Source organism: Sorex araneus, chromosome 3 (genome assembly GCF_027595985.1).
Source record: "Sorex araneus isolate mSorAra2 chromosome 3, mSorAra2.pri, whole genome shotgun sequence".
Classification (NCBI taxonomy): Eukaryota; Metazoa; Chordata; class Mammalia; order Eulipotyphla; family Soricidae; genus Sorex; species Sorex araneus.
The window spans coordinates 75,631,241-75,699,201 of record NC_073304.1 but is presented as its reverse complement, the minus strand read 5'-3'; the positions used below and the strand labels follow the sequence as shown (position 1 = coordinate 75,699,201).

The window sequence follows — 67,961 nt, the reverse complement described above, 5'->3', positions numbered from 1 at the left end:
GGTCACAACTGGTAGCACTCAGGGCTTACTCCTGGTGGTGCTCAGGGAAACATAAGTGGTGCTGGGAATAAAGGAACAAGATAAGTACTATAACATCTGAGCTATTTTCTGTCCCAACATTCCAAAACTGTTTTATGAAAACAAATTGTGTACCAAATCAGATAAAAGTTAAATTATTTGGAGGATTTGCATAATGCATCTATATGTTTAGTGAAAAAAATTCCCTTATTTCATCTACAGTGGCAGTCTGATTTCTCCCACTGGTTGGCATAAATCTGGTTCAGGCCCCTGCCAGGAACCTGCTAGGGGAAGACTCCTTTAGCCTTGTAGGTTCCGGGTACCCTGACTGATAGGACGGAGTGGAGGTGGGATGGAGGATAGGTTACTTTTCCAGTAACAGTGAGTATGCAGAGAGGATGATTTGACTCAGGGTGTACACACAAGAGGTGTAAAGAAGGGCAATGTGTAGGGAAGAGCAGGGCAGAGTGGATTTCCAGAGAATAAATGTTTGGACAGTGTTTGCAGAATGATTAGATCTCTTGATGTGGGAGAGTAGTCTGGGGTCAGCACCAAAAAAATAATGGTCATCCCCTACTCCCACCATATAATATCCTCACATTTCTCTCTTCCTGCCTGTAGCTTTATGTGTCCTTTTGTTTTAGATTGTTTCTGATTTTCAACTACTAGAACTTAGGATATTTAAAATACCCTAGGGGAGAGAAAATAGTTTTAAAAATTATTCAATGAAAAAAACTTAATTAACGACTATGGTTAATTAGATAGGCAAGATATTTAAAATTTACCCCATTTTCATATGTATTTAATGTTGTGAAAACCATCTTGTAAAATGGTCGAAATTTAAATAATGAAAACACATAAAACTAGCAAAAGGTCAAAATTCAATATTTAAAAAAGGTGTCATACAGTCCTTACTTAATAAGGACCCTGTGACTCTAGAATAAAGAGGATTCAGTTTTATCCACTAAGAAAATGATGGCTGGATGTATCTGTCGGGATGGGAGATGTGTGCCGAAAGTAGATAATGGACCAAACATGATGGCCTCTCAGTGTCTGTGTTGCAAGCCATGATGTCCCAAAGTAGAGAGAGAGTATGGGGAATATTGTCTGTCATAGAGGCAGGGGGAAGGTGGGAAAGGGGGGGGTATACCGGGGATATTGATGGTGGGGAATGTGCACTGGTGGAGGGATGGGTGTTTGATCATTGTGTGATTGTAACCCAAACATGAAAGCTTGTAACTATTTCACGGTGTTTCAATAAATAAAAAAAGAAAAAGAAAAAGAAAAAAAAGGGATTGAGTTGTAAGATTCTTATTCTGGAAAGTCTCTGATAAGGCTTTGGGGATGGCCGGGGCTTGTAGGGGGGAAAAGTGGCTTTGAATCAGGTGGTGAAGGGAACCTTCTAAAGAATTTTTTGAGCTGTAGGTAAGCTCATGGGACAGATTACTTGCTGTGCCCTTTGCCTCCTCCCCACCTCAGTTCAGTATTTCTCTTGAAGTATCTTTCCATTTGGAGAGGCTTGGAGGAGGGGATCTTCTGTCCAGCTGTTTGATTAAAATTTTTTTTTTAATTTTATTGAATCACCGTGAGATAGGTAAAAACTTTCATGTTTGGTCCATTATCTACTTTCAGCACACATCTCTCATCTCAACTGGTTCCTCCAGACATCATTTTCTTAGTGATCCCTTCTCTATTTCATCTGCCTTCTCCCCTCAGCTCATGAAGCAGTCTTCCAGCTATGGTGCAATCCCCCTGGCCCTTGTATCTACTGTCCTTGGGTGTCAGCCTCATGTGATGCTACCCTACACTCCACAAGTGAGTGCAGTCCCTCTATGTCTGTCCCTGTCTTTCTGGTCATTTCACTTAGCATGATACTCTCCATGTTTATCCATTTATAAGCAAATTTCATGACTTCATCTCTCCTAACAGCTGCATAGTATTCCATTGTGTAGATGTACCAAAGTTTCTTTAACCAGCCATCTGGTTTAGGGCACTTGGGTTGTTTCCATATTTTGGCTATTGTGAACAGTGCTGCAATGAATATATAGGTACAGATGTCATTTCTACTGTGCTCTTTTGCATTCTCGGGATATATTTCCAGAAGTGGTATTGCGGGGTCATATAGAAGCTCAATTTCTAGTTTTTGAAGGACTGTCCATATTGTTTTCCAGAAAGGTTGGACCAGTCGGCATTCCCACCAACAGTGAAGGAGCATCCCATTTTCCTGTTTGATTTTTATAGAGGTTACTGGGATATGCACCATTCGGAAACACTCCATAATCCCGAGAGTGAGGAATGAAGACTGATCCAGTGTTGTCAGACACCCTAAGATCAGAGGAGTTCTATTTTGCCTAGGGACAAGACCCAGCCCAAATCTTTCTGGGGAAAAAAAATTCTCTCCTTTACATTGGCTTATAGAGTTTGGTAGAACTTGAATCGAGTTTGGCGTAGCTTTGACACTTTTGTCTGATTCCATAAGAGTATATTTTCTTCCTTCTCTCAAAGTTAAAAAAAAACACTTGCCAAGGGGGATGGCAGGTGATTGTGCTGTGAGGACACTGAGAGAATGGACTGAGCATGTGGTGTTTGGAGCCTTGTGTGTATGAAACCTTATCATGAACAGTATGGTAAACCACAGTGACTAACATTTTTTTCTTTTGGGGTCATACCCGGCGATGCATAGGGGTTATTCCTGGCTCATGTATTCTGAATCACTCCTGGCAGTGCTCAGGGGACCATATGGGATGCTGGGAATCGAACCTGGGTCGGCCACGCAAAAGGCAAATACCCTACCCACTTGCTATTGCTCCAGCCCATGACTAACTTTTTTTTTTTGAGGTTTTCATTTTTTTCCTTTATCTAATTAGGTTATAATTCAAATTTTATAGTATAATACAAAATTTCCTTACAAAGAACAGCTAAAGGCCATGACTAACTTTTTTTTTTTTTTTTAAAAAGAACATTCCTCAAGGATAGGTGCTTAGTAGCCTCTTCACTGGAGAAAAGAATGGATTTAATATCTTGCTGATTGCACAATTAGCAAAGAATTGTTGGGATTTCTGTGATTTATCACTGCCCAACTTTGCTTTCTATCTCTGCCTAAAGAAAAAGAGAGCAAGAAAAATGAAAATAGTTACTGGGATTCTTGGTGGTGGAATATGAACACTGGTGAAGGGATGGGTATTCGAGCATTGTATAACTGAGATTTAAACCTGAAAACTTTGTAACTTTCCACATGGTGATTCAATAAAAAATTAAAAAAAAATGAAAATAGTGCTGAATTTTGGGAGCCATTTATCTCAACAAAATAAAGAATTCCCTAAGTTTGAAAAGAAAGATATTAACTCTTATAGCTTGGGAAAGAGTGAAAGAAGATGGAGAAAAAAGACTGATGAAATTAACCTTTGGACAACACAATAGACAGCCTTAGAGTTCAAGTGAGTTTGTGGCCCCATTCTGCCTAGCGCTGGTTTCAATACTTCCTTTTCCACACTATTAAACTCACATGCAAGCTGTCGATGTGGATGAGACTGGCTGCCCGTGAGAGGAACGAAGAAAGCTGCTGTCTTCCCAGATGTAGTCCAGCGTAGTGTGAAAGCACTGGGATCTATTTTGGGAAGACTTTAGGATTTGTTCAGGTTTGTCTGGTAAATAAACCCTCAGAATTTCTGAAGAGCTCTTGCGTTTGGAGCTCTGTGTCCAGTGTGTAATTACTCTCTTGAGTAATATTTTATCTTGCTTTTCATCAGCCGAATTCTCTATAGCCGCAAGACTTAATAAAACAAAACAAAACAAACACCACTGTCAAGAGAGTTGAAGAAAAATTCTAACCTCAGGGACTTAATCTGACTCCATAGTATTTCCCTAATGAGATTGTCACCCCACCTCCCCAAGTCCCTATTATTTTGCTTTGAGAGCAAACGAGTGAGCAAGCCACTGAGTAGGAACTGTTTCTTGATCTCTGGTAAAAGGGCTCTGGGGAAAAATGTCATCAGAGTAGTCACAGTTGACCTCCTGCCACTTAGAGGCTTTGTGATGTCTCAACCCCCTTCTCTCCTCTAATACCCAACTGTGTTCTACCTTCACTCCTTCTGGTTTTTATTCGCAGCTCACCTAATCAGTGAGGTCTCTTTTGACTCTCTTCTCATTTTATTTGTTTATTTTAATATTCCCTTTTTTCTATTTTTTCCCCAGCAACACTTCAAACCACCATGCATGCTAGATTAATTGATTTGTTGTTTGTCTCCCTACAGGAGAATGTAGCCTTTGTGAGACACTTGAATTTTGCTCACTGTAAAATTCCTACCAGCACTCTGCGTGGTTCTACAAAAATGCTTTAGAAGGAACGAATAGGAGAAACTGCCATATATGTTAAGCATTGTGGGCAGAAAGAAAAGCTCTACTGGGGTCCAGAGAGATAGTACAGGTGATAGGCCATTTGCCTTGCATGTGACTGACCCACGTTTGATCCCCAACATCCTGTATGGTTCCCTGAACTCCTCCAGGCACTGCCACTGGCAGGCATTGCCTAAAACTCAAAAAAATAATAAGTAAAAATGTGCTTTTAAATATTATTTCCTACTTAAACTTATCAGGAGTTTACTTCATATATGTGTGTGTGTGCGCACACACATATGTTTTTGTATGTATATCCATGTATCTTTATACAGCCACACCTGGTGGTACCCAGGGACTACTCCTGGCTCTGCACTCAGGAATCACTCCTGGTAGTGCTTGAGGAACTTATGATGGGTGTCAAACTGAGATCAGCCAAACTCAAGTCAAGACAAGGCAAGTGCCTTAACTCCTGTATTATATCTCAGGCTCCTATCAGGAATTAATTTGATATCAAGCTGATTCACATCAATGCATTGGAATAGGAAGCATATGCCAGGGCAAGGGACTTTGGGTATTGGTATTCAAAGATTGACATTAATCTGAGTAATTAATTCTAATTAATCCTAGCAGGCTAGAATTAAGATGAAACTCCAAATGCTTCAGGAGTGTCCATCAGAACTAGACAAATACTATATGATTTTAAAGATTTCTTTTCTTTTCTTTTTTTTTTTTTTTTTTTTTTTGCTTTTTTGGGTCACACCTGGCAATGCACAGGGGTTACTCCTGGCTTTGCACTCAGGAATTACCTCTGGCGGTGCTCAGAGGACCATATGGGATGCTGGAAATCGAACCCGGGTCGGCCGCGTGCAAGGCAAATGCCCTACCCTCTGTGCTTATTGCTCCAGCCCCTTAAAGATTTCTTACCAGAGGAAAGTGTGTATGCATGCATGTGCGTGTTTGTGTAAAGTTGTAATGTTGTATTTAGCCACTAGATGACAGTGTTATCTCTGTTAAAATCAAATATGTTGTTTGCATCAGGATTAATTAGAAACAATAAATCCAAAGTGTTCACAAGAAATGTAAATTTTATAGGCCAATGTTCTGTTTATGGAGATTCCATTAGCTTGGAAGACAATGTGTCAAAAGAGGTTATTTTCTTTTTTGGCTATAAGCAGCAGTTTCAGGCTATTTTTTTCTTTCTTTTTTGTTTTTGGTCCACACCCAGTTGATGGGCTGGAGCGATAGCACAGCGGTAGGGCGTTTGCCTTGCATGCGACTGACCCGGGTTCTATTCCTCTGCCCCTCTCAGAGAGCTCGGCAAGCTATGAGAGTATCTCCCCAGCACGGCAGAGCCTGGCAAGCTACCCGTGACATATTCAATATGACAAAATCAGTAATAACAAATCTCACAATTTGTTGTGGGATGTTACTGGTGCCTGCGTGAACAAATTGATGAACAATGGAAGGACATTGCATTGCTACCCAGCCGATATTCAGGGCTTACTTCTGATTCTACATTCAGAAATTACTCCTGGAAGTGCGTGGGGGACCTTAGAGATGCCGGGGAATCAAACCCAGGTTGGCTGTGTGTGCAAGGCAAGTGCTGTACCGGTTGTCTTCTCTCTGGCCCGGGCTATTTATTTCTAAGGAAATGCACATCACTGGCAGTTTTTTGTGACTATATTGAAACAATCTTTTTGTTTTCTTCAGGTCTGGTTTTTGAACCCAGAGCTCTACATATATAAGGCAAATGCTCTGGTGCTGAGCCCTGAAACTATTCTTTTTAGTAATGCTGTGATTTTTAGAAGTGCTGCCGGGGAACAATCATCTGTCCTTTTTTAGGGGGTTGGGACGAGTATAGTATACATTATTGATGGTACACAGTAAGGTAGAGCTCCCTAAATCCCTCCTCTTTTTCAGGGGGTCTGAAATGGAAACTTTTGAGGTCAGGAGATTTTCAGGGTATTAGTTGAATGGGGGAAAGGACCCCCAGCAGCTGAGGGTCTCTCTCTTCCTCTTAGTGCTCTCACTGAAGCTGGTGGTCTAGGGGACACTTGTTCCTTGGAGACCCTATGGACGCTGTTGCTAGCCAAATTCATTGTTGTATCATGAAATGAGCTTGACAAAGTGGTCATTCAGGGAAATGCCAGCTCTAGCGTAGAGGCTGGAGGAGTTGGTATCACTGTTAAAGTCACAGGAGAACACCTGATCCTTGGTGTAACCCAGGATGCTCTTGAGGAGCCCCTGTGAGGTGTCTGTTTCACCACTTTTTGGATGTCACATGGACCAGAGGTGCTCAGCCCTTCCAGTGAAGCCTAGCCCTATCCAGGGTAGTAAAGACCCCAGTAGTATCCATGACATACTCAGTACTAGCATCACCCTATTTGATGTTGGTGGGATCTCGGTCCTGGAAAACGGACATGGGCTTTCCATTGATGACAAGCTTCCCATTCTCTTGACTGTGCCATTGACCTTGCCATGGGTGAAATCATGTGGCCCATATGGTTGAAGACAGTGAAGGGGTCATCTATGACTACAATTTTCACTTTGCCAGAGTTAAAGGCAGTTCTGGTAACCAGGCCCCCCATATGGCCAAATCCATTCACTCCGACCTTCAGCATGGTGTCTCGGGGATGCGGCTGGCACTGCTCAAGATGAGGCAGCTTTGGTGAACAGGGAGAAATGATTGTCTGTCTTTTCCCAGGAATGGGGCAAGACATTCTGGAGCCCTGAGCTTATGGTTATGGAAGGAGACTTAGTCCCACGCAGCTGCAAGTCCTCTGTGTTCAGTGGGCTGTCCTGGCACAAAAGCAAATCCCTCCTCTTCTCTCTCATGTCCCTTGCAGGCTATTTTCTTTCTTCCTTAGTCACTGTCATGCCTTCAGCTATCTCCTCATGATGGAGCTTCAGATGAGACTCTGCCTCTTTTCTCTGTACTTCGAGAGACTCAAGGCCTTTTAGCAGTACCAGTTTCCAAAAGGCTCTCTGGCAGCCATGTTTCCTCAGTGAAAGCTGATTGTGTTGGGAACTTGGCCTGCACTGAACTTGTTCTTTTCTATCTGAGTGGTCCTGAACAGATTGAGTTGGATTTACTTTAATTATTTGTATTTATTTAATGTTTTTTTTGGCGGGAGGGGTCTGGGGGGCTATACCTGGTCATGCTAAGTGGTCACACCTGGGCTTTGGAGTGCAAAGCATGTGTAGTACTGACCCATTGAGCTATTACCCGGATTTAGGGTTTACTTTAGGTTTACTTTAACTCAAACTCAGTATCCTTAGCTATAAAATGAGAATAGTAATAGTACTGCCTCAGGACTTCATAGTGTTGTGATACACTCGCATACATTTTATACTATACACAATTAGATATGAATTTATAATAGCTAAATTATATACCACACAATTCATACTTGTGTTGTATATATCCTGGTACATACATGATAAATAATATGTCATTGAAAACAGTAAACTCTAATAAGTGTCAGTTATTTTACACTTTTTTGGGGGGTGGGTCATACCCGGTGATGCCCAGGGCTTACTCTTGTCTCTGAACTCAGGGACTACTGCTGGTGGGAATGAGTGAGGGGGACCATATGTGGGGCCGGGGATCAAACCTGGGTCAGCCACATGCAAGACAAACACCTTACCCACAGTACCATCACTTTCCCCTCCAGTTTTTTAACTTTTAACCTTGCTCTGTCATTGTAAAGTGGCCTAGGTTCTGGGATTAGATCTCAGTATTTCTCTACCCTTGGGTATTTGGTATAGTCCTGGGAGTTATTTGGACTTCATGGATCTAAGAACTGGAGAAGAGTGTATCTACGGAGCAGTTTTCTGCTCCAGATAGGTGACTGTGCTGATGCTTGTTTTCTTTGGAAAGACCATGAGCATTGGAAACCTAAATGCAAGTGTTTTAGAATAAGACATTAAGTACTCTAATTCTGTGGTGTTCTTTTCATTATGGCATCCCCTAGAAATTAATTTGATCATAACCTTATTTTGGTTACCAGTAGGCTGACTACAAATGAAATTTGGGGGATTTCAATAATAAAGATAGTCTCTAGAAGATGAGAAGAAGAGAAAACATAAGCAAATAATGTGATTCAGATTGAGGGAGGAGAGCCGGTAGGGATTCTTGTGACAAAGCATTATTGTCACTGGATCCTAAGGACAATACAAAACTATAGTCAATTTAAAGATTTTCCTTTCCCACTGTTATCTTTAAATTTTTAATGAAGGCCATTAAGTGTTAAAGCCTACTGCCAGCTAGTTTAGAGAAATAAGACATAGTCTCTACCAAAGGCAAAGCAAGGCTGAGTCTAGAAGCTCAAATTATAAACCATATGGATTTCAAAAGTGAGGGCAGGCCCAAGTTTACAACACAGTATAGTCAGTCATATGTTAAACACACACACACACACACAAATGCACACACATTGTGTTTTTGATTCAAAGCTCAGGGTTATTTTTGGGTGGAAATAGAAGTGTATTTTCATTTAAATTTGTATGATGAACTCTTAAGATGGAATTGGATAGATATGATTATGTTGAAGAGCAATCTAACACTGCAAATCAAGTTCAAAAAAGGTAAATTTTTTTTACTTAATAATTCTTTAAAAATTTATTTATTTTTCATTTATTTTTACTTTTTTAGTTTTTTCTTACAGAGATTCAGGCCAGAAATGAAATTTTGGCACTTTGGATGTTGGAAATCACTGTATCACTTTATCACTGTCATCCTGTTGTTCACCGATTTGCTTGAGCAGGCACCAGTAACGTTTCCATGTGAGACTTGCTATTACTGTTTTTGACATATCGAATACACCATGGTTAGCTTGCTAGGCTCTACTGTGTGGGCAAGATACTCTCGGTAGCTTGCTGGGCTCTCTGAGAGGGATAGAGGAATTTTTTTTTTTTTATATAAATCTTTTTTTTTATTTTTTTTAAAATTTATTTATTTTTAATTAGAGAATCACCGTGAGGGTACAGTTACAGATTTATATACTTTTGTGCTTATACTTCCCTCATACAAAGTTTGGGAACCCATCCCTTCACCAGTGCCCATTCTCCACCACCCGTAAACCCAGTGTCCCTCCCACCCTCCCCAATCCCATCTCCCCCCCACCCCACCCTGCCACTGTGGCAAGGCATTCCCTTCTGTTTTCTCTCTCTAATTAGCTGTTGTGGTTTGCAATAAAGGTGTTGAGTGGCCGCTGTGCTCAGTCTCTAGCCCTCATTCAGCCCGCAACTCCCTTCCCCCACATGGCCTTCGACTACAATGTAGTTGGTGATCGCTTCTCTGAGTTGACCTTTCCCCGGAACGTGAGGCCAGCCTCGAAGCCATGGAGTCAACCTCCTGGTACTTATTTCTACAGTTCTTGGGTGTTAGTCTCCCACTCTGTTATTCTATATACCATAGATGAGTGCAATCTTTGGGATAGAGGAATTTAATTCAGGTCTGTGGCATGCAAGGCAAACGCCTTACCCGCTTTGCTATATTGCTCAGTAGCACCATTTATTATAGCAAAATATGTGCAACGATCTCAATTAAGTTATCACCAGTGCAGTCTTTTGTTTGCTTGTTTTGGGGTCACACCTAGCAGTACTATGGGGCTTTTCCTGGTTTGGTGTTTGGAGATGGGATTGTGTCCATCAGTGCTTATGCAGGCCTGCAGTGTTGGGGATTGAACCCGGGTCTCCCTCAGGCTGTTGAGCTGTCTCTCTGGTCTGATCAGTGGAATATTTTAAAGATGTATTAGTTTATATTGCTGCCAGTAAAAAACTGCAACACCTATATATTTGCTTATGTCAGAAGTTCTGGTAGGTTCAGCTGGTTTCATGTTTAGGATGTCACAGGACTCAAGTCAAGTCTGAGCTTAAGGTCTTCTAAGCTCAATTCTGTTATTTTCAAAATTTTGTCCCTTGTAGTTGTAAGACTATGGTCCTCTTTCTTTTATGTCTGTGGGCCAAGAGAACTTCAGTTTGGGTGTCCTGCGTTTCTTCTCATGTCATGCCCTCCATAATCAGAGTCACACAAGGACTTCTTACATTTGAAATCTTCAGGCTTCATTTTATGGCTTATTTTAGGTTTGTTTTGTTTTGGAGTCATACCAACTGTGCTCAGGGCATCTTCCTAGCTCTGTTCTCGGGGCTTACTCTTGCCTCTGTGCGCAGGGATTCCTCCTAGTGGGATTCAAGGTAACTATATAAGGTACTATAGATTGAAACCAGGCCAATTGCATGGAAGGTAAGTGCTTTACCCACTGTACTGTTTCTCTGGCTCCATCTTCTGCTTTCTTTCCCAAATAGTGCTCAGGAGGTCATCACATTTTTATTTGATGGTCTAGTCTCAGAAGTGAATATCACTGTCAGACCAACCTAATGCAGTGTAGAAGGGTATTACATAGGGGTGTGAATAACATCACAGACACTGAATACCAGAGACAGTGAACATCACTGGAGCCATTTCGTTGACTCACTATCACATCTACCAATTCTTTAATCATTGAGGGTTTCTTGCTCATTAGTATTTTATCATTAGGTTGGGTAAAACAAGCTTCAGATCTAGAAAGACCCCCTCAGGCAAGAAAGTATTGACAGGTAGAAGCTGGGCTAGAATGATAAATACCAATGAGTTATGTGGAAAGAAACTTGGTAGCCTCAACATTTATTTATTTACTTACTTAGTTGGGTTTTGGGTTACATCTGGCAGTGCTCAGGCCTCCCTCATGGCTCTGTGTTCAGGTATCATTCCTGGCAGGTTCTAGGGATCATGTGTGGTATCAGGGCACAAATTCAGGTGTGCAAGGCAAGCACCCTACCTACTGTACTATTGTTCTAGTCATCTGAAAACACAGCTTTTCTTTCTGCCCACAACACTTAGCATGGCTGCATGACTCCTCCAAATTCCACAATACAGAAATCCCAGAAGGAGAACAGCAAATTAGATGGGAAAGTAGCTTCTGTGCTATTTTCTATGCCAATGAGGCTCAATAAGCAAAAAAAAAATCTCAAAAAGAATAATCACAGAAATAATCACAGAAATCTCAACTAATAACAAATAGCTCAGTAAATCTTGTGACTTTAATAAGCACTATTGTGAGCATAACAATTTTCACAAATTTTCTTTTACTTTACTATTTTTTTATAATTCCACTTACCATTTTGTTGTAACAAGTTATATAAAACAAATTATTTTGTGCCTGCCAAGGTCACAAGCTTGGGGGGTGGGTGGGAAACTGTGGACAATGGTGGAAGGGAGGTCACACTGGTGGTGGAATTGGTGTTGAAACATTGAATGCCTGAAACAACTGTATTATGAACAGTTTTATAAACTCTGATGTTTAAATAAAATTTAAAAAACTTATTATTTGCTCATAAAAGTAAACAAATAAATCAAAAACAGCAAGAAAAATTAACCAAAAAAAGTTGGCAGAGTCTCAAAGACCTAAGATCTAAGTTTCTTTTTCAAAAATTATTTATTTATTTATTTATTTATTTATTTTTATTAGTGAATCACCATGAGACAAAGTTAGAGACTTACAGGTTTTCATGCTTACATTTCAGTCATACAATGATCGAGTACCCATCCCTCTACCAGTGCCCATTTTCCACCACCAATGGTCCCAGCATCCCTCCCACCACCCCCACTCTGCCCCCTTCACCCCACCCTGCCTCTGTGGCAGGGCATTCCCATTTGCTCGATCTCTCTTTTTGGGTGTTGTGGTTTGCTACAGAAATATTAAGTATGCATCATGCTCAGTCTATAGTCAATTTTCAGCCCGTATCTCCCATCTCTAGTGGGCTCGCCTTGCACCCTTAGCTTGGTGATCCTTTCTATATCAGAGCTCCTTTCACCGAGCATGTGAGGCCAGCTTCCAAGCTGTGGAGTACTCCTCTTGGTACTTATATCTACTATTCTTGGGTGTTAGTCTCCCATTCTGTTACTTTATATTCCACAAATGACTGCAATCTTTCTATGTCTGTCCCTCTCTTTCTGACTCATTTCACTTAACATGATACTTTCCATATTGATCCACTTATATGCAAATTTCATGATTCCATCTAGAAAAGTCATGTTATAACAGCTGCATAGTATTCCATTGTGTAGATGTACCAAAGTTTCTTTAACCAGTCATCTGTTCTTGGGCACTCGGGTTTTTTTTCCAGATTCTGGCTATTGTGAACAGTGCCGCAATGGACATATAGGTGCAGATGTCACTTTCACTATACTTTTTTTCATCTCCGGGATATATTTCCAGAAGTTGTATTGCTGGGTCAAATGGGAGCTCAATTTCTAATTTTTTGAGAAGCACCCATACTGTTTTCCAAAAGGGCTGAACCAGTTGGCATTCCCACCAGCAGTGAAGAAGAGTCCCTTTCTCCCCACATCTGCACCAACACCAGTCACTTTTGTTCTTTTGGATGTAGGCCAGTCTCTGTGGTATGAGATGGTATCTCATTGTTGTTTTGATTTGCATCTCTCTAATGATTAGTGATGAGGAGCATTTTATCATGTGAAAGATCTAAATTTCTTGTCAATGGAATCTATTAAGGAAATAAGGAGAATAGAAAAAGAAGAGAAGACTGGGGCAGAGACATGAGAGAAAGATATTGATAAAAAGTAATCAAATAAAAAACAGCTAAAAATTCTGCTGGAAGAAGTAACTGATTCCTATCATAAAGAAATACCATATGACTGTAGGAGAAAGAATTGTTACTATATATAATGGAGTAGAGATTATAAATTAAACACAATGGTATTTCTATTTCTGGTGAATACAATCAATAGGCATTGTATAAACAGGTCTGAAAAGGCCATGGTGAGTCACAAAATACTCATATCCCTCTGGAAGGAAGTTGTGTGTGACCCAATGAGGAATGTGAATGTGAGTGTGGGGGAATATAGAGTGAGTGTTAGAATGGAGATGAAATAAACAATTTTGAGCTTGGGACCAACTACAACAACAAGGACTTTATTTGTTCTGAATCTTCTGTTTTATGTATATCTGTGTATGTATAATCCGTTAATAATATACAGAAATATATATAATAAATTATATATATAAAATCAGGAAATGATGATTATCATTACTGACAGGAATGATAGAATCATTATATTCTTGAGGACACTGAATATAATATTGGGTGAGAGTGTGGCAAAGCAATGCAAAAATTAAACTGAAGCTACCAGACCAAATGTTAGTACAGTGGGTAAGGTGCTTGCATAGCATACAACTGACCTGGCTTGATCCCTGGCACCATGCATGATCCCTGGAGCCTCTCAGGAATGAGCCCTAAACACAGAGTCAGGAGGAAGCCCTGAGCACTGCCTAGTGTGGCTCCAAGTCCAACAATAAGTAAATAAATAAATACTGAGAGTCTAGAAGAATGTTCTCCTGTCATTTGACTTATTTCTCTCAACCTATTTATTTATTTAGATAATTCCCTGATGTGTATATGGGTTAGTGAATGTACAGGTTAAATTTTGTGTTAGGGTCAATTGGTTCTGTTGAACAAGAGAGGGGAAACTGAAATATTCCCTTACTGCCTTGGAGTGAGTGATGACTTCTTTTTTTTTTTTTTAACAGACTTACAACTTTTCGTGCTGTGTTTCAGTCATACAATGCTTGAGTACCCATCCCTCCACCAGTGCCCATTTTCCACCACCGATGATCCCAGTATCCCTCCCACCCCCCACCCCATCACACCTCTGTTGCAGGGCATTCCCTTTTGTTCTCTCTCTCCTTTTGGGTGTTGTGGTTTGTAATAGAGGCACTGAGTGGCCATTGTGTTTGGCCTATAGTCTTTTTAGCACGCATCTCCCGTTATCAGTGGGTCCTCGAACCACTTTACTTGGTGTTCTCTTCTCTATCTGAGCTGCCCTTTCCTCCAGTATGAGGCCAGCTTCCAAGCCGTGGAGCCAACCTCCTGGTACTTATCTCTACTATTCTTGGGTGCCAGTCTCCCATCTTGTTACTTTATATTCCACAGATGAATGCAATCTATGTCTGTCTCTCTCTTTCTGATTCATTTCACTCAGCGTGATACTTTCCATGTTGATCCACTTATATGCAAAGGTCATGACTTCATCTTTTCTAACAGCAGCATAGTATTCCATTTACTTTAACCTGTCCTCTGTTCTTGGGCACTTGGGTTTTTCCAGATTCTGGTTATTGTAAACAGTGCTGCAATGAACATTCGAGTGCAGATGTCATTTCGACTATTCTTTTTTTTTTTCTCTCTCCGGGATATATTCCCAAGAGTGGTATTGCTGGGTCAAATGGTTGAGTGATGAAATTTTTACTGATCTGGCTATCAACAGGGAATCAGCCATAGTTTAGGCTTAGAGATATTCTAAGTCTGTATTTTGGGGGACTGTTGAGAAGAGATATGCTTAATTTTACTCCTATTAGGTTTATGAAATAATAAAGTCAAACTATAAAAGATACATCATTGCCACCATGAAATCAGAACTCCAAGGTCTCAGGTTATTCCTTAACTAGTTCCTTAATAGTCATTTTAAGAATTATTCTAGGGGCCAAGAGAGTTGTGCAGTTGCTTGCCTTGCATGTGTCTGATTCTGGTTAGATTTCCCACATTGCATAAGTTCCCCTGAGCAACATCAGAAATAATTCCTGAACACAGAACCAGGTCTAGCCCCTGAGCATGGCCGGGCATGGGCCAACACCCCTTGCCTACTCTCACAAAATGGGTTTTCTAGAAGTCACAGTGTTGGTTCAGAGTGGACCTATAAGGAACAACAGATGTACCACTGAAGAATTTCTCTGGCCAGTGACAAGCATCTTTACCTGTAAGCGTAGGCAACGTACTTGCAGACCTTTGAAGACTCTTTTAAACCAACACTACATGTACATTTTCATGGTTGGCTTAGTGGAAAGACAACTTTTTTTTTACTTTTTTTTAATAATAAATTTATTTATTTTTAATTAATGAATCACCATGAGGGTACAGTTACGGATTTATACACATTTGTGCTTATGCTTCCCCCATACAAAGTTCGAGAACCCATCCCTTCACCAGTGCCCATTCTCCACCACCAGTAAACCCAGCGTCCCTCCCATCCTCCCCAATCCCATCTCCCCCCACCCCACCCTGTCACTGTGGCAGGGCATTCCCTTCTGTTCTCTCCCTCTAATTAGCTGTTGTGGTTTGCAATAAAGGTGTTGCGTGGCCACTGTGCTCAGTCTCTAGCCCTCATTCAGCCCGCAACTCCCTTCTCCCACATGGCCTTCGACTACATTGTAGTTGGTGATCCCTTCTCTGAGTTGCCTGGAAAGACAACTTTTTGTCTGAAACTTGTGATAGTAACTACTATTTCTACTTCAGACATTAGTGTAAAACTGTAGAGGGGAAAATATATGAGCTTTTGTATGTAGGAATCTTGAAGTGGAATGTGGTCAGGACAGGATTTGGCCTCTGGGGTTACCTTCCAGAACACACATAATTTACCTTTTGTGGTTGACAGTATCAACAGGAAGTGTGTAAGTCGACTGGAATAGAAATTGGATTCAGAAATACTTCTTAATTGTATTTGTCAAAAGAAAGACTCTTCCTGATGCCATGAATGCCATTGAATACACAGATAAGCTGAGACTGCATTGTCTGTTTGACAGAAACTGGTTTCTCTGGACCAGCTACTCTACCACAGGAGATGGGCTTTATTACAGATCAGACTAATTGTCCAGTGAGCAGTGATAATAGAAGTGAGGCCAGAGGCCAGAGAGACTATCCTCCTGCCTGGGGAGATAGCTGAACACAGGTTTTGTCTGCAGGATTCTCTATTTCATTCTTACGTGGGAAACACCTACTCTAAGAGAAGTTTCATGTTTCCAAAAATAATTTAAAAAAAAGTCATGGACTGCGTTTTATTACTTTACAGCATGGTAGATACTGCCTGGAAAGAGTGTTCTTTCCCTCATTCCCTGTGATTTTCAATTGTGTCAATAATAGTTTCATGCACACATCATTCTAACACCACGTCCACCACCAGACTGTTTGTTTCTGTCCACTATTGTCCCAAAGACCCTCCCATCCAGTTCTGCTGCTTTTGGCCTCATATTCCCTTACTATATGTCTTTATTTTATTTTATTAATATTTGTCAGAGATTCTATTTTCAATTTTTGGGGGTCTCAAAATTTTTAGTTTTTTTTTTTAAATTTCCAAGTGCAAACAGAATCTTTAATTAATGTTAACAGGATTTGTTTCCACTGAGAAAGTTTGTGGTAATAACTCCATATAATTACTCAACTTAAACAATTATTAATAGCAGATTAGTATTGGTAAGGATTTTAAGCACTTCTGGATTTCCTAGACTTCTAGAAGCTCAGTCTTAGAAAATGTGGATACATATCTTATGAGAGCTATCTAGAATATATTTTGGTGTCTGGGTTTAAGTTAGAACAATGCATATTATTTTGTTTTATTATTTTATTTTATTTTTTTTTTGCTTTATTTTTTGGGTCACACCTGGCGATGCACAGGGGTTATTCCTGGCTTTGCTCTCAGGAATTACTCCTGGTGGTGCTGGGGGACCATATGGGATGCTGAGAATTGAGCCTGGGTTGGCCGCCTGCAAGGCAAACGCCTTACTCATTGTGCTATCGCTCCAGCCCCCAGTGCATGATATTTAAAAACTTTATTTTGAAAAAAAAATTTAGTGAGACATAATTTGTAAACAATGCAATGAAACTTTTTGGGGTTTTCTTTTTTTAAATTACTTAAATTTATTTTTTAATTAGTGAGTCACAACGAGGGTACAGTAACATATTCACTCATTTTTGTGCTTGTTTTTCCCTCATGCAATGTTTGAGAGCCATCCCTCCACCAGTGTCCATTCTCCACCACCAATGAACCCAGGATCCCTCCCACCCCCCAATCCCATCCCCGGCACCCCACCCTGCCTCTGTGGCGGGGCATTCCAATTTGATATCTCTCTCACCCAGCGTGTGAGGCTAGCTTCCAAGCCATGGAGCCAACCTCCTGGTATTATAAACTACTATTCTTGGGTATTAGTCTCCTACTCTGCCATTTTATATTCCACGGATGAGTGCAATCTTTCTATGTCTGTCCCTCTCTTTCTGGCTCATTTCACTTAGCATGATACTTTCCATGTTGATCCACTTATATGCAAAGTTCATGACTTCATTTTTTCTAACAGCTGCATAGTATTCCATTGTATAGATGTACCAAACTTCTTAGTTTAATGTAGTCCCATTTGTTTATCTCTGTTTTTACTTGATTGCTTAGTTCCGTGTCATCTTTGAAGATACCTTTAGCTTCAATATCATGGAGGGTTTTGCCAAACTTGTCTTCGATGTACCTTATGGATTGTGGTCTGATGTTGAGGCCTTTAATCCATTTTGATCTGATTTTTGTGCATGATGTCAAGTCAAGGTCTAAGCCCATTCTTTTGCATGTGGTTGTCCAGTTATGCCAGAACCATTTGTTGAAGAGGCTTTCCTTACTCCACTTCACTTTTCTTGCCCCCTTATCAAAGATTAGATGATCATACATTTGGGTTTGTGTGTTGAGGTATTCCGCTCTGTTCCATTGGTCTGCGGCTCTGCCTTTGTTCCAGTACCATGCTGTTTTAATTGTTACCGCTTTGTAGTAAAGTTTAAGGTTGGGGAGGGTGATGCCTCCCATCCTCTTTTTCCAAAGAATTGTTTTAGCTATCCGTGGGCATTTATTGTTCCATATGAATTTCAGGATTGCTTGATCCATTTCTTTGAAGAATGTCATGGGTATCCTTATAGGGATTGCGTTAAATCTGTATAATACTTTGGGGAGTATTGCCATTTTGACGATATTGATTCTCCCTATCCAAGAACAGGGGATATGTTTCCATTTCCTCATGTCCTCTTTTATTTCATGGAGTAGCGTTTTATAGTTTTCTTTGTAGAGGTCCTTTACTTCTTTAGTTAAGCTGATTCCAAGGTATTTGATTTTCTGGGGCACAATTGTGAACGGGATTGCTTTTTTCATGTCCCTTTCCTCTGTCTCATTGTTTGCATATAGGAAGGCCATGGATTTTTGGGTATTGATTTTATAGCCTGTGACTTTACTGTACATGTCAATTGTTTCTAAGAGTTTCTTACTAGAGCTTTTAGGTTTCTCTAGATATAGTATCATATCTGCGAATAGTGAGAGTTTGAATCCAGTCAGTAACAGCTCTAGTCAGTGGACGTCTCTGAATCGCATTATGTGTCCGGCCCATCTGATTTTTGATAATACAACTACAGTATAAAATAGAACATTCCATCATCCTGAAAGTTACCCTTAATTCCTCTTCCATTAATCTCTCATCACTCCTCCTGCTAGCCAACTCAAGATTCTAGAACTCACTTACCTATTTTGTGATAGTTTTATATGCTTTATAGCTTTGAATAAATATTATTGTCTCATGTAAATGTAAACATAAGACCCAAACTACAACAACCAAACTTAATGTACTTGCTAAGATATGGCATCACCTAGGGGTTCAATGATGAATAAATGGATTATGAAGATGCGGTATGTATACACAATGGAGTACTATGCAGCTGCAAGTACTATGAATGTTGCAATTTGCTGCAACAGGTGATAACTGAAAGTTGAGTGAAGTAAGCCAAAAGAAGAAAGACAAACGCATAGGATGATCTCACTTATCTGTAGGATATAGAAGAACTGGATGAGGAAATGTATTACAGTAAAGGGGATGCCTAGATCATCCTTGACCCCAGAGTTTAGAGAGGAGAAAGAGAAAGAAGAAAGGAAATTAAGTAGGGGAGGAAGAAGAAGAGAAAGGGAAGTAATGGGTAAACAGGGGTCGGGCTTCACTTATATTGGAAATGTAGGAGAATGGTATAACTGTATCACTGTATCACTGTCATCCCGTTATTCATTGATTTGCTCGAGTGGACACCAGTAACGTCTCCATTGTAAGACTTGTTACTGTTTTTGGCATATTGAATATGCACGGGTAGCTTGCCAGGCTCTGCCGAGTTACTCTCGGTAGCTTGCTGGGCTCTTTGAGAGGGCCGGAGGAATCGAACCCAGGTTGGCTGCACGCAAGACAAACACCCTATCCGCTGTGCTACTGCTCCTGCCCAATGGTATAACTATAAATACAAAACAAAGAATCAACCACAATCAAACATGAGATCTAAGATGCAACCACTGGAACTTTGCAATGTGTCTGTTAAATGGCAGGGTGGGAGGGTAGGAGGATGGAGACAGAATACGGGAATACTGGTGGAGGAAAGTTGACATTGATTTGTGGGATTGGTTTTGAAATATTATATGCCTTAAACTCAACTATAAATAACTTTTAAAATTATGATTGTTGATTAAATAAAAGCTTTGTAAACCATGGTTCTTTATTTTTAAAAATTTTATAAGTTAGTTAACAATATTTGATTACATTTAATATTCAAACACCCATCCCACACAACCATTACACCACCAAATTCAGGATGTTTCCATCCCAAGTCCCAATCCCTGTCCTAAAACACAACCGAAACAATATACTTTATATTGTCTGTTATGAAGAACTGCTGAACATGCTTACAAAAAAGTGTTCATATAGGAAAGAGTGTGAGGAATGTTCTATTTTGGCAGGAGCCATTAAGACATATAGGATATCACTAACATGTTGTTAAAGTTTGGGTGATGTGTACTTTGGTATATATATCTAAAAATATGTATAGATGTATATATTTATATATATATATTTCCCTCTATGATTTGTTGCCTACTATCTGAACCCCATCAAAAGCAGTGTAGTAATTATGGAGAATGGGTAGAAAGTGTCTTATGATGTGTCTTGGCCATGCAGTCCAGGAATATGTTTACTCATATATGAGGCTTGGCCTGAGAATGGGGGAAGCGGCCTTGAGCATGGCAGTAATTGGGTTTTGGAGCATTTTTGGCAGCCGGAGTTGGGTTCCTTGGGGACGGGAGGGCTCTCACTTGCCCCCTCTGGGGTGCCCCGTGTGAAACAGCCTGGCATGGAGTCTGGTAGCAAACCATGGTTCTTTAATTAAATAAAAAAATTCTTAGTACTAATCGCTGTCACTGTCATCCCATTGCTCATCGATTAGTTCGAGTGGGCACCAGTAACGTCTCTCATTGTGAGATTTATTGTTACTGTTTTTGGCATATCCAATATGCCACGGGTAGCTTGCCAGGCTCTGCCAGGCAGGCTCGATACTCTCGGTAGGTTGCCGGGTTCTCCGAGAGGGATGGAGGAATCGAACACGGGTCAGATGCATGAAAGGCGAACGCCCTACTGCTGTGCCCCAGGAATGACACCAGAGAGGGGCAAATAAAAAAATTATTTAAAAAAAAACAAAAAATGTTCTTGTTAAGGAGACAGATGGGATGTGGGTGTGAGAGGGAACCTGAGGACACTGATGGAGGGAAGTTGACACCGATGGAGAGATTAGTGTAAACAACTTTTATAAACAACTTTATAATAATGGCTTAGAGAGATTTTATTTATTTTTTAAAATTTTTTAATTTTTTATTTTATTTTTTTATTAGTTTATTTTTAATTAGAGAGTCATCGTGAGGGTACAGTTACAGATCCATACATCTTTGTGCTCATGTTTCCCCCATAAAAAGTTCGATAACCCATCCCTTCACCAGTGCCCATTCTCCACCACCAGTAAACCCAACATCCCTCCCCCCCTCCCCAGTCACGTCTCCCCCCACCCCACCCTGCCACTATGGCAGGGAATTCCCTTTTGTTCTCTCTCGCTTAGAGAGATTTTAACTCTGTATTTTAGAGAACTGAAAATCATGCACCTTAATTAAAAAATTCAAAAATGCAATAGAAAAAAACATGCAGTTGAACAATTATATTGTGTATGTGCGTGTGTGCCTCTGTGTGTGTGTGTGTTTGGCTTCTTGTGCTCAGAATAATGCTTTAGAAACTCATGTCATGTATATTAGTACTATTTTTAAGCACTGCAGTTTTCCCACAATGTGAATGCAGGGAGTTCATAGGAACTTTCATATAGGGTGAATCCAAAACTTTCATTTATAGTGAATACAAATGAAATAAAAGAGGACATGAGGAAATGGAAATATATCCCCTGCTTATGGATAGGGAGAATCAACATTGTCAAAATGGCAATACTCCCCAAAGCATTATACAGATTCAACGCGATCCCTATAAGGATACCCATGACATTCTTCAAAGAAATGGATCAAGCAATCTTGAAATTCATATGGAACAATAAACGCCTACGGATAGCTAAAATAATTCTGGGGAAAAAGAGGATGGGAGGCATCACCCTCCCCAACCTTAAACTTTACTACAAAGCGGTAACAATTAAAACAGCATGGTACTGGGGCTGGAGCGATAGCACAGCGGGTAGGATGTTTGCCTTGCACGTGGCCGACCCGGGTTCAAATCCCAGCATCTCATATGGTCCCCTGAGCACCGCCAGGAGTAATTCCTGAGTGCAGAGCCAGGAGTAACCCCTGTGCATCGCCGGGCATGACCCCCCAAAAAGCAAACAAACAAACAAACAAACAAACAAAAAACCAGCATGGTACTGGAACAAAGGCAGAGCCGCAGACCAATGGAACAGAGTGGAATACCTCAACACACAAACCCAAATGTATGATTATCTCATCTTTGATAAGGGGGCAAGAAAAGTGAAGTGGAGTAAGGAAAGCCTCTTCAACAAATGGTGCTGGCATAACTGGACAACCACATGCAAAAGAATGGGCTTAGACCTTGACTTGACACCATGCACAAAAATCAGATCAAAATGGATTAAAGACCTCAACATCAGACCACAATCCATAAGGTACATCGAAGACAAGGTTGGCAAAACCCTCCATGATATTGAAGCTAAAGGTATCTTCAAAGATGACACGGAACTAAGCAATCAAGTAAAAACAGAGATAAACAAATGAGACTACATTAAACTAAGAAGTTTCTGCACTGCAAAAGACATAGGGACCAGAATACAAAGGCAATCTACAGAGTGGGAAAGGATATTCACCCAATACCCATCCGATAATGGATTGATATCAAGGGTATACAAAACACTAGTTGAACTCTACAAGAAGAAAACATCCAACCCCATCAGAAAATAGGCCAAAGAAATGAACAGAAACCTTTCCAAGAAAGAGATATGAATGGATAAAAGGTACATGAAAAAATGCTCTGCATCACTAATCATCAGGGAGATGCAGATCAAAACAACTATGAGATACCACCTCACACCACAGAGAATGGCACACAACCAAAAGAACAAAAGTAACCACTGTTGGAGAGGATGTGGAGAGAAAGGGACCCTTCTACACTGCTGGTGGGAATGCCAACTGGTCCAGCCCCTTTGGAAAACAATATGGACACTTCTCAAAAAATTAGAAATTGAGCTTCCATTTGATCCAGCAATACCACTTCTGGGAATATATCCCGGAGAAACAAAAAAGTATAGTCGAAATGACATCTGTTCATCACGGCATTGTTTACAATAGCCAGTATCTGTAAAAAACCCGAGTGCACAAGAACCGATGACTGGTTAAAGAAACTTTGGTACATCTATACAATGGAATACTATGCAGCTGTTAGAAAAAAATGAAGTCATGAAATTTGCATATAAGTGGATCAACATGGAAAGTATCATGCTAAGTGAAATGAGCCAGAAAGAGAGGGACAGTCATAGAAAGATTGCACTCATCCGTGGAATATAAAATGGCAGAGTAGGAGACTAATACCCAAGAATAGTAGTTTATAATACCAGGAGGTTGGCTCCATGGCTTGGAAGCTAGCCTCACACGCTGGGGGAAAGTGATCCCAGATAGAGAAGGGAACACCAAGTAATATGTGATTGGAGATCCTGCGCAGGAAGGGAGATGCATGCTGAAAGTAGATAGAGACTGAACAGGATGACCACTCAATACCCCTATTGCAAACCACAATACCCAAAAGGAGAGAGAGAGATATCAAATTGGAATGCCCCGCCACAGAGGCAGGGTGGGGTTCTTGGATGAGATTGGGGGGTGGGAGGGATACTGGGTTCATTGGTGGTGGAGAATGGACACTGGTGGAGGGATGGGCTCTCAAACATTGCATGAGGGAAAAACAAGCACAAAAATGTGTGAATCTGTAACTGTACCCTCACTGTGACTCACTAATTAAAAAATCAATAAATTATTAAAAAACCAATAAAATGAACTTGATCTATAAAAAAACAATTTCAAAGTAATGAACAATTTCCCTTAATTTCTGTGGAAAACATTGTATTTTCAGACCTCCAAAACAATCTATTAAATTGTGCTAAATGCTCCATTAAATCCCAGACAGCACTGACATAGCGAAGACAGCAATGTTTTGATGAACATACAGACAATGTATATCGGTTCCTGTGAAGAAGCTTGGGAATCCAGTTTTATCACTCAGGTTATAAGCTGTCTCTAAGACTGCCATTGCAATGTAGATGCTAAGTGCTAGAACCTAAGTTTTTGGCTTTTGTCATAAAAAAGATCCTCTTCAGTTTTCTTTAGTAAAAACAGATATTAATGTAGGTCTTTTTTAAAGAACTAGGTGACCAAGTGAGCTTATGGAATACTATTTTGAAAAGTGAGTAATAATATCAGACCTTTGCCTATATAAGAATCTTTCCAATTTCCCTTTTCATTCTCTCTTTTAGTTATTAATTTAATATATTTTGCTATTGCATGCTATAAATTCTGCAACACATTATTTTTGCTTTAAGTAGTAAAAAACAAGATTTAAAAATAAACTGGTTATAAAAGAATGAGGTAGTTTTGCCTTAGTTAAAGAAGTTATCTTATGCAGATACTCTATCAAGTGCAGATTGTATTGTGTTGCTCTGAACTTTTATTTAAACAGTAGAAAAGACAAATGAGAAGGAGTTGAATCATATATTTTTAGAAAACAAAGTATTTTCTGGAAACCAAATATTTTCAGGGTGCCTAAAATAAATAGACAAAATATTTTAAAGATAAATAGACAAAATATTTCCTGGGTACCAAAATATTTCCTGGATTCCTATAAATATTTTCTGAATGCCTCTTTGTAAGCCCATAAACTGAGACCAATTTTCTTAGTATTGGGGGTGAAGTTTTATAGTCAGTAGACTTTGAATCTCTGGTGTGTATTGCATGGTTAGAACAGTGGCTAACCAATTTGACGTCATACTAATTGCTATAGGTTTGGAACTCTTCCATGTTCTGAAGCTATTGGTTTTATTGTTCACTTATTAAATTGTTAAATACATATGACTACTAACAGGAAATTTATTGAAATGGAAACTTTTAATAACACTCTTGAGTATTCACTGATGACAAGTTCAATTATTGTCATGCAACAATCACTTCAAAATCTTATGTCATGTAGATAAAAATCCCCAAGCTTTCAAGCCTGCTATGCAGCCTCAGCAGAATTTTCCGCTCTGTGATTTTACATTTTCAACTTTTATTACAGGGGCTAAGAAGAAAAATGAATCATAGGAAGAAGTATAGGAAAAGATTCTGGTAAATATTCAATACTAGCAGAAAATCCATTTTGAATAAGTGAGATAAGTAGTGTTTGTCTATTAACAAATGTTGTTGATTATGCTTCAAGAATATTGTTTTGACCTTGAAAGTAAGCTAGAGTTTGAGAGAACTACTGGGTTGATTTGATCACAGTAAATTTTCCTATCGTCTGTCTCACCTATTTTATATCTTCTATCTAGATATATGTAGTTATATATTTATGCAAATATAGTTATATAACTATATATACATATTTAGTTATGTGATTATGTATATGGAATATGAGAGGTAGAGAAAGAGGGTGTAAGAGAGAATTAGGAAGAGAAAATGAGAGATTTTAGGTATTGATTCATGAGAACCAGTGAATTTGAAGGAAGGCCAGCAGACTAAAGATTCTGGTAGGAGTCATTCTTGCATTCTGAAGTCAGAAGGAAGTTTAGAGGCAGAATTCCTTCTTCTGGGGGGTGGGGAGGTATCTGTACTTTCTTTTAAGACTCTTCCTTGAATTGTATGTGGCCTACCCACATAACGGGGGTTAAGCTGACTTATTCAAAAATCACTGATTTAAATGTTAGTCACATCTAAAAATATCTTGCTTTGTTTTGCTTTTGGATCACATCCAGTGGTGCTCAGGACATACACCTAGCTCTGCATTCAGGGATCACTCCTGGTGGGGCTTTGGGGACCATATGGGATACCAGGGATTGAACCTGGATTGACTGCATATAAGGCAAGCACCCTGCTTGCTGTACTGTCATTCCAGCCCACCTCTAAAATATCTTTACAAAAACCTTCAGCCAACTTGAAACACAAAATTAAACATCATAGTAAGTAACTTGCTGAAATATGTCCAGGTATATGATAGAGAAGTTGGTTAAAGGAGCAAACTGAAGCAGAATTAAAATTTTTAGGTTAATTCATACAATAGGTTTTTCACTCAATAATATTTACTGGGGCCAACACTAGAGTTCAAAGCAAATTGGCTTTGATTCTTTGATAAATTCTTTGGTAAGAGCTATTTCCCTTTTTCCACTTTTACTGAAATATGTCTGACAGATACAAATAGTACATGTTATGGTATTCAAAGTGATGATTTGACATTCACATACACCGTGAAATCATTTCCATAATAAAACATATTTTCTTGATATAAAAATTTAAGGTGTATAGACAATGTCTTATAAAGTTTGCTATTTATTTATGTTAACTAGTCATGAGCCAATAACTACTAAATGTGTTTATTGAATGAATGATTTTTGTGTGACGTATTTTTGATATATAGTTCTAATGGTTCCCCTAGTTGTTACTGATTAGTGAGGAAATGTTGAGGAGGCTGAATTTTACCTTTGTCTAGAAGAAGGAAAAATTATTGAAAAGAACGAACGCAAAATGTACAGAGAAGGAAAAGGAATAAATAAATGTAGGAACCAGAATTAAAAGTGAAAACTAATCAGAAAAAACAGTTATTAATATCCAAATATATTTTATTTTTTAAAAAGTATTTTGCTTTCTTTACTTCATTTCAGAAGGAATTATAATACAAATGGATGAAATAACACCATAAGAGTACAGTAGAAAGCTAAATCAACCTGCATATCAGGAGAAGATTGGTAAGTTTCATCACTTCTTTATTTGCATTGTTTGCCTCATCTTTATAGGTATGCATGAGGATACACATATATACATGATATTGAAAAACCCTATCTCTCATTCTGTCTGAAGAGGCTACACAAGCGTGTGTTTAGAAGTAACTGAAGACCTTTTAACTTGAGAATTAATTTAACCACTTTTCTGTCTGACGATCTTTTCAATGTGTTGATGTCTGTGAAGGCACACACAAAAACAGACACACACCTTCTGGAATGCCTCAAAATGCCCAGGATTATGTCTTGTTACCTTTCAGATTTTTGCCACAGCATTAGTCCTCTGTCCAGTTGCTTAAAAAAGAAAAAAAAAAGCAGGATTTTCAGATTGGGAAGGATGAAGACCATCATCTCCCTAAACACAGTCTTAGAAAAGTAACAGAAAGAATGTTGAATTTGATACAATCTTTCAAAGAGAGAATGAATCTCTTCCACTGGAAGATGACCATTCATTCACATTGTTTGTCTAAGCCAGGGAATCCTATCCTATTGCATCAGAGAAAGCTTTCTGTTCTCTAGAAATCCACACATAGACTAGTTCTGGGATGTTCTGAAGAAGTCAGGGAAGACTGTAAAGGCAGCATAATAGTCCTGTTCCCTTGGGGTTCCCTGCCCAGAGCCACACTCTGCGACACACCTCTTCAAGAACATAGCCCTTGAATGGCTGGGGGAAGTGCTGTTTCTTGCTTTCATTATATGTAAAGCAGAGGACTCTTTTAGCTCTTCCTTAACTCTAATCCTAACCTTTAAAACAGAGCAGCTTTCTAAGAGGTTCCTTTTTCCTCTTTTGGCTGGCAACCAACCAGGTAGATAATCTCATGGTATACTATGGAGAATAAACTCATTTACAAAAATATTTTAAAAATTGTGGGGGAGTCCACTCCTGGCAATGGCTGTACCAGGGTTTAACCTGGTAAAGGACTGTGACCGGGTATGTGTTAAACAATTCTAGGGATCAAACTCAGAGTCTCATGGGTGTCAGATATGTGCTCTACCAGGTGGGCTACATCCCTACTCCAAGAATAAACTTAAAAATATAAAATATTTTGTGAATAACTTTTTAAAGAAGAAATCAGGTACTAGTGAGATTTAGGAGTTAAAGTAGCTCAGCTCTCTGGAGTCAGCTGCTGAATAAGGGAAAGATGGAAGGGCTGAGTAACTAGGGACAAAATTTATGCTAAAAGAGGACAAGTCATTAACATCATTGAACCTTAACTGCTTTCCATCTCATTAGAGAGCTGATGACTGTTACTTCTGTCTAGTCTCTTCTCGGGGATCCATGCCTTTGGCATCAATAAAACAAAGGACATGATTGTTCTTGATGGCTCAGGATGTTGCAAATTTATTCAAGTTTACAAAGAGAGTTTTCCTGGATGAAAATCCAGGTTCCAGTTGACAAAAGGGACCTGCTCTAAGCTCTTCATTGAGTGTGAGCCGAAAAGAAATTTTCAAAATCAGGTGGAAATAAGGAGAGAAGAGGCAGAGAAAGCTTCGGTTTGAGGTAATTCTGAGGTAACAGCGAGGATGAGTAGGCTGAATCTGGGAGAAGGAAGTAAAGGGGAGTGCTGTTTCACAAGTTTGGTTTTTGGTAGGTCACTATACTCTTCAGAAGAGTCATTTCATAAAGCAGAAAGGTCTTACTGTCTACATCACTGTGTGGGAATTGCAGAGCTTCTGGGAGAAAGCTACGAAGGGCAGGGAAAGGACAGAAATACATTTTTCACTCACCTTTAGTCTGCATATCAATGTTTACTGCTGTTCAGTGGGATTTAGATCCTTTTAGTTCAATTATAGGTGAGGTTTCTTCTGATTTCCAAACAAACCTGGGTCATTGCTTTCATGCACAGATAAGCATCCCTCCAAATTTTGTAACTATGACTGTCTCTTAGGCTGGAGCTAGAGCACAGCGGTAGTGCATTTGTTTTGCACGCGGCTGATAGGGGTTTGATTCCTCCGCCCCTCTCGGAGAGCCTGGCAAGCTACCGAGAGTATCTCGCCTGCACAGCAGAGCCTGGCAAGCTCCCTGTGGTGTATTCGATATGCCAAAAACAATAACAACAAGTCTCAAAAAAAAAAAAAGGAGACGTTACTGGTGCCTGCTCGAGCAAATCTATGAGCAACGGGATGACAATGCAGTGACAGTGACAATGACTGTGTCCTATTTGCAGTGTTAGTTTTTTGCACCCTCCCCACCAATTATTTTAGTGAGCTCTTACTTTGTGCCAGATAATTTGCTATGTGAATAGAAAAATGGATGATTTGCTTTCCTTCCTTCAGAAGGAGGAAAACACAGTATCTAGCTATGCTCTTTGTTGGAACCCAGAGAGCTAGTACAGGGTCTAAGGCACTTACCATGTATAGAGTTGACCCTGGTTTGCTCCCCAGCACCATGCGGTCCCCTTAGCATAGTGGTACAACACCAGAGGACAGAGTTGGGAGTAGCCCCCGAGCATGACTGGCTGTGACCCAAAACACAAAAACAAAATTTGCACTTTTTTTTCTCCTTAAAGGTCACTTCATGGAATTTGTTTCAGTGTCTAATATCTATATCCATTTATCTTTATTTATTTTGCTCTGTTAAGGATTGAATCTAGAATCTTACATATGGGAGATAGATACTCTACCACTGAGTCATATTCGCAGTCCTGAGTGCTATAGCCTACGTGCAGTTTAAAAAAATACTTTAGATGCCTAATTACATAAACTTCGCAATATCACCCTCTAACACACTATTTAGTTTCACCTTCTAAGATTTATTTTATTAAGTAAACTCAATAGTGTGTTAGGACATGATAAATGCTTTCAAAATATAAGAGTAGATCAGGGTAGAGGGAGATCAGGAGAGCCGAGGGTTCTGAGTAAGTCACAGTTTTCTAGGGTTAATTAGTATAAACCTCATTGAAAGTGATACTTGGGCAAAGACTTCAAGGGGAAAATGCCATTGCTGGGGATCTGGAGGGAGACTGCAAGCAGAGCAAGAAACCAGGAAGGGGCTTTCAAGTGGACATAGTCCTAGTATTTGAGGAATATCAAGGAGGGTACTAGAGATGCCAAGGGAAAAAAGTGGAGGGTGGCAGAAAATAAGAATAGCGAGATAATGAAGGTAATTAAAAGGCAATATTAAAAATTTTAATATTGTGTAACAGATTTCCAAAATATTGGAAGTTTTTGACCATGGAGAGATATAATCTCTCCTTTACTTAATAGATTTTTTTAAGCTACATCGAGAATAGATTTATTGTATTAATTTTAATAATGAGAAATTAGAAACAACATTAATGGCCATGGATGGTGGAATGTGCACACACATTTTAATGCATTTATATACTGAAATGTATTTATCAACATATTTATAATACCTATAGAAAATAGAATGTACAATTACATGTTTGTTATAATTTTTATATAGAATATAGAATATAATTACATATAGAATGTAAAATTAGAACAAATTAAAGACAACAGCAACATGATAAAAGTCATTTGGTTAGGTTGGGGACTGTAACCATTCTCACTCCAGTTTTTATTACATAGTTATGTTGCTTTCCTAGTAAGAATATATGTAAAAATAACATGTAAATATGGGTATGATGTATAAGGTATAAGGAAAGCTAAGAAAAATAAAAATCAAAGGTTAGTCCAAGGATTGGTGGTGTGTGTGTGTAAATCAGAACAAAGGGGAAATGTTGATTTTTTGGCACATATGCTGCCTGAGCCCATGTGCTGCTTGCACCCATGTGGCTGAGCACATGTGGCACCCAAGTACATGTAACGCCCGCATCTCCCCTCTTGAGATGTGTACTTTCATGCTTTCGTGTCTAAAGCTGGGGTGTGTGTAGGGGCTCTCTCTGCTCTTGGAGAAGACTGTGTTCTCTCTTGAGCTCGTTACTCTCTGTCTCTGTTTCTGTCTTTCTGTCTCTCTCTGTCTCTCTCTCCCTCTCTCTCTCTCTCCCTCCACACCTTCAAAAACCCTCTAAATAAAATGTTTTACTTAAAAAAATGTTAATTTTCAATGATGCATACCTGAAATTAATATAGTGTTACAGTATCATGATACCTTAATCAAAATAAGATCAAAATCTAGGTTCAAGAAGTTAGCACTGAAAGATATGGGAGGGCTAGAAATGAGATGAAGGGTTGGAGAGTAGAGCACTGTAGCACTGTAGCACTGTCGTCCCATTGTTCATTGATTTGCTCGAGCAGGCACCAGTAATGTCTCCATTGTGAGACTTGTTATTGTTTTTGGCATATCAGATATGCCACGGGTAGCTTGCAGGCTCTGGCGTGCAGGCGAGATACTCTCAGTAGCTTGCCGGGCTCTCTGAGAAGGGCAGAGGAATTGAACACGGGTCGGCTAACACCCTGTCCGCTGTGCTATCTCTCCAGCCCCTTGGCTATCAGTAGTAAATGTAATTCCAGGTGTTCGTGAGTAATATAAGAAGATGAAGTAGGATAATGTATATAATTGGGTAATGCTTCTTAAATTACATTATCAAAAAGGCCTCCAACAGGAGGTGATATTTGAGATTAGACCTAAAAAAGGAGAGAGAGAGGGAGACATGGGAAGGTCAAGGAAGTATATCCCTTAGGCATAAGTGCTGCTGGGACACTCCCTAAATATTGGTTGATTGATTAGTGACATTTTACTTTCTTACAGCTACTTTTCATGGTCTTGGTTTTAGGCTACCTAAACGTATGACCTGCATTTTCTATTTTGGGGGCTTAAGAAATATTTTCTCAAAAAGGATCCTTTAGGGGCTGGAGCAATAGCACAGCAGTAGGGCATTCACCTTGCACGCGACTGACCCGGGTTCGATTCCTCCCCCTCTCGGAGAGCCAGGCAAGCTACCGAGAGTATCTTGCCTGCACAGCAGAGCCTGGCAAGCTACCTGTGGTGTATTTGATATGCCAAAAACAGTAACAACAAGTCTCAAAATGGAGACGTTACTGGTGCCTGCTCAAGCAAATCGATGAGCAACGTGATGACAGTGATGACTATTCAGTATTTTAGTAACTTTATATATACATACATATATATGTGTGTATAATTGACATTATCAATAGTCTTATATATTTCAATTTTAATAGTTCTATATAGTAGGTTTATTATTTTTGTTTGTATAGATGGGAAATTGAAAGTCTGGAAGGTTAAGCAATTTTTCCAAAGTCTTTGAACCTCAGTCAAAAATTTCAACTCACCCCTTTAGAAAATTAGAAGAGAAAACAAACCCCTCTTTTCACTAAGCATGCGTGAATTTCTCTGGCCCCATGGATGTTCCAACAATAATATGCTGCTCCTGGAAACAGCTTCCCGACATCAAGGGAATTAATATGGCTGTGAATTTCGGCAATGCCAAGATGAGATTTTTTTCTCATGTGAACTGTGCATGAGTTTCATTTTTAAATCATTATCTTCTTTACCACAGAACACCAAGAATGTTGCTTTATAAGAAATACAACCATATTATAAACTCTGGGACATCAGAAAGGAAAAATATTCATAATCCCATGAAATCAGCATTTTTGTTTCCTTTCTATTACACTGTTTTTTTTTTAAACAAAGTAACTCACAACACTTATTACACAAATTCAAGTAATTAGGCTGTCATGAAAAAGCCAATAATATTCTACTATTTCAATTCCATATTTCCATACACAGCTGAGTTAAAATAAATTCAATACCCATATTCTATCCTTTTAGAAAAAAATATAAGCATTATTCATTAGTATGTGTTTGTTTTCATTTTTGCTTAGTACTTTTATATATGTATAGAATTCACTTGGATCGGGACTGGGCCTCTTCTGCCCAGATCCCCCATTTTCCAGTAGCTAGGAGGTCACACCCACAAACTGCCCCTGGTGCGTGTAATCCCATTAATGGCCAACAGCCAGAGACTATAAAACCAAGCTCCCAGAAGGGCTTTGCGGCCATGAGACATCTTATAGCCTAGTTCTCCCTCTCAGAGAATTGGCAAGCTACCGAGAGCTTCCTGCCTGCACAGGAGAGCCTGGCAAGCTCCCCGTGGCGTGTTTAAATGCCAAATACAGTAACAATGATAGGTCTCATTCTCCTGACCCTGAAAGAACCTCTACTGCGGTACTGTTGGGAAGGACGAGTAAAGAGAAGCTGCTAAATTCTCAGGGCTAGGACGAATGGAGACATTACTGGGCCCATTCGAGCAAATCGATGATCAACGGGTAGTGATAGTGATAGTGATAGTGGTATAGTGGTAGTGATAGTGATAGAATTCACTACTCACCACCAAAATTTCAGTTTCATTCTATGTATTTGAATAATTATTAATATGGTTGAACATACATACACAAAAAATCTGTTTTGATTTCTCTTATCCCTTTTCCTTTATTCATTTTTTTCTTCTTTCCTTCCCTCTGCTGGTCTTCCTTTCCTTACTCTCTCCATTCGTCTCTTCCTTCCTGGTTCAGAATATAGTCATAATATTAGTTACTAACCTAATGTTAGTTGTTTTAAATAATATTAGTAGTTGTTTTACTTAATGTTTATTGACACTCATTGAAATTAATAGTTTTCAATCTTGTCTGTACATTGGCTTCATTATATAGCTTTAAATTACTGATGAATCTAAACCCCAGAGATTATTAATTGTCTGGGGTAGGAGACCTGGGCAGTAAATTTTATAAATCTCTCTTCTTCCTATGTGGTTCTAACATGCAGCCACATGGAGAACCACTGTATTAGTTGATATATACATGCACCTCATTCTTAATCATTGTTATATAGCATTTCATATTGTAGCAGCACTAAAATTATTTATCACGTCCTCTGTTTGATAAACATTATTTTTAGTTCCTCACTTTAAAAAAAAACAAAAAGTTTAGATAAACATGTCCCCAATACTTACTGAGTTTTTTATGTCTATGCAATACATTTTAAAAGAGGTTTTCCTGGCTTGGATTTGTGGATAGTTAAATTTTTGATAGGTATGAACAAATTATTTTTCAGAAATCTTAATACCTCCTTCCTGTAGTAGTCCTTAAAGTGTTCAATTACTTGTACCTTTGTCAGTATAATAAGAGACAAAAAGGTTTTTATTTTTATTTTTATTTCTGACCAAAGTTAAAAATCTTTCTTACTCATACTTGTCATTTGCGTTTCTTTATTTGCTCATTTTTATCCCTTTCTCCATTGTGTAATTATGTCATTTTATAAAAATATTAAGTTATTACTAAATATAAAAATATTAATTTTTGTCATGTGTTAAAATCTTTTATTCTAGTACATTACTTAATTTTGAGAATTTAAATTTTTTGAAATTTTTGATAAAGTAAAATAAATTTTATAATTTTAATTTTTTGTAAGTTTTCATTGATTTTTAATATTGGTTATAATCATTAGACAATTCTTGGTTATAATATTTCTAATCATTACACACAATTCTATTAAAGTTCTGCATACTCATTCAAATTTCCAAAAGTCCTGTGACTATTTTAAATAATGCTATAGTTAATCTTTTGTTGTATTCAATATTTTTTCATGGCCTGGCTTCTTAAGAATGAATGAAATTCTTATGAGTATAATAGTAAGTAAAGAAAAAATATATATCTTTTATGGCTTGTAGTAATTATTCCCTAAACTTACAATTTTTGGCCAGCCAATCAGTGTAGAAATTAAAGGTACAACAACTTCAGCATTTATACAATAATATCTCCTAGGGGACAAATCATATTACAGAATTTAGAAAATTAAGTTTCTTAAATAACTTATTAGCTCTATTATCAAGGTAAAAATGGGCTGTTTTTCAGTTTGCCTAAGCAGTTAGGGTCACTTTATTTTTAAATTTGTTATTATTTTTTCAAACCTCAGGGTCTTTTATTTCATTAAAAATTATTTTAAACCTAATCAGCAGAAGAATCACAGTTACAAAACTGTTCTTTATTGTGTTTCAGTCATACACTGTTCCAACACCCATTCCTTCAGCAGTGTATGTTTTCCACTATCAATGTCCCTAGTTTCCCTCCTGCCACCCCTGTCACTATTCTGACCCCCGACCAGATCCTCCACCCCCACTACCTGCTCTATGGCAGGTACTTTTCTTCTCTTTCTTCCTCTTGCTCTCTTTGAAGCACCTTGGACCACTTTAAATAAAAAATGTTGGCAAATTTACTATGTGCAAGAAATCACGTTAAATGATGTGCTGTGCAAGTTATTGTGTATAAAAAAATCCACAGTGGCAGGGTGGGATGGGGGGGGGATTGGGGAGGGTGGGAGGGACACTGGGTTTACGGGTGGTGGAGAATGGGCACTGGTGAAGGGATGGGTTCCAAACTTTGTATGAGGGAAGTAAAAAATCTCAATTTAAAGCAAAACCAAATGTATTTTACTTTGTATAGTTAAGAATAATAAAGGTGGGGGCTGGAGTGATAGCACAGCAGGTAGGGCATTGGCCTTGTATGTGGCTGACCTGGGTTTGATTCCCAGCATCCTATATGGTCCCCTGAGCACTGTCAGGAGTAATTCCTGAGTGCATAGCCAGGAGTAATCCCTGAGCATCGCTTGGTGTGACCCAAAAAGAAGAAAAAAAAAGAATAATAAAGGAAAAGTTATGTGTCTTTAAAATAAACAGAATAATTTTATTGCAGTAGGAAAGATTTCCTGTCTTTTCTGTGTTTTTTTTTTTGGCTTTTTGGGTCACATCTGGCGATGCACAGGGGTTACTCCTGGCTCTGCACTCAGGAATTACCCCTGGCCATGCTCAGGGGACCATATGGGATGCTGGGATTTGAACCCGGGTCGGCCGCGTGCAAGGCAAACGCCCTACGCGCTGTGCTATCTCTCCAGCCCCTCTGTGTTTTTTTTTTTTCACATTCTTTGAGATAACCTTAAAACAGATGAATAAATATATGCCTTGTGAAGAGCATATATTTGACTGGAAGTTATGTTTTCCAAGCAAAGGCAACTGGATAAACAAAGACAAAGATGTTTAAAAGTATGTTGGTGGAGGTACCAAGCTGAAGTATGTTAATTTACTGGCTGGAGAGAAGAAAACATTAGGGAAAAAGGTAATGAGATACTGGAAAACCCAATGTTTACCTGAGCTATTGCTGCTTTGAAGGCATTTTAAATTTGATACAAAGAATGACATGGTAAATGATTCTGACTATGAGATGTATTCAGACAGTAAAATAACATAAAGTTATTAATGACTGAAAAAATAGTTAGCTAATGACTCAAATTTTGAGAAACTTTTGTCAAGACTCAGTTATTCCGCTTTCAAGATAGAAACTGTAATGCCTATATTGTGGTGAGGTTGTGGTTCAATAGAATAATGAGTTTGACATGCCTGGTATAAATTCTGATACATGTGGGTGTATTTTAACAATTATGTACTCTACATAATTCTTATAGAGTATAAACCATGTGTAATATGATCTTCTACTCTATAATCTGGTTTTATACTCTACATGCCCTGGTTATATATGAGTAGTTCAAATAGAAAAGTAACGTCAATCAATTAGTTCCAATCTTATAATAATAAAGCTAAATTAACTTTCATTTTCCCCCTTCTCAAGGTTTTTTTTAAAACTCATTTGATGGATGCTCTAAACCAAACAAGAGTGACTGAATTTGTTTTCTTAGGACTCACGGATAACAGGGTGCTTGAGCTGGTATTCTTAGTGACCTTCTCAATCACATATTCACTAACTCTTCTGGGGAACATTATCATCATGGTTACCATCATTTTTACTCCACGTCTCCACACTCCCATGTATTTCTTTCTAACCAATCTGTCTTTTATTGACGTATGTCACTCATCTGTCACTGTACCCAAGATGCTGGAGGGCTTTCTTTTGGAGAGAAAGACCATATCATTTGACAACTGCATTGCACAGCTTTTCTTCTTACATCTGTTTGCCTGTGCTGAGATCTTTCTGCTGACTATTATGGCCTATGATCGTTACGTAGCCATCTGTACTCCATTGCATTACTCCACTGTGATGAACTTGAAGCTCTGTGTACAGCTGGTCTTTGCTCTCTGGTTGGGAGGTACTATTCACTCACTGGTGCAGACCTTCTTGACAATTCGTTTGCCTTACTGTGGACCCAACGTTATTGATAGTTACTTCTGTGATGTGCCTTCAGTCATTAAGTTGGCTTGTACAGATACATACCTCACAGGAATGCTGATTGTTTCCAACAGTGGAACCATCTCCCTTGTTTGTTTCCTGGCTTTGGTCACATCCTATACTGTTATCCTACATTCCCTGAGAAAGAGGTCACCCGAAGAACGCCGAAAAGCCCTGTCCACCTGTTCTTCCCATTTCTTGGTGGTTGCATTTTTCTTTGGACCATGCATTTTCATCTACACTCGCCCAGATACCAGCTATTCCGTTGATAAAGTGGTCGCTGTCTTCTACACACTGGTCACCCCTTTGCTAAATCCTCTCATTTACACTTTGAGGAATATGGAAGTAAAAAATGCCATGAAGCAACTCAGACAGAGACAAGTGTTTTCCAAGAAATCATGATACACAATAGGTTCTGGATTGCAGACACAATTATGGTCATATACTTAGTGAGAAATTAAAAGTGAATAAAATAATCAGATGAAATGACATAAATCAGAGTAGTCTTTTGCCTGAAAGAAAGGGACTGTTGCTTAAATAAAGGAAAAGATCATGATGAAACATGAAAAGGAAAAGAAGGTGAAACAGTCTAAAGAAAGTTTCAGCAGTCAAACAACACAATTTGGGGCACAGACTCATTTTTAGGAACAGGTATAGTTGTGAGAGTGCTTACTTTTTTGATTTATATGATTCTGTGGGTTATTGTCTTTGGGAAGCTATACTGAAGACCTGTGTTTTATATAGTATATTGGTTTTGGTTATGCACTCAAATATGTGTTTGAGTTACTTATATAAATTAAATTAAATTAAATTTTACTCTTTTGAAACTGAGCCACCCATCTACATCATGTGTGTGTGAGTATGTGTGTGTATGTGAGAGAGAGACAAAGGGGGGAGAGAGAGGGGAGAGAGTGAGAAAGTGAGTGAGTGAGAGAGAGAAAGAGATTGATTGTGCTCAAAGCTTCCGCCTGCTTCTGTGCTCAGGAATCATTCCATATGCAGTATTGGAGATCAAACTTCAGTCAGTGCAACACTTGGTGGGCCTTTAAAAAAGCATGTTTTGATTGTGTAGGTCTAGGATGGAAGCTGAGATTCTGCATATATAACAAGCTCCCAAATGGTGTTTTTGCTTACACCAATTGGTCTGGGGTTTTGTGAAGTTGTCTATATGTCTCTGGAATATGCTTTTCCCTACCTTCTCATATGTGCCAGAAGCTTTTACACCGAATGATGCTTTTGAGATATTGAGGTTGCTTTTTTTTCTTTTTTACTATTTAGTGTGATGAATGAAATGAATGGGAATATAAATAAATGCATTATATTCCACCTCTGTTTTTATAAAATTGTGATTTTTGGAAGTTTACAATAGCAAAACATAGAGAATAGTGATATTAAATAAAAAATAGATCAGATTTTTTAAGACTTGGAACAGACAGCTGCCATTTTGATTGACCTACTTGCCTTGCTACACTGCTTCCTGAATAAATCTCCCAGGAGATGCAGGCCAGGAAGCTAGAATTCATGGACTTACTGGTCCCCAGCTTCTGAAAACTCCAGGTGGCCTTCAGGAGGTGGGCAGGCCAAGTACTCACCCTGCTGAAGCCCTACCAGCTGTGCCCACACCAAGGGTTTAACTCTACCACTTCAAGAATATTCTCTGCAGAGATGCCAAATTGCGAATAACTTCAGGTACCCTGGCACCCAGGTTGAGAACTGTGGTGTTTCTTGCAGTCTGTGTAGGCAAGCCATTCCCCACCTTCATATTTCTGGAAGCCCTAGAAGCATGCCCACCTCCCACAGCCACCACCATGTCAACTCATTGACCCAGATCATAAGTTTTGAAATCTCTGGACCATGTAACTCTGGAATTTCAGTAGGAGCACAACAAATTAGATGGAAAAATAACACAGAAGCCAACTAAATTCAACAAACAAACAAAAATAATAACACAGAAGGCTTAACCTAACAATAAATATCTTAATAAATTCTTAGACAAGAACTTAACAACCCCTTGATCAGATAAAACAATGTTCACATAAAAGATTGATTTTTTTATACTTATTGATTTTAACATTGGAGCTTTGTTATCCAGTCAATTTCAACTCTAGAATTGTATCAACAGGTGTGGCTTTTGTATACATTAAAATAAATAATTTTTTTAAAAAATTAAAAGGTCTTGGAACAGGGGTTGGATCAATAGTAGAGCGGGTAGGGCATTTTCCTTGCATGTGGCTGACCTGGGTTCGATTCTCAGCTTCCCATATGGTCCCCTGAGTACTGCCAGGAGTAATTCCTTTTTTTTTTAATTAGTGAATCACATGAGATAAAGTTACAGACTTACAAATTTTCATGTTTGCGTTTCAGTCATACACGGATTGAGTACCCATCCCTCCATCATTGCCCATTTTCCACCACCAATGGTCCCAGCATCCCTCCCACCACCACCCACCCTGTCCCCTTCACCCCACCCTGCCTCTGTGGCAGGGCATTCACTTTTGCTCTCTCTCTCCTTTTGGGTGTTGTGGTTTGCTACAGAAGTATTAAGTAGGCATCATGTTCAGTCTATAGTCTATTTTCAGCCCGTATCTCCCATCCCTAGTGGGCCCACCTAGCACCCTTTGCTTGGTGATCTCTTCTCTATCAGAACTGCTTCTTCACCTAGCATGTGAGACCAGCTTTCAAGCTGTGGAGTAACCCTCCTGGTACTTATCTCTACTATTCTTGGGTTTTAGTTTCCCATTCTGTTACTTTATATTCCACAAATGACTGCAATCTTTCTATGTCTGTCCCTCTCTTTCTGACTCATTTCACTTAACATGATACTTTCCATGTTGATCCACTTATATGCAAATTTCATGACTTCATCTTTCTAACAGCTACATAGTATTCCATTGCGTAGATGTACCAAAGTTTCTTTAACCAGTCATCTGTTTTTGGGCACTTGGGTTTTTTCCAGATTCTGGCTATTGTGAACAGTGCTGCAATGAACATATAGGTGCAGATGTCACTTTTACTATACTTTTTTGCATCTCTGGGATATATTCCCAGAAGTGGTATTGCTGGGTCAAATGGGAGCTCAGTTTCTAATTTTTTGAGAAGCGTCCATACTGTTTTCCAAAAGGGCTGAACCAGTCGGCATTCCCACCAACAGTGTAGGAGAGTCCCTTTCTCCCCACATCCACGCCAACACCAATTGCTTTTGTTCTTTTGGATGTAGGCCAGTGTCTGTGGTGTAAAATGGTATCTCATTGTTGTTTTGATTTGCATCTTCCTGATGATTAGTGATGAGGAGCATTTTTCCACGTGTCTTTTAGCCGTTCGAATTTCTTCCTTGAGAAAGTTTCTGTTCATTTCATCGCCACATTTTCTGATGGAATTGGATGTTTTCTTCTTGTGGAGTTCAACCATTGCCTTGTAAATCCTTGATATCAACCTCTTATCAGATGGGTATTGGGTGAATATCCTTTCTCATTCTGTAGACTGTCTTTGTATTCTGTTTGCTATATCTTTTGAAGTACAGAAGCTTCTCAGTTTAAGATAGTCCCATTTGTTTATATCTGTTTCCACTTGCCTGACCAGTGGTGAGTCCTCTTTGAAGATACCTGTAGCTTCAATGTTGTGGAGGGTTTTGCTGACCCTGTCTTCGATGTACCTTATGGATTCTGGTCTAACGTTGAGGTCTTTAATCCATTTTGATCTGACTTTTGTGCATGGTGTTAGGTATAAGTCTGAGCCCATTTTTTTGCATGTAGCTGTCTAGTGTTGCCAGCACTATTTATTTATTTATTTATTTATTTATTTTATCACCATGTGGAAAGTTACAAAGTTCTCAGGTTTATGTCTCAGTTATACCATATTCAAACACCATCCCTTCACCAGTGCCCATATTTCACCACCAAAATCCCCGGTATACCCCCCGCCCCCCACCCCAACTGTATAACTGATGAATTTCACTTCACTTTATCTTCACCTTGATTACGTACCATATTTCAACACAAAACTCACTATTGTTGTGGGAGTTATACCCCCAAGCCAGCACCATTTTTAAAGAGGCTTTCCTTGCTCCACTTCACATTTCTTGCTCCCTTATCAAAGACTAGATGATCATATAGTGTGTGTAAGGATATTCTACCCTGTTCCATTGGTCTACTGCTCTGCCTTTGTTCCAGTACCATGCAGTTTTAATTATTACCGCTTTGTAGTAGAGTTTGAGGTTGGGAAGGTGATGCCTCCCATCTTCTTTCCCCCCAAAATTGCTTTAGCTATTTGTGGGGTTTTGTTGTTCCATATGAATTTTATTTTATTTTTATTTTTTTTTAATTTTATTTTATTGAATCACAAAAGTTACACAGCTTTAAGGTTTAAGTCTCAGTCATATAATGATCAAACCCCCATCCCTTCACCAGTGCCCCTGTTCCCCCACCAAGAACCCCAATATATCCCCCACCCCCACTCCCCGCAACTGAGTGGCCAATGATCTTCACTTTATTCTCTCTATACTTTGGATATATTCAATATTTCAAAAGAGAACTGACTATCATTATTCGGAATTTCCCCCCAACGATCAAACCTGCTGAAAAGTCATCATTTGATAGTTTGTTTTCCATGGTTGAGAATGAAGATTATAGGAGCTCACGTGGCCACAACAGTGGCTGCGCAGTTTTGGATTTCTGTTGTTTTAGCTCAGTTTACAGTCTAGATGCATTTCTATAAGTCTCTGGGTGCCAAAATGGGTTAGTAGAACCTCCCGGATCAGAGTCTTTAAGAAGCAGAGGGACCGTGTTGTGTGCGGCTGCTCTGGATCTCATCTATTTTATTTTATTTTTTATTTTTTTCTATTTTTATCACATTTTATATAACTCATAAAACAGTGCTTGTATAAAAATTCACACAAAGTTGCTAGAGAGCATACAATTTCCAAAAAATGTCCTGGGTTGTTTTATTTTGTTACATTCAGTTTTCTAAGGATGTGCTCCAACCAATGGCAAGAAGCAGACATTATGTGATACTTCATTATCTTTGGTAAAACTATGCTCATTATTTTGTCTCCTCACAGTATCAACTCTGATATCCACTTTGTGCAGAGACTGCTATCACTAGGATGTCAGAAAAACATTAAGGCTGGATCTACACGAGGCAAGTACTTCCAAACAGCAGTCAGAGCTCCTCAGTCCTCACCCGCCACTGCATAGCATTGTCTGTCTGTCCACCCAGCCAGGCAGGGAAGTGTTTGTTGACCTGACATCAGGGGCACTCCATATTGATTTTAGGAGTGTTTGGTCCACTTCCTTGAAGAATGTCATGGGTATCCTTATAGGGATCACATTGAATCTTGTATAATGCTTTGGGAAGTATTGCCATTTTGACAATGTTAATGCTCCAAATCCATGAACAGGGGATGTGTTTCCATTTCCTTGTGTCCTCTTTTATTTCATGAAGTAATGTTTTGTAATTTTCTCTTTACAGGTCCTTCACCTCCTTAGTTAAGCTGATTCCCAGGTACTTGATTTTCTGAGGCATGATTGTGAACGGGATTGCTTTTTTCATATCACTTTCTTCTCTCTCATTATCTGCATATAGGAAAGCCATGGACTTTGGCTGCGACTTTACTATACAAGCCTATTGTTTCAAGGAGTTTCTTGGTAGAGGCTTTTGGGGTTCTCTAAATATAATATATATCATCTGTGAATAGTAAGAGCTTGATTTCTTCCTTTCCTATCTGGATGCCCTTAGTGTATTTTTCTTCCTAATTGCTATTGCAAAGTACTTCCCGTATTATATTGAGCAGAAGTGGTGAGATTGGGCATCATTGTCTTGTCCCTGATCTTAGAGGGAAGGCCCTTAGTTTTTCCCCATTAAGGATAATGCTTGCTATAGGCTTGTGGTAGATGGCTTTGACTATATTGAGGAAGTTCTCTTCTATGCCCATTTTGGTGAGAGTTTTCATCATGAACAGGTGCCGACCAGGAGTAATTCCTGAGTGCAGAGCCAAGGGTAACCCCTGTGCATTGCTGGGTATGACCCAAAAAGCCGAAAAAAAAAAGCAATCGTTTATTATCTAACTTTAAATTTAGAGACAGATAAACCCAGAGTCATCATAAGGTTTTTAAAAATGAAATGGGTGAGCCAAAGAAATAGAAAGGGTTGGAGTGCACATTTGTGGCCTATAGAATAACATCACATGAGGCTGACACCCAAGGACAGTAGATGCAAGGGCCAGGAGGATTGCCCCATAGCTGGAAGCCTGCTTCATGAGCAGAGGGGAGAAGGCAGATGGAATAGAGAAAGGATCACTAAGAAAATGATGGCTGGAGGAGCCAGTTGGAATAGGAGATGCATGCCGAAAGTAGATAATGGACCAAACATGATGACCTCTCAGTGTCTGTGTTGCAAGCCTTAATGCCCAAAAGGAGAAAGAGAGTATGGGGAATATTGTCTGCCATAGAGGCAGGGGGAGGGTGGGAAAGGGGGGGTATACTGGGGATATTGGTGGTGGGGAATGTGCACTGGTGGAGGGATGGGTGTTTGATCATTGTGAGATTGTAACCCGAACATGAAAGCTTGTAACTATCTCACTGTGATTCAATAAAAAAAAAGAAAGGGTTGGAGTGCATACTATACATGCAGGAGCCCTGGGCTCAATTTCTGGCACTACATGGTCCCCTGAACACTCCTGAGAATAGCTTCAGAGCACTTTACTGGGAGTATCCCTTGAATATCACTTAATGTGGTCCTAAAAACAAAGATGGAAAGGGAGGTAAAAGAATAGCAGAGGAGGGGCTGGAGCGATAGCACAGGTGGTAGGGCGTTTGCCTTGCATGTGGCCAACCCGGGTTCAAATCCCAGCATCCCATATGGTCCCCTGAGCATGGCCAGGGGTGATTCCTGAGTGCAGAGCCAGGAGTAACCCCTGTGCATCGCCAGGTGTGACCCAAAAAGCAAAAAAAAAAAAAAAGAATAGCAGAGGAATCTATGCTGAAGAATGTGAAGTATGAAAAATAATAGATTTAAATTGCTGATTTTGAAGATGGAAGAAGGCTATTATCCCCAGGAACCTAGAAGCTAGAAGAGGGAAGGAAATGGATTCTATCCTATAGACTTCAGAAAAGGATTTAGTCACAAGAGTTTTAAGATGAATAAGTTCTGGGGATATAGTATGTAATGTGGCAAAAAAGTAATATATAATGTGGCAACTATAGATAATAATATTGTGCCATATCCCTGGAATTTGATAAGATAATAGCTCATAAGTGTTTTTGTCCTCTGCCACAAGTTCCCCCACCATAACTATTTAAGTTATGAAATGGAAGTAGGTAATCACTTTTATTGTGACAATCATTTTACAATGTATACATATATACAATCACTTCATTGTGTACTTCAAATGCAAACATAAATATTATTTAAACATTTTATTTATTTAATTTATTTGGGCTGGAGCTATAGCACAGTGGTAGGGCGTTCACCTTTCACGTGGACGACCCATGTTCGATTCCTCTCCCCCTCTTGGAGAGCCCGGCAAGCTACCAAGACTATCGAGCCGGCCCGGCAGAGCCTGGCAAGCTACCCGTGTGTATTGGATATGCCAAAAACAGTAACAGTAAGTTTCACAATGAGAGACATTACTGGTGCCCGCTGGAACAAATCGATGAGCAACGGGATGACAGTAATTTAATTTATTTATTTTTTTGTTTTTCGTGTCACACCCGGCAATGCTCAGGGGTTACTCCTGGCTCATGCATTCAGGAATTATTCCTGGCTGTGCTCAGGGGACCATATGGGATGCTGGGAATCGAACCCGGATGGGCTGTGTGCTAGACAAACACCCTACCCGCTGTGCTATTACTCCAGCCCCAATGGTAGGGTTTTATACACAAAATGTTCTAGCACCACACCCTTCATCAGAATGTCCACTGACCTGCCTCCCCTTTCCCCAATTAATATCCTCTTCCATCTCTCCCATCAGAATAAGCATCCTACCATGACTGGAGTTCTCATTTCTGTTGCCTTTGGACTAAATGTAAATTTTTTTTAGTTACATATTAATAGAGCTGGAAATAAAAAACAATTACAGACTCATTGACCTCTGAGTTTTAAATTTATATATATTATGAAATATAATATAGTACATTAAATATGCTATCTTTAATTTTTAATCTCTTTAGTTTGTCAAGGTAACATTGGTTTACAAGACTTTTATGTTTATATATTTTAGGAGTATAATGTTACTACATTACAACCACCACCAAAGTACTGATTTTTAACCCAGTGAATTTCTAATCCATAGAATGTAAGGTAATGCATTTATGTTGGTTTAAGCTTCTAAGTTTGTGTTAGGTTGTAATAGCACCAATAAAAACTCAGTACATTTTTGTTGTATTCTCTTTTTCCCTCAACAAAGGAAAAAAGTTGACCTTCTTATATTGATTTCTGTATTTCAATGTACTTATAAACCACCACAGGGTTTTTGAGGTAAAATTTCCAAAAATATTCTGGAGTTTATTTGAAAAAACAAGCAGGCAAAAATAGTTATGAGGATGTGTTGCATTTATATAATCCCAAAACTATTGATTTCCTGAATTAACTGGTGTCTTTGGGGTGAAGTATATCAGGGCAATGGCAAGTCTATGTGAAGAAGACTGCATGGCAATCTCATTAGATAAAGAGGATGTTAATATACCTTGTTAGGGGAATAGGATTTGAACAGAAATCTGCTAAACAAAATGGTCATACTATCAGTTTAAATAAAATTAATGGAATAAAAGAAAATACACATATATTAAAATGTATCAAATATAATATTTATAAATTATTCTGAAATGAATTATGATTGGTTTGGGTCCTTGGGTCACTAATTTATTAAGTTCTATTATCTTTTTTTTTTTTTGCTTTTTGGGTCACACCCGGCGATGCTCAGGGGTTACTCCTGGCTCTGCACTCAGGAATTATCCCTGGAGGTGCTCAGGGGACCATATGTGATGTGCTGGGAATCGGACCCTGGTCGGCCTCGTGCAAGGCAAACTCCCTACCCACCGTGCTATCGCTCCAGTCCCTAAGTTCTATTATCTTACAGAAACAATTCTAATGCTTCTAAACTGGGGCCTATATCTAAGGGACAACAGGTGAAAATTATAAAATGGGAGGCCATGGCAGGAGCTAGGTGGTGATCTGGTAGACCAGAGGCACAAGAAGGAAACAAGGATAAGGGCTGGGGTTGGGGAACAGTCAAAAAATGTTGAGAAACATAGCTCCAGAGAACTGGAAGCCAGACCATACAGATACAGTAAATTACTCTGGCAAGAGGTTAAGAAGTGATTAAAAAATGGCAAAGTATTTAAAGGACAAAAATTAGATAATGCATATTAAATAAGCTGGGAGACACTTATGAAAATATCTAAACACCATTACTGCATATTTCAAAACGAATGTCAATTCCTAAAGTTTTTGTGTAAAATCTTGTCAAAATAGAATTTTATATAGCACTGTTGTCCACTTGTTCATCGATTTGCTCAAGCAGGCACCAGTAATGTCTCCATTGTGAGACTTTTGTTGCTACTGTTTTTGGCATATTGAATACGCCATGGGTAGCTTGCCAGGCTCTGCCGTCCAGGTGGGATACTCTCGGTAGCTTGCCAGACTCTCCTAGAGGGATGGAAGAACCTGGATCGGCCATGTGCAAGGCAAACACCTTACCTGCTGTGCTGTCACTCCACCCCACCCTGAGCGCACCCGACCTTGTCCGATCTTAAAAGCTAAGCAGGGTTGGGCCTGGTTAGTACTTGGATGAGAGAATTTTATATATTGTGATTAATTCTAATGCTTAATTTTCATTATTATGCATGCATAAAATAAGAAAAAATGAATAAATTATGTCTATACATTCGGTCTTTTAAAACATCTGTAATAAATTTTCATATATACAAGTAGTTTTTATGCAAGCATAAATTTCTAATGCCTTGTTTATATGTATTGAATAATATTAATTACTCTGTTATATGGAATTTAGTCTGAAGAATTCAGTTTTTGAGTACCAAGTTGCTGAACAAATTTCTTTATGTATAAATGGTCCTTGTCTCTCCTTGAAATTAAGTTAACTCCGGAAAAATATTTTGATTTGATTTAATTAATTAATTAATTTAGCAGATAGAACCCAGATCTCAAGCATACGATGCATACATTTTCTGCTCAGTCACATCTCCAAACCTTTTCTATTTACCCTTGGAATAAAAGAATTTTATCTTATGGATTCATCTAAAGTTGTTCACCCTTGCAAAATGGAGAATAAAGATTTTTTAACTTTACCTCCGAGAGAGAGTTGTGAGGACTAATGTGATTCTCTTTAGTTGTGAGGAACTAAAGTAGAAGTTTTGCTTTCAACTATAATAAAACAAGAGAGGGCACTGTTGTTCTTTTGTTGTTCTATTGTCATTTTACTAGTTACCACTTTAAGGACTTCCCTGAGCATTGTCTTGTATATTACATTGCATGTCTTCCCATTGTAACTTATTTCTGCATAAGATTCTATATTATAGAATTTATTGTCCACCAATTTATTGTCTTTTATTGTCCACCTTTATTGTCCACCACTCTATAATAAAAATAATTTTTATCATAATCATTCTGTAATTCTCAAATTCACCCAGCTATCCTACCAGGTATTCCTAATCAATGTGTTTTTTTTACTAAAAAAGCATTATCTTTAGGAAAGAGATTACTCTATTAATTGTTAGATTTGTCTGCTGTAAGTTAACTTGCGCTCCCCGGAAACCCTATAGATGTTTTCGTAAGCATGCTTGTCTATATCTGAATGGCTTGTATTGTTGGGTTTTCCTTCTCAGCACATTTGCTGACAAATAAACAAACAAACAAACAAACAAGCCCCCCCCAAAAAACAAAAACCCATGAAAATATGAGGTGGGTGTTAAGGCTGATGAGTTCATTGATCTTATTCTCACTGAATGCCTGGGAGATCTGGGCATCATTTAAGTATGTCTTTTTCCTTGATGAAGTTAGAAAAAGTATTGGGATCCAACAGGTTATGTTTTTTATATATAGGCACTGAGACTCTGTTGCATTGGCTATCCTCCTCTTTTTTTTTTCTTTTTGGGTCACACCTGGCGATGCACAGGGGTTACTCCTGGCTTTGCACTCAGAAATTACTCCTGGCGGTGCTTAGGGGGCCATATGGGATGCTGGTAATCAAACCCGGGTCGGTCTCATGCAAGGTAAACACCCTACCCACTGTGCTATTGCTCTAGGCCCGGCTATCCTCCTCTTAGATTCTACTTTCCTAATCTGCTCAGGACATCCTTTAGGGGGCTTAGCATGCTTAGGATCACCATGCTACAATTCAATGTGTGTTAACACAACTAGATTCCGGATGCTGAATATAGATCAGATTCTTATTCAACTTGAATAACTTGAATATTTTTTCCTGGCTTAGTGCTCAAGGATTGTTCCCAGCCGTGCTCCCATGCAGTGTGAGGATTGAACCCAGATCTTCCACATGCAAAGCCTGCCTTTGAGCTATCTCCTCTATACTTTATTCATATTTTTGTTTTCTATTTTCACTAGACTCTAAACGATATAAAGGAGGAGGTATATTCTATGACTATAAACTTAGATTAGCATATGGTACTTGCTTAGTAAATAATTGTCAGATGAAGGGATGTGTGTGTGTGCATGTGCGTTTGTGTGTGTGTGTGTGTGTGTGTGTGTGTGTGTGTAATTTAATCAGGATCTTGTACTTACAAGGTATGTTCTCTGTTACCTAAACTACATCTCTGGCTTGAAGTCTTTTCTTTGTTTCCCAAGAAAAAATACTTTATTAGTCAAAAAGGAAACATTGCCAAAACCTCAGAAGACGACAATACATACACTAGGTTGAATCCTTCTTTTCAAACTCATTAAAGTCATGAAAATGCATGGTCATGCAAATGTATAAAAATTTGGTTTTATAACTTTGATTTACCAGTGTTTACTAAGTTATTTGGATAAGAATATGAGTGAATAAAGTATGGATGGTTGCCTGGAAATTTGATGGCTTGTGTAAATCTTGATTACCACCTTTAACCAGAAGTGAAGTGAGACAACATATGATAAAAGCAGCCTTTGGCTTTTACTGGTACACTTGGATTAACATCCAACCTTTATCATTTTCTGGTTGGGTGACCTTGAGCATGCTATTTGCATTCTGCACTTTAGTATCTTCAGATGTAAGCAAGCATAATAATACCTACCTCACAGAGTTGCAGTGAGAGCTAAGTTAATACACATTGCCTAGAATAACTTACAGCATATGGAAGATATAAAAAAAACCATTGCTATTACAAAGTTTGTCAGGTATTGGGCAGAATATAGTTTTATAAGTCATATAGTTTGGTTAATATGGCCTGTGACTTATTCTTTGCAAGGCATCTCTCTGATGTGGAACACCAAGCATTTTAAAAACTTAGACAATTTTATTTTTTTTCTTTCCCTTCTGGCCTCCCCATTAATTTGTTCAAGGCATTTTTCATGTCTTCATTCCTAAGTGTATAGATGATAGGGTTCAGCAGGGGGGTCACAGCGGTGAAAAACACAGACACTACCTTGTCCTCCGGGAGACTGGTAGACGGGCGGGAGTAGATGAAGATGCAGTGTCCCAGGAACAGAGTGACTACAGTCAGGTGGGCTGCACAGGTGGAGAGGGCCTTCCGCCTACCCTCGGAGATCCGCTGCCGAAGACTCACCAGGATGACTGCATAGGACACCACGAGGACCACAAAACAGACCACAGAGATCAGTCCACTATTGGAGACAATCAGGATCTCAATGATGTGGGTATCAGTGCAGGCCAATTTGATCACCTGAGGTACATCACAGAAGAAGTTGTCAATCTCATCAGGACCACAGTAGGGAAGCCTGATGGTAAGGGAGGTCAGGGCTATGGAGTGGATAGTCCCACCTGCCCAGAGTGCCACAGCCAGCACCACACATACTTTCCAGCTTATTATCGTCATGTACTGTAGGGGTTTGCAAATGGCCACATACCGATCATAGGCCATGACAGTGAGAAGAAAGATCTCTGTGCAGGCAAAGAGGTGCAGGAAGAACATCTGAGTCACACAGGCATTAAAGGAGATGAGTTTCTCCTCTGACCAAGTATCAATCAACATCTTGGGGACAGTGACAGTGGAGTGACACACATCGATAAAGGACAGGTTGCTGAGGAAGAAATACATGGGGGTATGGAGCCGGCGATCATAAATAATAGTTATGACAATGAGAATGTTTCCAATTAGTGTCAGGACATAGAAAACAAGAAACATGGCAAACACAACCATCTGTACCTTCTGGTTTACAGATAAACCTCTAAGTCGAAAATAAGCCACGAAAGTAGTTTGGTTAAACAAGTCAGCCTCTTCCATTCTCTTTGCTGATACTCCTGCAAGTATTAGGGGAAAATATAAACTTATATTATTTTATCACTTAAGTTCTTGCATTTTTGCCTTTCTCACTATCTAGAAATTATAGGAATAAAATATTTTGTTTTAAAACCCATTTCATGGGGCCCAGGAGGTAGCTCGGTGGTAGTGTGTCTGTCTTGCATACATGAAGTTTCCAGTTATTTTCCTAGAATTGCCCCAAATTGCTGTTGAGTGTAACACGTCCTACATGACTGATGTGACCTTTGAAACCTGTCACATGTGCGACCCCCCGTATTGCAACTATAACATTAGCAACATATAAAAGGGAAGGGGAAAATATAATAAAATAAAACATTAAAAATAAGTCCTATTTCACTTCTTAAATAATACTCAGCACTTAACACACTTTTGGAATAGTAGAAAAAAGTATCTGGATTCACTAAGAAACATAAAATAACTTCGGCTAGGAAGAGACCAAACAAGTTATTTCATCCTTATTGTAATAGGATGTTATTGCTTAAGTATAAGATATATTTTTTCAGGATAATAAATTAAGATTATCATTATATCAAATAGGTAATTTGGGTATTGGGCCCAGTTTCCTGTTTTCCTAGGAACTTCCTGTTTTGCTAATCCAGACTCTTGTTCCCCTTTTCACTCTGCCTTAATGTCCCAAGACTTTAACTAAATGCTCTGTTTTTCAGAACTCAGAAGTTTTCACAAAACTGCTATGCAACTAGCAACATAGCTATGATATTTTTGAATAATTAGAAGATCCTGTGTGAAAAAAAAGCCCTAAAAATCTAGTGAGGGAAAAGGGAGACTTGCTTCTTACTTTGTCTGTTGGATGAGGAGATTTGCTCATTACTAAGCAGGAGGAAAATTTCAAACCTAATAGTCTTACTGTCTTAAATAATAGCTTTATGTTTATCCTTAGAATTTTTGAAGGGGGCTTCTCAGTCAGTCTCAGAGGTCCCCAGGGCTATTCCAGGTGATACTTGATCAGCTAGGTCAATGGTTTGGTCCTAGGACTAGAAATAATCCTTAACATTAAAAAAAAAAACAGAACAAAAATGCAATTCTGTCTGGACCACAAGTTAGACAAAATGATTGCTTAGTTTTATTTTAAAAATAGCATGTATTCACCCAAATATAACTTTTAAAAAATAAGAAATGCATGTAGTATTTAGAACGACAAGATCTTAGCAATTAAAGAGACTGAAAAAAATATTTTCTGTCCTTCATCACACTGATCTGTTTAAGACAATACATCTTATTTTATCTATATCAAACAAAAATGGATGACGTAAAATCAGGGACCAACCAAGAAGACCTGTGACGAACAAATTTGTTTTTTAGGGGGTCATACCTGGCTGTGCTCAGGGCTTACTCCTGACTCTGCACTCAGGGATAACTTCTGGTAGGGCTCGGAGGACCATATGAAGTATGGGGACTGAACTCGTCATGCAGGGCAAGTACCCTACTGGCAGTACTATCTCTTTAGCTACCGAAGTCTTTCTGGTAGCAAATTAAGCTCATGGTTTCTACGGCTGGGATGGGTAAATAACTATCCCAGTTAGTCTGATAATCAATTTGCCTAATCTATTTTTAATTTTAATAAATAGAGAAAATAAGACAACAAGAGGTCAAGCAATGGGTTCAGGTATACAAAGAATTAGGGTCATATCTGGAAAGCCCTGGACCAGGCTTTCTCCACTTCATCACCACTCTGGTTTGAATTCTTATGGTGGTTGGCATAATTGAGGTGTTAGCAGGATGTAACTTAGAGACTTCCTCTTCCTCTCCTATATATGTTTTCTCATTTTTTCTTTTTTGGGTCACACCCGGCTATGCACAGGGGTTACTTCTGACTCATGCACTCTGGAATTACTCCGGGTGGTGCTCGGGGGATCATATGGAATGCTGGGAATCGAACCCGGGTCGGCTGCGTGCAAGGCAAATGCCCTACCCGCCGTGTTATCGATCCAGCCCCCTCTCCTACATATGTTTGGCCAGCTTGGTGAGTATGAGGAGCTTCTCTGTTTTGGTTGGCTGCTTTTATGCTAATGTCTTGCTGCATAGTTCCGCAGGGCGGAAAGACAGATGATCATGTCAAATCAGGAAACCAACAAAGAAGACCTGTGACAAAGGTGTTTTTGGAGCAGAGGAAGTTTTTCTTTTTTTTTTTGTGGGGGGTGGTCACACTGGCTGTGCTCAGGGCTTACTCCTAACTCTACACTCCAGGATACTGTCTGGCAGGACCCATCTTGGTTCCTTGAGTCCTGTCATCTTGTGTTACCTCTTCCCATCACTAATAACTAACGCCCATGAAGATCAAGTTCTCTTCTACGTATATAAATCAACTCCACATTGCTTATATATTTAAGACTAGACAAAGCATTACTCTTTTGCTCTTAGGTCTCCGTTCTCATGCACCTTATCATGTTGGTCTTCAGTTGACAATGGTCTATCTTCTTGTCTATATCAGAGAAAAAGCTAATGGCACTACCAAATCAGAAGTGAATAAAGTAAACCTGCAGGAGATAAGGGAGTTTTGGAGCAGTAGCGATCTTACAGTTACCATTTAAACTAAACTAGTATCTAAAGTTGGAATAATATTTGTGGCAACATTCCAATACAATTACAGGCTGATTTTACCTCTGGAATTTTTCTTTGTCAATTTAAATATTTTTCTTCAAAGAGTTATCTTAACATTGACTAATTCTGTTATCCTTATCATTTGTTAAGTTCTAAATGGATGGTTGTAAAATTAGAAGTTGAATAACTAAAATAACTAACCAAGAATAGAACTTGGGGTTGATTTAAAATTCACTAAGGAAAAATTTCCCGCGTAGATAATAAAAGGTATCCAAATTCAGAATGAGGTCTGACATAAATATTTCTGTTTCTTCATTACAGAGCATGAATATACTTAATGTTTGCCCCCATCATTGAAAACAACCCTGATATCACAAAAGTGTTTTGGAAAACGCAGATGTGTCCAACTGCAATAGAAATTTAGTGTTAGCTCATATCAAGATAAGTAAATGAAAAATAATTTATTATTACTTATATTTTATAAAAATTCTGGCAAATCCTTAAGAGAAGAAACAATAAAATGAAAATGTTTATAAACTTATGCTGTTACCTCAATAAATTGGAACAAACAACAAATAAATGAGCAACTCACCCTGGTTTGTTTCTGATGCCCTCAGTGCCCACCAAGGAAACTGTACTGTAATAGATTTATAGTTTCAATACCACAAATGTTATCTTCCTGTAGAAATAATATTTTGAATTTGGACAAATCAAATAACCCAACTTACGTTGATTTTGCTATACAGAAAGTCAAAGCTCTTGAAATTTCTTGGGTCTTCTCTTTGGTAATAAATCACAGTAGATCTATTTGATAATATTTTATTTGAGGCACTTCAGTATTGCTGCAAAGACTGCACCTTTTACACTTATAATAATTAAAATTTCCCCCAATATGTATATTATGAATTCTGCACTGGGATTTTCTAAAATTGGTTTTTAGTCAACTGAAGATATGGTTTAGGAATGGAATATTTCAAATATTTTTTTCAAGGTTGTACTGATGAGCAGAATGGCTTAAACTCACCACCAACCACTTGCAGTATTGCAGTTTACCTGAACATGAAACACGACCTATTACTCAGAACACTGTGTTCGAAGCATCCAGCTTCTTTTGCAGCACATCCTCCAAGAGTAGGTTCTATATTGATAATTTCAGATGGGTTAATTGACTGAAAGTACTAAGGGGCAATCTATAGATGAAGAATGCTGCGGGCACAAGCAGCTAAAGCATTGGCATTGCTTTATCTGACTTATATAGGTTTTATGTCTTGGCAACTTTTAATCAATGACATCAGCTTGCCTAGTCACTGGTTAGGAAACATGTAATCTTTAGGGGACTAAAGTGGCAGACTTTGAAATGGTCATCGAGGGAATTTAATGGAGAAGCCAGACTTCAACATCCAAACCTTTGGGGTGTATTAACATATGATTAAATGAACTACTATTTAATGACGGCTTATTATGTATTAAGTCTTAGGTCGGGGTTTCAATATTTTATTACTTAATTCATATACACACAGAGTTGAGAGGTAGGTAATAAATTTAAGACTACAAAAAATGTTTTTTAAAGTTAAGATTTTTGTTGGGCTGGAATGATAACACAGTGGTAGGGAGATTGCCTTGCACTCGGCCAACCTGGGTTCGATTCCTCCGCCCCCTTGGAGAGCCCGACAAGCTACCAAGAGTATCTCGCCCGCATGGCAGAGCCTGGCAAGCTACCTGTGGTGTATTTGATATGCCAAAAACAGTAACAACAAGTCTCAAAATGGAGACGTTACTGGTGCCTGCTTGAGCAAATCAATGAACAACGGAATGACAGTGACAGTGACAGTAAGATTTTTGTTAGCTCTCTGTCTCAGACATTAAATCTTTAGGACTCTAGAGTCAAATTGACCATACATTCAAATGCCCTATATATGTAAATTTGGGAAAATTATTTAAACTTTATAAGCATCAGTTTTCTCCTCCTCTTTGTACTCCTCATCCTTGTCCTCCTCCTTATCCTCTTCCTCTTCCTCCTCCTCTTCTTCCTCTTCTTTATTCCCACACCTTGCTACAGTCAGAGCTTACATCTGGCTCTGTGCTCAGGGATCACTGCAACAAGTGCTCAATGGACCCTATTTGATGCCATGGATTGAACTAGGGTTAGTTGAATACAAGGCAACCACTTTAACCACTGTACTGTCTTTCCAGCCTGGCCTCAGTTTCCTTATTCTGTAGCACTGTCGTCCCATGGGCACCAGTAACGTCTCCATTGTGAGACTGATTGTTACTGTTTTTGGCATATTGAATATGCCAGGGTATTTGCATATCGATGTTGGCATATCGAATATGCCAGGCTCTACTGTGTGGGCGGGATATTCTCGGTAGCTTGCTCGGGCTCTCTGAGAGGGACAGAAGAATTGAACCCGGGTCAGCCGCGTGTAAGGCAAATGCTCTACCCGCTGTACTGTTGCTCTAGTCCTTTCTTATTCAGAAAACATTTATGAGAATGGCGAAAAATCTCTTGAACTATTTTCTTTCCTGAGATGGTGGTGGTGGGCGGGATGTTAGTTATCAAAGCCAGGACCTCATGTATGTGAAGCATGTGCTTTCTCACTACACTACATCCCATCCCTAGGACCTCTTGACGTTTTAGTGAATCATGTGGCACAGAGTAATTATATTTATATTATTATTTAATGTTCAACTCAAATAATCAAAAACCAGCACCACCAACTACTAGTCAATATTTTTTATGCTACCTAAGTTATTAAAAAAATTTAAAACTAATTTTAGAACCTCTCTAATTTTCCTTTCGTTTTATCTGTTGTATGTGATGGTCCAAATTGGTGAAAGAACAATTCAAGAGAGTGGAGAGGGATGATTATTAATCTCTGAGTTTGAATTTCAAGATTGAATAGTTTTATAAGTTCGCTAGACTATCCCAAATAAGCATGAAACTACAATTAAGTTTTATAGCTGACCATGTCACAGTGTGTAGAATAATAATAGAGAAAATGTCATTTTCATAGTCATTTACCTTTAACTCTCAATAATGACTAATTTTTAATCCACATTTTCCCAAATCCTTAATAACTCTTACGTTTATTTATTTATTTAGTTGCTTTTGGGGCCTCACCTGGCGATGGTCAGGGGTTATTCCTCATTCTGTACTCAGGATTTACTAGTGGAGGTGCATGGGGCACAGTATGGGATGCTTGGGGTCAAACTCAGGTCAGCTATAGTGAGCAATTTATAGATTTTGGGCTTTAGTCCTTTATCTGAAGTATTATATGTGGATGTCTTTTCCAAGTCAGTTGTGTGTCTTTTAATTTTAGCATGAGTTTCTTTTCTCTTTTCATTTTTTGAAATTTAGGCATTGTGGTTTACAAATATGTCCATAAAAGAGTTTCAGACATACAATATTCTAACGTCAATTCCACCACTAGTGTCAAGTCCCCTTCACCTTTGTCCCCAAGTACCCTCCCAACCCTCAGCTTGCCTCTTTAATACGCACATTTTTTTTTTCGCTTTTCTGGTCACACCCAGTGATGCACAGGGTTTAATCCTGGCTCTGCACTCAGGAATTACTCCTGGCGGTGCTGGGGGACTATATGGGTTGCTGGGAATTGAACCTCGGTTGGTGGTGTGCAAGGCAAATGCCCTACCCGATGTGCTATCACTCCAGCCCCTAATACATACATTTTAAGGTTTAATTATTGGGGGTTTAGGTCTCATGCTTATATCATTTATGGCTCTGTGGTTTATATATTATGATACCGCGGTACCCCTGATGTGTCAAAGGCTCCTTATCCTGGCACCTGTTACCTCCTGAATTTATCTTCTTATTTCCTTTCTATATTTCTCTCATTCCCTGGTCTTTTCATATCTTTAATCTAGGAGAGTCAAGGGTTTCCCTACCTTTGATACCTCACATTCCTTTGACATTTATTCTATATGCCACAAATAAGTGACATCACTTGGTATTTGTTCTTCTTCTTCTAACTTACTTTATTTAACATGGTATTTTCCAGTTCCATTCAGATCCATACACGATTTCATTCGTCATCCATTCATCTGTCATTGAACACCTAGATTGATTCCAGATCCTTACTATTATACTGAGTGCTGCTCTGAATAATGGTATACATATGTCCTTTTCAATAATGTTTTGTGTCTTGGGGGTAGATACCGAGAAGTGGAATTGCTGGAAACTATAGTATGGAAACTCTAGTCTTACTCTTTTGAGAAATCATCATTCTTTTTGCCATAGGGGTTGAACCAACAACATTCCCACAAGCAGTGGATGAGAATTTCTCTTTCTCTCTCTCCTTCCTTCCTTCCTTCCTTCCTTCCTTCCTTCCTTCCTTCCTTCCTTCCTTCCTTCCTTCCTTCCTTCCTTCCTTCCTTCCTTCCTTCCTTCCTTCCTTCCTTCTTTCTTTCTTTCTTTCTCTGTCTTCTTTTCTTTCTTTCTTTCTTTCTTTTCTTTCTTTCTTTCTTTCTTTCTTTCTTCTTTCTTTCTTTCCTTTTCTTTCTTTCTTTCTTTCTTTCTTTCTTTCTTTCTTTTCTTTCTTTCTTTCTTTCTTTCTTTCTTTCTCTCTCTCCTTCCCTCCCTCCCTCCCTCCTCCCTCCCTCCCCTCCCCTCCCTCTCTCTCTCTCTCTCTTTCTTTCTTTCTTTCTTTCTTTCTTTCTTTTCTTTCTTCTTTCTTTCTTTCTTTCTTTCTTTCTTTCTTTCTTCTTCTCTTCTTTCTTTCTTTCTTTCTTTCTTTCTCGCATTTCTACCAACACAGGTTGTTTTTCATTTTTGATATGTTCCACTCTCACTATTGTTAGATGATATAACACTGTCATCTTGATTAGGATTTTCCTCAGTGATGATAATGTTTCAAATTGAACAACCATATGTATTCTTCAGGAAGTATCTGTATATTTTTCTCTCCACAATTTTTGATAGTGTTTTTGATAGTGTTTTTAGATTTTTTTTGGGGGGGGTCATTGATATTTGTCAGTTCTTTCTATATCTTGAATATTTTCTGATGTGTTGAGAGTGCAAATATTTTCTTCCATTTAGTTGGACATCTTTTAGTTTTAGCTCATGTCTCTTTTGCCATGCAGAAACTTTTTAATTTGATGTGATCCCATTTGTTTATTTTGTTGTCTTTTTCAATGGAATCATATCATTGAACACCCTTTTGAGGTCCAGTTCTTGGCACATTCTATATTTTCTTCAATGTATTTTGTGGATTTTGGTTTAATATCAAGTTCTTTGATACATTTTTTGTTGGTTTTGTTTGGTTTTGGATTACATCTGGCTGTACTCTTGGCTGACTTCTGTCTCTGCTCTCGGGGATCACTCCTAGTGGTCTTGGGGGACCACATAGAATTCTGGGGATTGAGCCTGCACTATCACTCAGGCCCTCTTTGATTCATTTTGAATTCACTTTTATGTAAGGTGTAAGATATGGATCCAAGTTTAATTTTTTGTACATGATTATATATTTTTCCCAGCACCATTTATTGAAGAGGCTATCTTTATTTACTCCACTTTATGTACCCAGCTACTTTGTCAAAAATTAGTTGACTATAGATCTGGGGGGTTATTTTTGGGTTTTTGATTCTAACCCATTTGTCAGAAAATCTATTCTTATTCCAAAACAGCAAGTCTAACTTGTTGTTTTGATTACTATGGATTCATAGTAGACTTTCGTCAGATAATGCAATATCTCCAATTTCTTATTTCTCAGTGTGACTTCATTAGCCTGAGTTTCATTCACTATACAGAAACTTTCAATGTCATATAGTCCCAGTTGCTTATTTTTTCCTCACCTTTGCTAGTGGAATCAGGTCATTGAAGACTCCTTTTATGTCTGGAGCTATAGGCTTTATGCTATAGGGTTCTGCTTATGTTATGTTTCCTTCTGTGTATTTTATGGTTTCTTGTAGGATAACATTGGTTTGTCCTTTCTCCCTGGCTGCAGGGAACTTGGGTTTGTTGGACTGCACCCATTCACAGTGCTCCTGAGGCATTCCCATTCCTCTGTGTTTGTCTTTAACTTCTCTGTGCTCTCGTCCCTAACCAGTTAATCACTGATTTCCCCTAGGCAGGACCTGTGACTTGTAAAGTCAAATTCCTCAGAAATCTCTGGATTTATATTTGTAAGTGAAATATTGCTTTTCTACTTCCCTTATGTCCTTTTGCATAGTTTACTTTAGAGCAATGTCCTTTTTTGTATAGACACAGGAAGACAATTAATGCTATGCGTTTGTAATCTGGGAGCTAATTGACTCCAAATAATATTCACTCCTGGGCGTTTATAATATTCACACCTTAAGTCTAGGTGTTTTCTAGACTTAAGCCTCAGTTGCCCTTAGTTCCTAGCACCCTAACAGCAGAGTCCCAACAAGGGACTGGATGGACCCAGAGCAAGCTGTGAGCTACCCTGGCATCAAAGCAGGTCAAGCCAAGCACCATAATACTTAACTCTAAGTTAAGAGCATGGTCATGGACAAATTCTGTCATGATCCAAAGAGTAATAACTGGATTAGGACCCTGTTAGGGTTGGAAAAAACTAATCTGACCTGAGCACTGTAGTCTGGGATCTATAACGAGATGTCCCCAGGAGAGCCACCCTACAAGCTTAATGTATTGCTTACTGTGTTCATACAAAATGACTAGAAGGTAAATCTAAGATAGTTGTTGTACTAAGGAAAGGACAAAAACAACCCTAGATGGTATTTCACCCTTAGGAGGATTTCCTAGCTGCAGGAAATCTGTCTTATCTTAAAAGAGCTTCCCTCAGTAGGAAGGGCTTTCATATGTTGATTGTGCTACCTGACCTAGGTGTACTTGCTACCCCCAATACTTGGAGGTTGCTGGAAATCAAACTGGGCCAATCACGGGCCAGGCATATGCCCTCCTCACTTGAGAGTATCTCGCCTGCACGGCAGAGCCTGGCAAGCTACCCGTGGCATATTCGATATGCCAAAAACAGTAGCAACAAATCTCACAATGGAGACGTTACTGGTGCCCACTGGAGCAAGTCAATGAGCAACAGGATTCAGTGACAGCATTTATATCTCTATTCTATTTACCTATATGTTTCCTGCAATCCTTTTACATGGTATAGATTTTTTGTTATTATATTAGGCCTCAAGTTTTGGTCATTGTCTTCTTTTCCTTCCAATTGTGAACTTAGATATTTTGTTTTCTTCATTTACAAAAGTCCCATTCTTTGAAGAAAATTATTTTAGACCACTCAAAATATATAGGGAAGAAAGAAGGTTTAAAAATCCCTTTCTGGGGTCAGAGAGCACAGCAGATAGGGCATTTGCCTTGACCATGGCCTACCTGGGTTCTATCCCCAGCATTCCATCTGGTCCTCCAACCACCGTCAAGAGTGACTCCAAGAGTGACTCCTAAGAGCAGAGCCAGAATAACCTCTGAGCATCTCTAGGGGTGGCCCAAAACAACAACAAAAACAAAACCAAAAATCTCTTTGTGCTGGGAAAACTTATAAATGCTTATAAAAGAATGAATCTAGATACATGTCTCACACCAAACTCAAGAATTTAACCAAAGATTAGACCAGAAACTGCGTAATCACAGAAATAAATAAGTAAGCCATGGTGGAGGTGTGGGCTCTCTTGCCTGCTATGTGTGTTCAGTGGCCATGAGCCGCTTCCCTGCCCCAGGCTGTAGCCGCCGCCAACAGACGCATGAAGAAGGGAACAGGGCCACCAGGCTGGTTGGTGATTAGTTTCCGTTTATTCCATTCTCCCCACACACCTGGTCCAGTCTCACTAAGTTTCTTATTCCAGTCTCACCCTACCCTTCATTCCTGTATCCTTCTGCCCCCATGCTAGTCTCTCCATGCCCCGCTCAGTCTCGAAGCCTTGGTCTTGGTGCATCCCACATGGTCCCCCGCTCTCAGCACTGCCAAGAGCACTTACTGAATGCTGAGCCAGGAGTAATCCCTAAGCATCGCTGGCTGTGGCCCAAAAAGCCAAAAAAAAAAAAAATCTTAGCCACAGAAAAAAATGAAAAGTTTTCAGTGCCAGAGAAGATTAAGAGTTTGGTTTGACTAGGGAACAGGATATATGGTTCAGTAGTATCATTAAACTTCCAGGATTGTGACCCTGGATTTGATTTTAGGCACTTGCCAAATAGTTATCACACCTTTTTTTTTTTTTTTTTTTGCTTTTCGGGTCACACCCAGCGACGCACAGGGGTTACTCCTGGCTCTGCACTCAGGAATTACTCCTGGCGATGCTGGAGGACCCTATGGGATGCTGGAAATCAAACCCGGGTCGGTCGTGTGCAAGGCAAATGCCCTACCCACTGTGCTCTCACTCCAGCCCCAGTTATAACACCTTGAGCCATAAACCTCAGCCTAAATTTACTACATGCTAATCTTAACATAACCCTAACCTTTACCTGAAACGTAGCCCTAGCCCTAATCCTAAACAAAACTAAATAAAAAAGAGCTTGACTGGGGAAAATATTCAAGATTTAAGGATATAGGAGGGGAGTGGTTTATTGCTCTGGATCCTCTGACTAGGATTTTTAAGTAGAATTCTCTTTTCCATACTTAACATTTATACCCCTGTTCTATTTATCTATATGTTTCCTGCAATCCTTTTAAGTGGTATAGATTGTTTTGTACTACACTAGGCCTCAAGTTTTTTTTTTCTTTTTGGGTCACACCCAGCGATGCACAGGGGTTACTCCTGACTTTGTACTCAGAAATTACTCCTGGCGGTGCTTGGAGGATCATATGGGATGCCGGGGATCGAACCCGGGTCAGCCACATGCAAGGCAAACGCCCTACCCGTGTGCTATCACTCTGGCCCTCAAGTTTTTTATTTTTTTTTATTTATTTATTTTTTAAAATTTATTTATTTTTAATTAGAGAATCACCGTGAGGGTACAGTTACAGATTTATACACTTTTGTGCTTATACTTCCCTCATACAAAGTTTGGAACCCATCCCTTCACCAGTGCCCATTCTCCACCACCCGTAAACCCAGTGTCCCTCCCACCCTCCCCAATCCCATCTCCCCCCCACCCCACCCTGCCACTGTGGCAAGGCATTCCCTTCTGTTTTCTCTCTCTAATTAGCTGTTGTGGTTTGCAATAAAGGTGTTGAGTGGCCGCTGTGCTCAGTCTCTAGCCCTCATTCAGCCCGAAACTCCCTTCCCCCACATGGCCTTCGACTACAATGTAGTTGGTGATCGCTTCTCTGAGTTGACCTTTCCCCGGAACGTGAGGCCAGCCTCGAAGCCATGGAGTCAACCTCCTGGTACTTATTTCTACAGTTCTTGGGTGTTAGTCTCCCACTCTGTTATTCTATATACCATAGATGAGTGCAATCTTTCTATGTCTGTCTCTCTCTTTCTGACTCATTTCACTCAGCATGAAACTTTTCATGCCCATCCACTTGACTACAAAATTCTTGACCTCCTTTTTTCTAACAGCTGCATAGTATTCCATTGTATAGATGTACCAAAGTTTCCTCAACCAGTCATCCGTTCTGGGGCATTCGGGTTTTTTCCAGATTCTGGCTATTGTAAACAGTGCTGCGATGAACATACATGTGCAGATGTTGTTTCGATTGTACTTTTTTGCCTCTCTGGGATATATTCCCAGCAGTGGTATTGCTGGGTCAAATGGGAATTCAATATCTAATTTTTTGAGAGTCGTCCAAATTGTTTTCCAGAAGGGCTGAACCAGTCGGCATTCCCACCAGCAGTGAAGAAGGGTCCCTTTCTCCCCACATCCTCTCCAACAGCGGTTGCTTTTGTTCTTTTGGATGTGTGCTAGTCTCTGTGGTGTGAGGTGGTATCTCAAAGTTGTTTTGATCTGCATCTCTCTGATGATTAGTGATGCAGAACACTTTCTCATGTGCCTTTTGGCCATTCGTATTTCTTCCTTGGTAAAGTTTCTGTTCATTTCTTCGCCCCATTTTTTGATGGGGTTGGATGTTTTCTTCTTGTAGAGTTCAACCAGTGCTTTATATACCATTGATATCAACCCCTTATCTGATGGGTATTGTGTAAATATCCTTTCCCATTCTGTGGATAGTCTTTGTATTCTGGTCACTGTATCTCTTGCGGTGCAGAAGCTTTTTAGTTTAATGTAGTCCCATTTGTTGATCTCTGTTTTTACTAGATTGCTTAGTTCCGTGTCACCTTTGAAGATACCTTTATCTTCAATATCGTGGAGGGTTTCGCCGACCTTGTCTTCAATGTACCTTATGGTTTGTGGTCTAATGTTGAGGTCTTTAATCCATTTTGATCTGACTTTTGTGCATGGTGTCAGGTCAAGGTCTAAACCCATTTTTTTGCATGTGGTTGTCCAGTTGTGCCAGCACCATTTGTTAAAGAGGCTTTCCTTGCTCCACTTCACATCTCTTGCTCCCTTATCAAAGATTAGATGGTCATACATTTGGGGTTGTGTGTAGGGATATTCCACCCTGTTCCATTGGTCTACGGCTCTGCCTTTGTTCCAGTACCATGCTGTTTTAATTGTTACTGCTTTGTAGTAAAGTTTGAGGTTGGGGATGGTGATGCCTCCCATCATCTTTTTCCCAAGAATTGTTTTAGCTATCCTTGGACGTTTGTTATTCCATATGAATTTTAGGATTGCTTGATCCATTTCTTTGAAGAATGTCATGGGTATACTTATAGGGATCGCATTGAATCTGTATAATGCTTTAGGGAGTATTGCCATTTTGACAATATTGATTCTCCCTATCCACGAGCAGGGTATATGTCTCCATTTCCTCATGTCCTCTTTGATTTCATGGAGTAGCGTTATGTAGTTTTCTTTGTAAAGGTCTTTTACTTCCTTGGTTAAGCTGATTCCGAGGTACCTGATTTTCTGGGGCACGATTGTGAATGGGATTGCTTTTTTCATGTCCCTTTCCTCTGCCTCATTGTTTGCATATATGAAGGCCATGGATTTTTGGGTATTGATTTTGTAGCCTGCAACTTTACTGTATAAGTCTATTGTTTCTAAGAGTTTCTTAGTAGAGGTTTTAGGCTTCTCTAGATATAGTATCATGTCGTCTGCAAATAGTGAGAGTTTGATTTCTTCCCTTCCTATCTGGATGCCCTTAATCTCTTTTTCTTGTCTAATAGCTATCGCAAGTACTTCCAGTACTATATTGAAGAGGAGTGGTGAGAGTGGGCATCCTTGTCTTGTGCCTGATCTCAGAGGAAAGGCCCTTAGTTTTTCCCCGTTGAGGATAATGCTTGCCGTAGGCTTGTGATAGATGGCTTCGACTATCTTGAGGAGGCCCTCAAGTTTTTTAAAATTTTAAAAATTTTTTTGGGGAGCTTTTTGGGTCACACCCAGCGATGCATAGGAGTTACTCTGGCTCTTCATTCAGGAAATACCCCTTGCAGTGCTCAGGGGACCATATGGGTTACTGGGAATCAAACCCTGGTCGGCTGCATGCAAGGCAAACGCCCTACCTGCTGTACTATTGCTCCAGCCCCTAGGCCTCAAGTTTTGGTCGGTGTCTTTTTTCCCTTTCAATTGTGAACTCAGATATTTTGTTTTCTTCATTTATAAAAGTCCCATTCTTTGGAGAAAATTATATTAGACTACTCAAACTGTAACCATTGTTGAATCTTTAACCGTCTTCTTGTCTACAACTTTTCCTCAAATACTTTGGCATTTTTTATCATGCATAAATGAAAAGTTAAAATTAATATTTTACTAATGTAAACTAATATTTTATTATTGGAAAATAATATTTTTGTGTGGAAACTCCCAAGAAGTGCTCAGGGAGTCTGGTCTGATTGTCTGGTTGTGTGGCATGGACTTTCAATGCTTGGGCTTGGTAATGTGGGACTACTTAGACCCAAAGATGCATATACTCCAACCCTAGGAGCTATCTCTCTGCCCCTCTTTGAATTTCTTATTTTTGTTAACTTATTTATTTTAAGACACCCAGCAATGCTCAGGGCTTACTCTTGGCTTTGCACTCCACTCCTGACAGGCCTCAGGGGACCGTATGGGACGCAGGCCATTGAACCTAGATCTGCTGCATGCAAGGCAAATGCCATATCTGCTGTACCATTGCTCCAGCCCCACAAATCTTAATTTTGATATCAATGACCTCCAGTCAATGATTAAAACAAAGTTGTGTTTGACTCTTTTCAATGAGAATAACTACACTTCTAATTAATATGGAGTCTCAGTAAGAGCCTGTTAGAAAGAAATTATAAGATTTAAGCTTCTATTTGGGTTTAAGAAAGCAGAACTTTTCTCTAGACTAAATCTGCTAGAAAGTGAAGATAATGCTTTGATATCTTGATAATTTTTATTTAGGAACCAAGAAGAATTGAGAAAAGTTGAAATTACAACCTTATTGTTAACATTACCAACTTGCAATTCACAAATTTACAGAAATTTTACAAAAACAAGCAAATTTTGATATTACAAAAATTAAAAACTTGTTTATGACAAATTTATAAAATTACAAATTTGTAAAGTCACAATTGTGGAATATTTAGGTATTTTTTGTAACTTTGCTTTTTGTTTTTTTTGTCCTTCCAGACATGATTACAAAATAGTCTTCATCATGCTCCATGGTTTAGGGTGGCCTTGTCAGGTTTTGGTGTTCTGGGAAATCACTTATGAATTAGAAGAGTACAGTGGCCCACTTCCAATGCTGGACTAGCTCTCGCTACACCAATGCCTATATGATTTCATCAAGCTATTTTATAGCTTCTAAGGTTAATTTTCTTTGACATAATCCTCCCTTAAAATTATTTTATTTTAAATTTTTATCTATTTATTAAAAAGTTTTATCTTTATTGGTTGAGGTACCATGATTTACAATACTGTTAATGATGGTTTCATGTGTACATCATTCCAACACTAGAGCCATTACCAGAGTAATCACATCTCTCCCTCAAGGCCCCCAAGTCCCCTCCCTTAAGATCATTATAGCACTTTTAAATCCCATATATGAGACATATCATATCTATTCCTTTCCATCTGACTGACTTTACTCATCATGATATCCACTGGTTCCATCCATGTCACAGCAAATTGCACAACTTTGTCCTATCTTAGAGTTGCATAGTATTTCATTGTGTGTATATATTACAAATTTTCAATTCATTTATCTTTATTTGGGCATCTGGGTTGTTTCCATGTCTTGGCTATAGTACTAAGTGCTGTGATGAACATAGATGGGCACATATTCTTTCAAACTAATGTTTTTGTGTTTTGGGGATAGATGATAAGAAGTGATACTGTTGGTTCCTATAGGAGTTCTAGTTCTATTTTTGGAGAAATCTCTTTATTGTGTTCCATAGAGGCTGAACCAGATGACATTTCCACCAACTGCGGAGAGCTCCTTTTTCACCACAACACTGCCATCACTGGAAATTTCTGGGCTTTCTGATACATGCTATTCTCACTAGTATGAAATAACATCTTATTGTTTTGATTTATATTTTCCGAATCATAAATGATGATGAACACTTTTAAAAAAATTCACATAAGGCCTAAATTTATTTTTACTGAGGTAACAAGAGTACAAATATTTATATATTTTAGAAATAAAATGCTACCACACCATGCCTACTACCTGCACCACAATCCATGGTGGTGAACATTCTCCCCTCGCCCCTCTCCCTCGGTAACCTCAGGGATATGTTTGGAGTCTATGGGAATGGTTTTGGACATGGCCTCTTCCCTTGTTCTGATTAATTATATTCAACATAAGAGTGAGATCATCCTGATATTTGTCTTTCTCCTTCTGACTTGCTTAGTCTGACCCTCTTTAGTTCTATCCAAAATTAAGCACAGAGGGTGGATGAATATTTTAACCAACAGTAAACAAGGACCTCCTTGTTCTCCACACAGCAGCTGCTAACAGTGTTGGTTTAGGGACTTATGAAATAAGCAATTCTCACAGGTGGGAGGTGGCTGATTATAATTTTGGTTTGCCTTTCCCTGATAATCAGTTATAGTGAGCTTATCTGTTTTTTCTGTTTCTCACTTGTCTGTTGGTAATCTATATGTCTTTTGTTGAAGTATCTATTTAGCTTACCCCCCCTTTTTTAAGTGGGATTGTTTATGTTGTTGAATTTTGTGAGTTACTTATATATCTTGGATCTAGAACTATGTATAATATATTATCAAGTTTATCGTATATGATGATACATCACTTCATATATGATGATCACATCATATATAAGTTTGATACAATCCCATTTTTTTGCTTTTGTTCTTCTTGTGATTGGAGTTGAATCCTCAAGATACCACTGAAGCCAATATCATGAAATAACTTGCTATTTTTCCTTCTTTTTTTTGTTTTAGGAACATACCAGGCACAACTCAGGAATCACTAGGCTCTGAATGTTGGTTGGGTGTTATGTGATACCAGGAATCAAACTCAGTTTCTTCCAGTGCTCTATTATTCCACCCACTTATTCAATGTATGTTATGGTTTTAGGTCTAACACACAAGTCTTAAATTCATTTTGAGTTCACTTTGTGCACTACATAATAGAGTAATCTAAACTCATTCTTTTGCATGTGGTTATTCAGGTTTCCCAATATTATTTGTTGAGGAGACTTTTTTTACTCCTTTTATACACTTGTCTCCTTTGTCACAAACTAACTATCCCAGTAAATAAGGATTTTATTTCTGATCTCTCAGTTCTATTCCATTTGATTGTATGCCTGCTATTATTCCAAATTATAGAGTCTTGATTATTACATCTTTGTAATAAAGTTGAAAGTCAGGAAACATGATGCCTCCCATATTCTCTTTTCTCAAAATTGCTTTGGTTGGTTATTTGGGGTCTTTGGTGGTACTATATGATTTAAATGATGCTTGTTCTATTTTCTTGAAGAATGTCTTTGGACTTCCATTTGGGATTGCATTCAGTCACTGTCACTCTCATTCCATTTGCTCCAGTGGGCACTAGTAATGTCTCCATTGTGAGACTTGATGTTATTATTTTTTGGCATATTGAATACACCACAGGTACCTTCCCAGGCTCTGCTGTGCGGATGAGATACTCTCAGTAGCTTACTGGGCTCTCTGAGAGGGGCGGAGGAATCGAACCCAGGCCACGTGCAAGGCGAATGCCCTACCTGCTGCGCTATCGCTCCAGCGCTGGGATTGCATTAAATCTATATAATGCTTTGGGAAGAATGTGTTCATTCTTCTGATACATGAGCATGAAATATCTTTTCATCGCTTTGTGTCTTCTACTTATTTATTTTGAAGAAAACACATCTGGCAATGCTAAGTGGCTACTCCTGATTTAGTGCTCAGAGAACTGTGCAGGTCGGGGATCAATACTGGGTCTT

The 67,961-nt window shown here is 39.0% G+C and overlaps 2 protein-coding genes across 2 annotated transcripts; one reads left to right on the top strand and one right to left on the bottom strand.

The window, feature by feature from the left end:
- Window positions 1-36,096: 36,096 nt before the first annotated feature.
- Window positions 36,097-37,032, top strand: LOC101553259 (olfactory receptor 1509). The gene has a single exon (XM_004609489.1). The coding sequence runs from the start codon at window positions 36,097-36,099 to the stop codon at window positions 37,030-37,032; it is 936 nt and encodes a 311-aa protein (XP_004609546.1).
- A 12,059-nt stretch (window positions 37,033-49,091) lies between these two features.
- Window positions 49,092-50,039, bottom strand: LOC101552991 (olfactory receptor 4E1). The gene has a single exon (XM_004609488.2). It carries the CDS (start codon window positions 50,037-50,039, stop codon window positions 49,092-49,094), a length of 948 nt encoding a protein of 315 aa, XP_004609545.1.
- Between the last annotated feature and the right edge of the window lie 17,922 nt (window positions 50,040-67,961).

What these genes read in the sequence shown, in the direction of transcription:
- LOC101553259 (XM_004609489.1), top strand. Translation starts at nt 36,097, where the DNA reads ATGGATGCTCTAAACCAAACAAGAGTGACTGAATTTGTTTTCTTAGGA.
- LOC101552991 (XM_004609488.2), bottom strand. Translation starts at nt 50,039, where the DNA reads ATGGAAGAGGCTGACTTGTTTAACCAAACTACTTTCGTGGCTTATTTT.